This window comes from Podarcis muralis, chromosome 9 (genome assembly GCF_964188315.1).
Source record: "Podarcis muralis chromosome 9, rPodMur119.hap1.1, whole genome shotgun sequence".
NCBI lineage: Eukaryota > Metazoa > Chordata > Lepidosauria > Squamata > Lacertidae > Podarcis > Podarcis muralis.
Window position 1 is genome coordinate 32,497,624 of NC_135663.1, and position 72,089 is coordinate 32,569,712.

The following is a 72,089-nucleotide window of genomic DNA, read 5'->3' on the forward strand; positions in this document are numbered from 1 at the left end:
GAAAGCCTTTCCTGTGTGTGCTAAATATCCTGCAGCTTGACAATTTGCCCTGGACAGATTTTTATTTTATTTTATTTTATGAAAAGTTTGGCTGTACTTTCCTGGGCTAGTTGAGTAGCAACTTTCTTTCATTTAAAAAAGCCCAAAAGCTTTCAAATATCACAAAATTGCTACTGAGGTGTCCTGCGGTTCATGAAAAAATGGCTGACCTGGTCTGATTTTTTTGTGATATTCAGAAATGGCCCTTTAGGCAATACTCAGGACAAAGTAACCCTTCAAAGGCTTCAATCATTCAGGGCTGCCTAATCAAAACCATTATCATGATTTTGGAGATGGGGAAAATGAAGGAGAGTGAGGACAAGTAATATGCTGAAGGTTATCCAGAAAGTCAGTCTTATAATCCTGTTTTCCCGATTTCCAGTGTGGCGCCACATCCATTAAACTATATTTCCCCTAATGTTAGTAGCAAAAGTAAATTCCTTAGATACTCATGATTCATATGCTGGTCTTCTGGGTCATGATCACTCTGTAACCATCTTCTTGTCAGTCTGCCGCTTGAATCCGTCCCTGCATGTTGTTTCAGAGCGTTTGTATCACTGATCTCCTCTGATCCTTCTGAACGTCACTGCATTAGCAAGAGGATGACACTTGAACATTAAACATCAGAGTTACACATCATCAGTACACAGTCCATCTGATTAAGATAATAACCACCAACTGCATTTGAATTATGGGATAATAATTCATCCACAGTCTGATGTCTGAGTGTTATTCAAACAATTAAGCATAATTTACAATTTGAGGTTATGTGCCATTCTAAATGAACATTTCAGATGAGTCATTTATCTCTAAATACTTAGATGGCAAAGAGGGCTTCTTAATGGGAGATGATTGGAAGTTTTAGGACAAAACCTATATTTGGTGGTAAGCATATGAAAATCAGATCCAAACTTGGCGTGACTTCAGTATGATAATGGATAATTACATGGGGAAAGGGTTAAATTACCCCTCTACCTCACACACAGAGTGCTACTTTGTTTAAAAGCAGCACCCTGTGTGTGAGGTGGATGGGTGACTAGGAGACAGGTAATTTCACACCTTCCCCGTGTAATTTGCACTATTTAAATTGTGACCTCCCTGCCCAGCTGCAGTTAGCTGCATAGCGTGAAACAAGAGAGGCAGGGAGAAGAATTTGATCAGGAAGGTGGCACAGGAGACAACTGAATCTATCTCCTTGACCTTGGCAATGATAAGGAATTGTTGTCCATGGTATGATTATTTTCCACCTAGTAATTTTGATACGTTGGCACCGTATTTGCAAAAATTAACAATTCCCCAATACTTTCACAAGATTGAATATATTGCCTTCAGCAGTACTTGAGGGTTGATTTCAAAAAATCCCACTGGAAAAATGGTTATGTCCCTGTGGAGATGGCTGGCTTGCACTCTTTATAAAGATTTGAGGAGTGAGGTTATTACCCCTCTACTATTGTCCATGCCAGGTCACTCAATCATTGTTACTGTGTCCTTTCTTCTAGCATATCAAGATGATCAGGTTACAGCAAAAACTGCAAGGTTTTTAGTAGGGGCAATTAGAATAAGATCTATTATTTGATTGTTAATGTAAACCTCCAAAATGTTTTTACTTCTATCTTCAGTACACTTTATTTTATTGCTATGGCTAGTGCCTGATGCAAATAAAGATTTTTCTGATCTCTCTCCTTGACCAGTTCAGTACTAGACAGAGTTCAAGGTGTTACTGGTATATAAACTTTATATATTATAAAGTGCTTATCTAGCCCTTAGAAGTTAGAACTAGCCCTTACCCCTTACGTGCCAATCCTGTCACTTTCCTGCCAATTCTGTCACTTGCACTTTTACTAATGCCAGGTAATTCAGTCTGCATTTGTAACAGGACATTTTTTTTAGCATAGCCACACCTATAGTTTAGACATCTCCACCTATCAACATAAGGTAAGCACCATCACTATACACTTTAGATGCCTGCTGAAAACTTTATGCTTCAATGGGCCTATCTGGACACATGAACTGGTTGTTTCTGTTCTTTTTTTTTAAAGATGTTTTATTGTTTTCAGATGTTTTGAATGTATTTATGTTTTTATAACTGCATTTTTTAAAAAAACCGCAGAAGTATTTGCCACCTTGGCCTCCTTTTATGAGGAAGGGTAGGATATATATCTAAGAAATAATGGTCCTATTTCAAATGGGAATTTTGTTGTTGTTGTTTGTGTGAAAATGCACAAAGTGAAGGAAAAGGAAGGAAGGAAGTCTCTAGGTGCAAAGAAATAGATTTACTGACTCCAACACATTTTGAATATTTATTTTAGTATACTTCTAACCCACCTTTTGACTCCCAAAGTGTCCCAAAAGGACAGCCAAGTTAGCCTTCCTGACTGAAATAGAAAAAGCACAAGAAAAACAAACACATTATGTTGATTAAATTATTTACAAAGCAGCATGACAAACAACTGGGGTCAGTTTAAAAATACATTGCCAGAGTTAGCCCAGATTAAAAGCACTGCAGATTTTATTATTATTAAAAAATTGCTACCTTGTTAATTGGATTAGCAAAAGCAGAGACACATCTCACAGGTGAACGAAACTATTTTTTATGGAGCCCAATACATTTTGAATATGAATTCCTCTTCAGGGCAATATTATTTCTGCAACAAGAGTTGGAGGCCAAAGACTTGGTTGTACCTGAGTGTGTCCCTAAAGGATTCAAAACACTTTGGGCTCAGTAAATACATTTTTGTGCATCTGGAGGCTTCTTCCTTCCTTTCCTTTTACAATCTGAGCCTTCAGTGCTTGATTATAAGCCAAGAAAAATATGCATCTGGTGATCTGATCATGGTTCTCTTGTATCGGGTGTATTCCATATTCAGTACAGATATACTAGAAATTCTTATATGTATGCTCAAGTAAATAATGCTTCTTGTAAAGAAAACAAAGAACCACTAGAGAATTGTTCTAACATAGTTACCCATTGCAGAACAATCAATAAGTGATCACATTCTGGTTCATACAGTATGGACTGAGCAGGGCAGGATTAAGACCTTTAGAGGCCCTAAGCACTAAAGCACTAAAAAGATTTTTGTGCCCCCATATACTGTATATCTAATTCAAAATATAAACAATAATGAACCATAAAATTAAATTCTATTTTTCAAAGTGAAACAAAACCTACAGTGAAATGGAAAATAATGTTTATTTTTGTATACTTCCGTTTTATTCATATTTGAAAAACATTTTCCTACTTTTTCTAATCACAAAGACTTTGATCAGATCCTCAAAACTAATCCTATGTAACATATCTGCTTCTATACTTTTAGAGACAGGGCATCCAGCCTGCCTTGTTGCATAGTTGTTCTGCTGTGATTTTTAATATATTTCAGTTGAGAAAATGAATGTGCAGCTGAGCGATTTGTGACTACTAATGTTAAAAATCAAGAAATGGAAAATTTATGTTGTGTCCCCCTTTCCTTGATGCCCTAAGCATCTGTTTATTTTGCTTAATGGTTAATCTAGCCGTGGAACTGAGTGTTTAAGGCTATAGCCCCTATGCAAATCTATATGGGCGGGAAGCCCCATTTAAGTCAATAGGACTTACTTGGGCAGACATGCATATATAGAGAAAGTAGGAGAAAGTGGGAGTGATGGAGATGGAAGATCTGTTCATCTGGGATAAAAAGTTACACCAGCCTACTGTCTGGTGACAGAGAGCCTGATTACTAACACAGAACTTAGAAGGCGGAAAGGATGTAAGTCATTAAATTAGGACAGTATTCATATGTTGTTGTTGTTTAGTCGTTTAGTCATGTCTGACTCTTTGTGACTCCATGGACCAGAGCACACCAGGCACTCCTGTCTTCTGCTGCCTCCCACAGTTTGGTCAAACTCATGTTAGTAGCTTCGAGAACACTTTCCAACCATCTCGTCCTCTGTCGTCCCCTTCTCCTTGTGCCCTCAATCTTTCCCAACATCAGGGTCTTTTCCAGGGAGTCTTCTCTTCTCATGAGGTGGCCAAAGTATTGGCACCTCAGCTTCAGGATATGTCCTACCAGTGAGCACTCAGGGCTGATTTCCTTAAGAATGGATAGGTTTAATCTTCTTGCAGTCCATGGGACTCTCAAGAGTCTTCTCCAGCACCATAATTCAAAAGCATCAATCCTTTGGTGATCAGCCTTCTCAGAGAAGCTATGAGCTATGCCATGCAGGGCCACTCAAGATGGACAGGTCATAGTAGAGAGTTTTGACTAAACGTGATCCACCTGGAGCAGGAACCGGCAAGCCATTCCAGCCATTCCAGTATCCCTGCCAAGAAAACTCCATGGACAAAAACAACAGGCATTCATATATTTGATTCAAATTAAGTAGTGATGAACTGATGTTCTGAATCTTGATGAGCACAAGAGCACTGAGAACAGACTTTCCCAATTCAGATAATCCTGAGCTCACATATTGATGTGATGGCTAAAAAAGGCTAATACAGTTCTAGTTTCCCCCTACAGCTTAAGAAGGATATCAGCCAACTTGGACAAGTCCAGAAGAGAAGAGTCAAATTGGCAAGGGACCTAGAGACCAAGTCCTGTAAGGAAAGGTTGAGGGGATTATGCTGAGCCTGAGAAGAGACAATTAAGTGGCTACACAGGATAGCCACCTTCAAATATCTGAAGAATTGTCATATCAATGGTGAACAAAATTTGTTTTCAGTTCCTGCAGAGTGTCATACCCAAACCAGTGGGGTTGAAATTACAAGAAAATAGATTTAGACTAAAGATTAGCAAGAACTTCCTGAATGAGTTGTTTGACAGTCCAACATACTGCTTTAGAAGGTTATGAGTTCTTGTTCAGTTCAAAAGCCCTGCCTTTCTTTGAAAAAGCCTGATCCAATTATGAAGCAAACCCAGAGGAAGCTTGCCCAACACTACAAAATATAAGCCAAATGTTTTAGCTACACATCTACAGTGGCAAAATAAACATGTTAAAACTAAAAAAAGCACTCTTTTTTTAAAAAAATACCAGTTTTATGTATAAGATTTATTCACAATGCCCTATGCAACAATAAAATTGCATTCAATCTTAGTGGGACATTATAAATGTAATTTATGTGAAAAGCGTAACTGATCAACAAAAGTTTTGAAGTTTTGAGTATCAATCTGATATCATATGTTCATTCAAATCTTTTAAAAAAATTATATCCCCAAAGTAAAGATGTTATTTTAACAAGGGGGAGGGTTACTTGCTGTGATTTTCTTCCTGCAAGTACAAAGTGCAATATACGAATATATTTCCATATATTTCAGTCCTTCAAAAACATACCTGAACTGCATTAATTCTGCAGCAGATTCTGTGTGAATTCAAGTAGCTCATCACCATGAGCAGCATGATTTGGACTTTTCATATCTCAGGCAGGAATGCTACCTTTAGCTTTCCAGACTGAACTCCGACTTCTTTCGAAATATTGCTGTAGACGGCAAAATGTGCAGAGGCAATTCTTGCCCCATCTTTTCCCCAAACATGACTTGCTGTAGGAAGAGGTACTGGCAAGCTTGCAAACAGTTAATAATGTTTGTTTATCAATTCAGCAGCTGGAACCACTGATGGGTTCATCCACTCCTTCGGCACCTCAGCTGCTTCTTTGCCTGAAGCTATTTTAAAGGAAGAGGCATGGAATGAAGACAGTGTAACTAATGTTCCTTCTGTTGCTGAAGCTGAGTGGAGGGTAAAGAGATTATATTGTAACACACTCCAGGTATCTTGCTGGCTGTTTCTGCTCTAGCCCTTGAAGCAGAGGTGCAAGCTTCCTAAGTGTTAGGCTACTCTGGAGATGACTGTGAAGGAAAATGGAGAGTGGAGAGAAACTCCATGTGTTCTACTTATGTAATTCAGTATACTGAGCTTACTTGAGAGAATTCGTGCTATGTCTGTTAACTGAAAATCAAAGCATAACTTAAGAAGACAGCTGCTAGGTCAAACCAGAGTCCAATCTAGTCCAGCATCCTGTTCTCACAGTGGCCAATCAGGTGTCTATGGGAAGCCTGCAACCAGGACATGAGTGCAATACTACTCTCCCCACCTGCAAGTCCAAGCAATAGGTATTCAGAGGCATTCTGTCTCCAACAGTGGAGGTAGAACATCATCCCTGACCATCGGTCCTGATAGCTAGCGATGATGGAAGTTGTAGTCCAAAAACAGCTGGCGCCCCAAGTTTGAGAAACCCTAACATAAGCATTATGGGGAGTTACGATTGATAGCCTTAACCTCTAACCCTCTTTTAAAGACATCCAAGTTGGTGGCCCTCACTGTGATTTGTGGGAGTGGAGATGCCACTGGGAAGGAAGCCTGACATCAGCTTGAACAAAAAAAGTCTTTATAAGAAAAAAGGTAGTAGCGTCCTACTCTCGTGTAGAGCCTGGTAGAGACACATGCCCGACTGGCATGTTCTCTCGCTCCTGGTTGATCGTTTGGGAGCTTCAAAAGTTTTCTCCAACCTGAATATCACAGCAACTGATGCCTTGGAAACATCAGCACGCTTAGGGATCCGAAGAGTATTAGCAGTTTGCGTAACAGAACTCAGCAGCACAGCATTTTGGCTAATCTATGTTTATTTACATATAATACACTTGGAGCATTCTGCTTTAGCTGCTTCCTCTTTCTCATCAGACAGCAAAGAGAGAAAGAACAAAGGACAATAGTCCCACTTCACAGAACACAGTAATACCAAAACATCCTGTCTCCATCACTTCCCACACTGTAGAATGAAAACATACACCGTCATGTGATAGACAACACTCCCATGACTGCAGACACAGGGAATGAATCTCCAACAAGAACACCCCCTCTGCCATTCCTTACCTCTTTCTGCACGCCCCAACTTCAAACGTGATTATATATACTATCTGAGAACATGTATATAGTAATGTGTGATTAGTTATAATATCATACTAATGATATCTAACACACTCTAAAAGACATGAGAGAAAGAGTAATGGTGAAAAGGTTGTATTCATTAAAATATAGCCATAGAAGATCTGTCAAACAATAATGGTGGGCAGGTGGGTATTCCCAAACCATCTCTAATGATCATAATATTAATGGAAGAGAGTATAAATTGTGCAATATTTTACACATCAGTTCACATCATTCCCCCACTAATTTGCAATATAAATATATTAGCTGTTTTATCCATACACAGCTAGTCTACCATGCGCCTTACTAATTGAATGGGCTTAAACTGTGCACCTTTCTTTTTTTACATTTACATTTTGTACTGTACTTGATATTTTGTTTAGCCAAGTAAATTGGCAGGCTGTGTAGCTTGACTGTATAGATGCATTCTCTGAGCATCTGGAAAATAACAAATTTATTCGGAGATTTTCCTTAGCAGATTTAAATAGCTTCTATAATATTTATTTTACAAAACCCAATTGTGGAGTTATTGAATGTTTATTTCATTTAAAAAAGGATAGCAGAAGGATGCTGGCTTTTCTTTCCACAGATTTCTTTTCTAGACTTGGAATTGTCTGTACAGGGGTGATGTATATGGGGATGCAAAACATCCAATGCACTCTCAATCTGAGATTAAGAATGTAATCTGGATCAGGCCAATGGCCCATTTGTTCCAACATATTGTTGTCATAGTGTCCACCCAAACACCTGTAGGAAACCCACAAGCAAGATTCAAGCAACTGGTATTACTGCCTCTGACTGTGGATGCACAGCATAGACATAATGACTAGTTGTGATTCAAGGACCTGATCCCCGCTTGGGAAATAAAGACACGTGGACACGGTATATTAGGTTAATGGGCAAGAAAAGGCCACAACTTTATTGATTACAGCATGTGAGAAGGTATTGGCTTAGGCATTGGACCACAGACAATAGACTCCACCCACTCGGAGAGGGGTGAGTCTGAAGAGGGGTTAACCACCAGTCGGGGGAGCCTGTTGATGTTAATACAACTATAAGCTCTCTCCTGATGTCACGGAGGGTCGTGTCATAGCCCCCCGCCACACAGGCATCAGACAGGATCCATGACTGCCGGATTCCTTTAACGGAATACCCAAAAGTGAAGGGGTAGGCGATGGCCATACCTTGCCCTTCCACACACCAACAACACATTCCAATGCCTAACTGCCAAATACCATAAAAGTTGTGACGATTGCTACGAGGTAGGTGGAAAAAACCAAGAGGCCGGTGCCAATTTGCCAATTGGAAAAAACTCTCAAGCAACTGGTATTACTGCCTCTGACTGTGGATGCACAGCATAGCCATAATGACTAGCTGCCATCGATAGCTTTATCCTCCAACAGCTTCATCCCCCTTATCCTACACGGCATGTGGAAATGTGGATAACTGAATTTTAAGACTAGAAAAACGGGAAACAGAAATGGATGTACTCTTCCATCACACCACCCATCTGTAAGTGGATCACCTTTTGCCACACTGCTGCAAGTGGACAGCAGGTATGGCTGTACAGCTAAACACAAGACACACACGAGCAAGAGAACCTATGCAATAAGATGCAGGCCCATTCTTTGAACAGCAGTTCACAGTGACATGGTGCAAAAGTGAGATCCTCATGCACACAGAATGACTGGCTCAGAAGTCTCAGGTCCTAGTTCAAACATGTCATTTCCTGCTGAATGTGAATTCTATCATTGACAGCTTTTAAAAAACAAAATCCTGGAAAAATTCTATCACTAACATGTGCCTGGTAGCTTTCATCAGGAAAAGGAAGTGAATTTTTAAGAAGGTGAAAAGAGATTGGCAAGACGGGGGGGGGGCAGTTATTATTAATGAAACATGTAAAACAAAAGTTGATTAGGCTCCCTGATTATTAAAATATGCAAATATTTTAGAAACATTATCAGCAAAATATTAGCTGATTCTTCATTGACTTATGCACAATCTGTGGAACAAAATATGAATGTTATGCAACTTGATTACAAAAGTGATTGAAATATTAAGTGCTGCTTCAATCAGTTAGTACAATTTAATAAAAACTAAGGCAAAATATGGTAGGATGTGTTTCTGGGAGAAATCACTGCTCCTGGTGTACCCTAAGGGATATGTGGGACCTCACTGCAACTGTGGAACAAAGGTTTGCTGATGATTAGCACCACATTAGCTACAGAACTGGTTTATTCAAGGCTACATAGAGGAAACAGCTGGAGATGGGGATGCGTCTACACAGACCAGCGATGTTTTGCCTTTCACTTAATGTTTTACCTTTCACTTAACTGTCATCCTGCTGGCACTATTGCAGTGGTGGTGATCTTAGGAGTGGGTGAACTGGGTGCTGATTTGAAGATGCACCAAACTGAGCTCAGTCTTTCTTGCGTGTAATGTCCTCAGTAAGCTAAGGCAAAATTAAGAGGTAGATCTGGGCCCTATTCATGGACATTGCTAGGAATGCCTGGGAATAGTAAGGCCTAGTCCATTGCTCGCTATAGCAGTCTGGCATCATTCACAGAACTTGATAATCCTCCGGAAATTATCATGTGGGGTGTCAAAGGCACTCCTTGCCCAGGGTGCTAGTAATTTTAGGGTCCGTTAATCTGACATTTGCAAGCTACATGTGTCAGCTGTCCTTCCACTTCCAAGTCCCCTATTAAAGTCATTGACTAGTTTGTTATTACACACACAGCCTGGCTATATTTCATAACTGTTTTCCGGGCATTAGCTAGTTAACTATGATGTACAATAGGTTTCTATTTTCCTCTTCTTTCTCCCAGATCCACAATAACCAACTTGTTGCTATATTTGAGACAATTATCTGCAATTTGACATATGCATTTCACTCAGGAAAAGAAGGTTTAGAGCTATTCATTACATCACTAATTTTTTTATATATAATTTCTTTGGGAAACAAGAAATAACTATTGCTTCTACTGTACATGAAGTAGACTGTTCCTGTTGCATAGTGCTTGGTCCTGAATGGGCTCTTTTGAGCCTGGACTTCAGTCATACTAGACTAATACACATCAGGGATGATGGAGGTAAGATATAACCATTGGCCTGAGGTAAGTCAAATCAAGTATAACAAACTATTAAAATGATCTCAGGTAGCTGTTCTATCCCAGAGGATTGAGTAGTTTGGTCTCATCGCCACAAACTTCTGACCCATAATTTCACAACACCATCATTATTTTTCCACAGGTATAATGAATTCCAACCAGTAACTCCAATGCTGAGGGAAAGAATGAAATAAAATAGATACATTCAAAGATAGGTAAAGGTAAAGGTACCCCTGCCCGTACGGGCCAGTCTTGCCAGACTCTAGGGTTGTGCGCTCATCTCACTCTATAGGCCGGGAGCCGGTGCTGTCCGCAGACACTTCCGGGTCACGTGGCCAGCGTGACATAGCTGCTCTGGCGAGCCAGAGCCGCACACGGAAACACCGTTTACCTTCCCGCTGGTAAGCGGTCCCTATTTATCTACTTGCACCCGGGGGTGCTTTCGAACTGCTAGGTTGGCAGGCGCTGGGACCGAACGACGAGAGCGCACCCCGCCGCAGGGATTCGAACCGCCGACCTTTTGATCAGCAAGTCCTAGGCGCTGAGGCTTTAACCCACAGCGCCACCTGCGTCCCTACATTCAAAGATAGGTAGGACAAAAAGAGAGAGGCAAAATATAAGTAATAAATGAGCATGCTATAACCCATCAGTGTCACAAATCAGTGCTTTGCAATGCAGCAGTGGGGAGTCTGTATGAAACAGAGTATTTAGCATTTAGATATTGTATTCTGAACCAGCTCTCTCCATCACCAAACCTTCCAGGGGGAGGGTGCTAGTTTTTGTTTTATAAACAGATATGTACGTATAAGTGTATATACAGTACTTAATATAGAGAGCTCCATCTGCTGGAAGATTAAAATAATAATGTTATTTATTAATTTCTGGGGCCAGGACAGATACTTTTAAGTGTGCATTTTCTATAGCATTTGGATGATTAATCTCCTCACAGCTGCAGCAGCAAAACATTTGTCATAACAAGCAGAGATGGTTGTGATCTGTATTCTGTCTAGAATTTTTTGTCAAAGATTTAGAGAGTCTTGGCGTGTAAAACTGTGAGATTCTCCCTTGTCTTCTGAGTAAGATTCCAGTCTTTCTGACATTCAGAAACCTTAGCATGGTGGCAGCCAGCCCACCTACCCACATGCCCAGGGATCAGGCCTAATTGTAAAGAAGTGGCACGTGCTATTGTTTCCCCTTTGTGGAATACTCTGCCCAGGGAAGTTTGGCTAGCACCTTCATTATATAGCTTTAGGCACCAGAAAATGTTCCTTTTCAACCAGGCCTTGAGCTGATTAACATCTTAGACTGTTTTAAATGTGTTTGTGGGAGGCAATGGGGGTTATTGTTTTATTTTGCTTTTATTATGTATTGTTTTATTTTGCTTTTATTATGTATTTTGTGTCTTTATCTTGTATTTTCATGCTGTGAAGTGCTCTAAAATCTATGGATGAAGGGTGGTATACAAATTTAATAAATAATAATAATAATATTGATCTCTTTTTCAAAATGGGTGGAAAAGAAGACTCAGGTAATTACCAACCAGCCAGCAGGATGTCGATATCCGAAAAGATCCTAGAACAGATGATCTTTTATGTCATGCTTCTTTGGCCCATGATATCCTATGATGTGAAATACAGTAATATGAATAACGTAGCTAAGCATAACTGACAAAAAATTAAATAAGTGAGCTGGCATCCACATTTTATTGTCCTCCAGGCTGTGGACATACACAGCAAAGAAGTTCTCTTACAGAGACAGGTAGGATCCTAGCAAATATGCGTCTAGCTTGGTCTGAAACCTTGACCCAAAGGAAATTTCATGTCCTCAGAACCCTGTCTTCACTTTATAAATGAGAGAGGTCTTGAGATGAGAAAATCCAGAAGGCTTTCTCATTTATATCTGCTATTCCTCATCCTTCAACATAATGCTTGCATCTCTTACGGTGGCCACTTAACACATCATTTTAAAAAAAGGGTGCATGTGTCAATTCATATGCATAGTTGCACATTTACAGAAATCACTGTTATCGAACATACTGAATAGAAATACATCTCACTTGGTGAAGACCATGATCTGTGTCCATGCTCAGTCTGATATCCAAGTGTTCACTGTCATGGGCAATTTTAAGTGTCTTCCTCTCCCTTCTTATGATTCTTTACATTTAAACCAGACTTCCTCCAGTCTTTCAAATGGATGCTGCTCTAGTTTTGACCAGCCATGCTTTCATGAATTTAGGAGCAAAAACTAAACCACATCTCCAGGTCTGGAAAACTGTTTCCTGCTCATTTTTCTGTTTCTGTTTAAAGGCACAGGGCCAGGACCTGTTTGAAGGGTAGCAATCCCTCCCAATAATCCTGCCTCTGATTTCTTTCCTGTATTGGCTCTTAGTCTGTGGTTGTGATTCCTACCTCCAGGTTTTTCTCAATAAAATATAACTGCATGCATGCCTGATATTGAAAAGGTTGGGAAAGCAATAAATTTACCAGGAGTATTTGGACCCTAAAATCAGACCACTAGCTATAACATTAACTAAGATGTAGCAACAGTCAAGGTCACACAAGGTCTAACCAATTTTAAACTGTGTGTACATCCTATCAATTTGCATATGTGATTAGCGTATATTTGTTGTGGTATTACTTTGCCTTTAGTGGTGAAGCCCATGAAATGTGGGTCATCTCTCTAAAAACCTGAAGTTACCAAATTTAGATGGCTACAAATGTATTTTATCCCCTAATTAGAACAGCAGCAGAAGAAAGGAATAAGCACAGATTAACTACAGTACATATGACATACTGAATCAGAAGCATAGTTAATGGGCCATTGCAAATATGATCCATAGACACATTATTGGCATATAAACTGGGCACAACAAGGATTTTAATGAGATTTGATAGGCTTGTTAAATCAGAGTTCTTGACAGGGTTATCAAAATGCACTCAAGCTGAAAGAACACTGGCACTGCAAGTTATCACAACGTTTATGGCAGCAAGTGACTGAGATTAGTAAAACATGCAAATACTAGTGTACATGGCTGCTGAAACTCCTTTACATAATATGCATAAGCAGAGCACAGCTGGATCAGACCAAGGGCTCATATTACCATGCCTCTTGTTTCCCCCTGTGGTTAACCAGATGCCTTCAGGAAATCCAGAAGCAGGTAATAACCCTAGGGGTGGGTGCCATATTTCAAAAAGCAAGATTCCTGACACCCACAAAGTTGTTGGGCTTTTTTTTAGGAAATCACCAAAACTCTTGAGTTTGTTTTGTTTTTTTAGAACAATTTGGGAACAACCAATTTGGGAGGGGGGAACTTCCCTCAAAAATAGTGATTTTTAGATTTTGGAGCTGTTTCCGCTACTTTTTCCATTGCGTTGCCATACACCTGGGTTTCCCCAGACATTTTGCCCATTCGACAAAATTTTCCCCTGACGTCATTTTTACACCCAAGAACCAAGGCATGTCAGGAATTTTCCTGACGTATGGCAAGCCTAAATAATCCTTTCCTGTTGTTAGTCTGCAGGGAATAGAATTCAGTGGCATAGTGTCTCTTAATAGATTGTTGCCAATGTTAATCCAACTCAAAGTAGACGCAATGAAATTAATAGGATAATTTATGGCCATTAATTTCAGTGGATTTATCCCAGGGGTCACCAATCAGTGACCAGTGGGCACATTTTGAATTTCAAGAGATTGCTGTGGGTGCTGGTCATAAAATGGTTGCTGCAAGAAGCATGACATAACAAAAAGGGAGGGGGAGGGAGAGAGAGAGAATAAAGTCACAGTGAAGCTTTCTCCATCCTACAAAAGTCTCAACATTGAATTTCTGTCTGGTATACATCTCTAAAAGGTATGATAACCTCCTCCCACCCAAACGCCAAGCCTAAACCAAAGTCTAACTGCCATCCTGTACCCAATTATCTGGGAATAGACATGTTTACAATGATACTGTAGGTTAACTATACAGAGAATTCTTAATGCATGCCTAAGCCTCTTTGCAAAGTTTTCTCATTTGCCTTTTTAAGGGAGGTGGGATTCTTTAGGATATGCTCATATTTAATGTGCAGTGGCATTTTCAAAAATAACTTCTGGAGACTACCTGATCTCAGGTGAACCTGACACAGGAAACATACATTCTGGTTGCAGAAAGTAAGAGCAAATTGCAGACTCTTTGGGACTTAGCAGATTCATTTTGCCTGGTGCCCAAACAACTCATTTATCCTTAACAGCTTCTGACTTCATCATTGGCTAAAAACACTGACAGGAAGCAGATGGTCTTGCTCATTTCACTTAGAAGGCTACCTACACATTTCCCCCCATAACTTTCTTTCCAGGAAAGACACTTAGGAATAATAATAACAATAAAAAACACTGCTCAGAGTCTCACTGTTGGGGAAACCAATGAAAGTCTACTCTGAAAGCATGAGATGAGACAGGACTTATGCCTGCTGACCACACATTTTCTGGCCATATCTCCACAAGTCACATTCAGCATTCCTCTGAAAGAGAGAGGACTCTTTTTACACGAATGTATGGCCAACAAATATGTTTGTATTGGTGGTCCTGCTGGGGCATTCTTGCTTCCTTATGTGTTCATTGCATGAATCACAGTTCAAGAATAGTAGAAATAAGAAAAGATATTGTATTGGGAACTGTCTTCAGATACTAAACATGTTCCTTATAATAAAACAAGGCATTGTCCTAGATTAACCTATAGAATATATAGGTTTAATATGGAACATATAGAATCTATACAGATCCCTCTTTTTTCTTTTTAAGAAAGAAGGGGTCAGTGGTGCTCCTTGTGAATTTTGAGTCAAATCAAATAAATAGAGTGACATGAATCCCAGGCATATGAGTCAATTTGGTAGCATAACAGTGATGGAATGTACTTTGTCCACTTACATTAGCCTTTTATTTTCATCTGTCAACACAAACCAGTAATTACTTTCACTCTCAGAAGTGACACTAAGATCTACAGCAGTTACTTGCCTCAATTCTGCTCCTTATTCCCAAGGTTAGGTTGTTTTCCCTACATGCCAAATTTTGAGATGTGCTATATATGCCTCTTCTTTCCTGACCGATAATCATAACTGCTTTCCTTCACAGTGCCTGTAAATTAATCACATTTTCACATACTGAATCCTGCAGAGGTTTGTGTCAAATTAGTTCAAAATGTGCAGAATCAGAGAAGTTCAGAGGCTCTTCAAGAAACCATCTTTACTTAAGAAAAATCATCACCATCTCTTTATAGGTTATTATTTATTATACCATATGGCTATCTCAGTTCAAAAATTGATGCAGTTAAGTCCTTAAAATATGGAATAGGTGTCAGAGTAAGTCATACATTGCCTCCAAATAGAATCCCTCTTCAGCTATTATGCCCAAGCATTCTGACGGGAGGGCTGGTCTGTAGAGCCTCACTGCCCCATTGATTGAATGTGTGAGTGTAACTTCTGAAAAAGACATTAGATGTAAAGGAAGTGATACCCATCTGTTATTTCCATGCTTATATCTCTGTGCATACCCTTGCTTTATGCTAAAATTTCTTGCTATGATTGTATACCTGCATATATGATCAAATGGAAAAGATGGGATCATTATGTCTGGTAATATCTAGGGGCTGGATGCAAACAAGCTAACTGAACAAGAATCCAGATCACTTGGAAATAGTAATACATGGCAGGCCTTGTGATAGACTAAAGTTCCGAATAAGGGAGTGATGCTTGCATTTGTATATGGGAGGTGTGGGTGAGAGAGACATTGTGAAAGGGGCACATCTCCCAATCGCTTGAAAGACCCTTAACTTGCTTAGCTGAAAGGATACAGGATTTATCCACAAGATTTCTGCTGAATGCACAGATAAGGCCAGCAGCTACATGGATATCAGAGAACATGGAAAATAAGCATGATGCAATTCCTCCCACTTCTGTGTGTTCCATATAAACATGGAGAGAAGGTGTGAAAGCAGTTTTTTGTTCAGCTGCACAGATTTAGAATGACCGCTCCCCACATTTTGAGTGGTTGTGCGCAGCCCCCCGGATCCCAGTGCGACTCCTGGTAGTTCAGGCTGGCTTCATCCTCCCAGGGCTGGATACCTGGAGGTCTCTGCCTACCTCAGCCAATCACCCCATCCCACCTGGGGAGGCATTGCCAGGGGATCAGCCAGGCAAGGGGGGGACCGCCCTGACCACACAACAGAAGGTGAATCTTACCTGCAAAGCAGCAGTCGGCTCCAGAGCTTCTCCCACCCTCCCCTCCCTCAGTTAAGTCTTTTTTTGCAGGTTAACCTCTTCTACACAGGTACATCAGGGTCACTGTTGAATGGGCCGGAAATGAATTTTCCTGTATTGGCAGGTTTTGCTTTTCCCGTAGCAAAACGTCACAACTTTGGTGGTTTCAGGCCTTGGGCGGAATCCTTTAGTCTATCTTCCTAAACGGGGGGCGGGGGGGCGGGGAGAAGCGGTGACCCACGCCCCCCTTGCGGCGGTGATACCAGGGTTCCCCGTTAAAGGGGTCTTGAGGGGGGAAGCATTGGCCATACGCTGAGAGGTTGTCATTGCTCTCCCCTCCAACGGCGGCAAAATGGGGGGCGGGCTCTCTGCTTGAACATATGTTCTCCAGAGCCAGCCCAGTCCCCACACATTCTGGATAACCCTGAAGTCTCCCGGATCCCCAGCTGGGGACTGGGAAGGATAAACGCCCAATGCCTGAGCCAAGGTCTCCCCACATCTGAAACTTAATAAAGTTGTGGCCAATTTTAATCCTATAGCACATTGTCTTGAGTCATTATTCCGCTCGGGGGTCGCCTGGGGTTGGGGGGACTCCGCCTATCCACACAACTTGAGCTGCACCTCTCTGCATTCTTGTGCTTGAAACTCAGGGTGAGTTTCTATTATTTCCATCACCGTGAATGCTGTGACCTTCCTTTCAGACTTGGTCATACTAATACTGTGTATGATTCACCTTTATGAAACCGCAAAGCTTCATCTGCTGTAGGAATATGGTGGCCTAGCATCTGCTGTAGGTGGTGTGGGATGGGTTTTATGAGAATATATTAACTGCAATTTATCCCTTAAGCCCAGGGGTGGGTTGAAGAGAGTTTAAAGTCCCATCCTTGGCAGCAAACTGGAGCATAGGAATTAGGCTGTAAAGCCTTCTTTTGAACAAGTCCAGCTGCAAAGTAAGTTGCATTTCTCTTTTCTAATCTCACTTATCAAAGATTCCGACAACAGATGGGGAAGGAAGTTTAAAATATTATTTACTTACTCATACTCATGCATTGGTTCTCAGCTATGGCAGCAGAAAAACCATGCAGGTGAAATGCTTACATTTGCAGTACAAGCAAACTCAGGCATGTGCCTGGGTTACAATAAGCTGAGGGCACATCTGCCCCCATTGCTGGTCAAAGGAAGAAAAAGAAAGGGAAGGAACAGGAAATACTTCTTTGATCGTGCCCACTCAAGAGAGGAATGGAAATGACATCACACAGAGCCCTTTCTCAAACAATTACATTTCTATGGTCTGAGTCTCTGCCTATCAGCAATGGAGCTCTGTGGTTGTTAGCCCCTAAACTTACTAACTAGCAAGAATATGCATTGTTGGATTTAACTGCTGATTTTCCACAGGTGAGTCAACAGCAATGCATTTACACTATGGCTCCAGCAACTATAATGCCTATGAAGTTTACTCAAAACAATATTCAGTGGGCCCATTTTATACCATCACATACCTCAATGGACCTCATACACCAGTTTGAACCAAATCTTCACCTTATTAGTTCTGTCTGATATGCCAGGGATGCGGAACCTGTGGCCCTGCAGACACTGGAGGATCACAACTCCTGCTATCTCTGACCTGACTGGAGTTCAACAAGATTGGGAGATCCACTGGTTTCACATCTCCTAATTAGGTGCTGATAGGCTGGAGTGTACCACAGCTGAACTGAATCTTATTTGAGCACTTCGTAATCACATTAGCGCACAAGTGAGTTGGATTCACATCCCAGATATTCGGGTGATGTGGCAACTTTCTCCACAGGATTAGTTCTGCTCTAGATTCTTGCTATTTTCAACAGAAACTTTCGGATAACTGATTTCCACACAGTAAAACACATATAGCTATCAGAAAGGCCACAAGCAAAAACCAACCCAGTTATCTGAATGCCTCTATCTTAAGCAATATAGATATTTCTACCAAGCAAATAGATTGGGAAATTTAATTAACTTATGCCAGTTTATTTCACATAATGAAAACAAACAGAGAGGCACAAAGTAGGGATGTGGAGTCAAATTGCCCACAGTAGAAAATGTGCTTGATATAAAAATGCAAGATTTGGCCCATTGACTGCAATGTGAGTCATTCATTTGTTTCTCAGAAAGCAGACTTTGGTTGTTTTAATGCAAATATTAATCTACAGCCAATTTCTTTTGTCTTCTGCTTGGGTTCCCCCAAAGAAATGCAATTCATAAAGTTTATAACCTTTCCTCAAATATCTGAGAGCAAAATACAATTTGTGGCAAATGCAATTTGAAAATCCATCCCCTGTTAAACACTAAGGCCATAATTAGCTCTCTTTGATGTCTCTATATACATGGATAATAGCCTGTAATAAATGAACCTTTCATTTTAACAAAGGTTCACAAATAAATGTAACTTACAAGCAGTCATATTTACTTATTGTACCTGCAGGTTTCTAGCACTGACAAAGATATAGATATTGCATTAAAATTAACCATATTCTCACCTCTGCTAGTGACTATTTTTTAAAAACAACAACACACAAACAAATCCTTTACCCAATACTTTTCATGAACACCCCAATTCATATTCTTATTTATTACACATTTTCTCCTGGAATGAAAGCACTTGTCAGTTTCCCCTTTCTATTCTGAATAGTCCTTTCAGATTTAGGCTGAATTTCCATATATGACTGGAGCAAAGAAAGAGGTATTTTCCACCACGATAGCTTTTTATCATAAAATAAGATCTTGACTATTCACTTCAAAGAACATTTCAATTTCAAAATATTCCCAATTTTGAAACTGGACTTGCTTTGCTTGAACTTGATGGTTTCTTCTTCAGTGACACTAGTTCTTCTATACATTTATATCTCTTTAATATCACTTCCCACCAATTTACTCAGAATGTAAATTAAACTAATGGACCTGCAATTTTCTGGATCCACACACCCCTCTTTCTGCTAGATCACTTTTTTTAAATTGGTGCTCTGCTATCTTCATGTACCCCTATTTCTGACCATGCTCCCCCAGCTCCACACACACCCTTCAGCCATTCAGCTTTCTGAAATGATCACACCCTTTCTCCCTTGCTGCCATTTATATTTGGAACTACATCCCAGGACACTTCTGTGATGCTGCCTCTCTCTTTTCCTTCAGATCCTTTCTCAAAATCCATGATTTTCATGACACCTTTGCCACACACTCCATCTCCATGCTCTATTGTTGCTATGCTTAAGAACATGAAATAATACATATTCCTCCCCTCCTTATCCCTGCTCCAGTTCCTTCCTCGTTCTATATTGTTTTTCATGTTTAATGAATTATGTATCATAAACCCTCTCAGTTTGGGCCTCTCCTCTTATACTGTGTAAAGTGTTAACCACACTGTCAATGAGAGAGAGATATAATAAAGAATATTAATAAATATTTCATACATGCCAGCCCGACTGTGGTTGTGTGAATGATGCATAGTTAAGCACAGTCTATGATTTTTACATCCAAATCCCGCACACGTCAGTTCAGAAATAAGTCCCAATACGTTCAGTGTGATTTATTCTCAAGTAAATGTGCATAGGATTGCTTTACTGAGGAGAGAGAGAGAAATACTTAATTATGCTGTGTCTTTAAGTGTGGAACAATTCAGGCAGGAACTGGAACATGTGAAATAATATTCCTTTCCCTCCTGATTTGGAGGTCTAAATTGTGTGATCTTACATATCAAGCACCATAATGGAATTATTGATCTGTCATGCTTCCATTTACATTAAAACTTTATTCAAACTACAGTGCAAGTATAGTTTGCTGCAGTTTTCAATTTACAGGTTTCCAATGTGCATTAGTGTATGTGCACATTGATTAAATCACAGCTCAAAAAGGAATACTAATGTGCTCATGAGATCACAAAAGTCATGAAGTCATGAAGTTAAAATTGCGGAAAACTGTACTTGCCCATTTAAAAATAACAAGAGATTTTCACGTTAACTTAGCACAGCCGCAGAAGGGAACATGGGGCAGTGCCTGCCCGTGGAACAATACAAGAATGGGAATCAGGGATATGAGGAAACCATTTTGATCATGAGGACTATGTATGTGCTGTTGTGAATAAGAGTCCCAAACATGTTTGCAATAAAAGTGTTTGGCAAGGCAGAAAAATCTGTAGGAAAAATGAGAAAATTCAGTTAGCGGGGTAGTGGTTCAGTTCCTGAAATTTCCAGGTAGGGCTAGAAAAGACTTTTGCCTGAAAATGCGGAGAGCCATTGCCAATCAGTGTTGACAATACTGAGCTGGTGTTCTTGTGTGTCATATGGCCCTTTTAATATCGGGTGACATTTGTTTACTGAGTTTTAGAGGTTGGGATTATTTAGTTATTTTAGGGAGTGTACGTTTTAAACACTCCCTGCTTGTTCTCCATTTCAGAGCACAGGGCAGCTTACATCTCAATCATACAATAGAAACAAATATAAAATAGAATAGAATAGAATTATATATCCATTATACTACAACACTTTACAACATTATACTTAGCAACGTCAAGGCTGTGTACACCCTTTACCTTTAAAGAGCATTTCCCCCCTCAAAGAATTCTGGGCACCATAGTTTATTAAGGGTTAGTGGGAATTGTAACTCTGTGAGGGGTTGCCCATAATTCATTGAGGGGTTAAATGTGATTTGAATGTGCTTTAATGGTCTAGTGCACATATAAAGGTAAAGGTAAAGGTACCCCTGCCCGTACGGGCCAGTCTTGACAGACTCTGGGGTTGTGCGCCCATCTCACTCAAGAGGCCGGGGGCCAGCGCTGTCCGGAGACACTTCCGGGTCACGTGGCCAGCGTGACAAAGCTGCATCTGGCGAGCCAGCGCAGCACACGGAAACGCCGTTTACCTTCCCGCCAGTAAGCGGTCCCTATTTATCTACTTGCACCCGGGGGTGCTTTCGAACTGCTAGGTTGGCAGGCGCTGGGACCGAGCAGCGGGAGCGCACCCCGCTGCGGGGATTCCAACCTCCGACCTTTCGATCGGCAAGCCCTAGGCGCTGAGGTTTTTACCCACAGCGCCACCCGCGTCCCACAGTGCACATATAGCTCATGCCTAAACTCCAGCTAACATCAACATCAACAGTACTTCTTTATCTTTCGATCTGATTCAACATTTACATGCTTATGTCTGTTTAAAAAATAAATACAAAATCTTATCCTCTACCTTAAGTTTTTCTTATTGTCCCCTGAAGCAGTGGGGTGAAAATTATGCAAGCCATATAAAAAGGTAAAGGTACCCCTGCCCGTACGGGCCAGTCTTGCCAGACTCTAGGGTTGTGCGCTCATCTCACTCTATAGGCCGGGAGCCAGCGCTGTCCGCAGACACTTCCGGGTCACGTGACCAGCGTGACAAGCTGCATCTGGCGAGCCAGCGCAGCACACGGAACACTGTTTACCTTCCCGCTGGTAAGCGGTCCCTATTTATCTACTTGCACCAGAAGGTGCTTTCGAACTGCTAGGTTGGCAGTCGCTGGGACCGAACGATGGGAGCGCACCCCGCCGCGGGGATTCGAACCGCCAACCTTTCGATCGGCAAGTCCTAGGCGCTGAGGCTTTAACCCACAGTGCCACCCGCGTCCCTATGCAAGCCATATAGATTAATCTATTAGACCACCACAACACAGAGAAGCATAGTAGCATGCTCATAATTTAAAAGCATGTTTTCTTTCTTGTGTGAGCCAATAGAGGAAGATCAATAAGACATTTTCTCTGGGATAATACAACAACTTAAGAAATAAGTCATATCCTCACAGCAGTACATTGATGCAAGCATGGGTCAAATATCAACAAGAGAGGTTACTTAAAAGGCTAGGAAAATATTTTTCTGTACAAGATTCTCTGTGTTGATAACAAACCATCACCACTTTGCCCCCTTTAAAAGGTCATACTTAATACTTAATCAGTATTTATAACTATCGTTGCACTTGGGAAAGCTTCCAAGAGTTTGAGAATCATTTAAAAGGATAGTTCAGCAGTTGAACAGGATTGGTGTAATCACTCTCTCGAAAGGGAAACTGTAGATAGTGATTTTATATGATCCACTTAACAGAATGAACCAAAGGGGAGAGTGAGGTGACCCGTAATAATATGTATTGATAAAGCTGAACTGTATAGAGCATAGCCAGCAAATAGGATTGTTTACAAAATGCCAGAATTATCCACAAAGAAATTTGCACCAAGGAAGACCAACCAAAGCTCAGAATAGCAACTTAATGAGACTTAAAGATTGCTGAATTGTAGTTTCACTCCTATCTTATAGTGCTTCCAAACACATTTCTTCCTATATCCTAATTGTTTTACCGAAGCAAACACTGTGGGTGGTGTCCGGTGCACCCATTCCATTAACATGAGGATTTAGGATTGGACAGTGGAACTTCCCCCTCATCCATCCATCCTGTCTACCCAGCACCCTCTCCAAATCTGTTCTGAAAAATTTCCCACAACATGTTCAGGGGGCACTTAAGGGGAGGAAAGGATGGGATGTTCTGTTGCACAAGCATAAATCCTTGCACTAATGGAATGAGTGACTTAGTGCTATTTTGGATATAAGCCAAAGTATTCTAAGAGGGTGTCTCCAAACTTGATGTCTAAAATTAAGATGAAAAAATGGTTTAGGAGTCATCTAAGCATTAGTTCTTTGGTCTTCATTGTAGCCCAAACCCACTTGTAGTTCTGTGACCATATTGTCACAGCAGTTGCTAATGGATTTACATTGACCCTCCTCCCCCCATGCTGCTCCCACTTCATCTTTTGTCCATGTTGCCATCTCATTTTCTCCCTTCCTGCTGTTTTCGGCTATCTGCAGAAAGAAATTTCTAATAGGTCAGAGGGATGGGAGAGAGGAACCGGGATACCTGTCAAAATAAAAGGACTGCTAATGTTAGAATCCCTCCAACCCAAGAGTCCCATAATGCCACAAGCAAGACTCAGAGGAGTGTGAGGTACAACTGCTCCACCCAGGGAGAAGCATTCTATACATTCTTCCACACCTGCCCTGGTGAAGAACATGGCCCGAACATTTCCCTTGCACTCAGAAGACAATCCACAAAAGCAACTCTGCATTTGCAACTCTTCAGAAGCTAATGGATAAAAACCAGATGAGACTCCTTTAAATTACCCAGTCAGCTCTTCCAGGGAGGCAGGGCCAAGTGCAGGACAGACCTTATAAAGCTTACATAAGTCTTCAGCTATCTTCAGCTGACTTCTGAGACCAAAGCCCTCTGTGGCAGCACTGGCTTGCAGTCCTGCATGGATCACTGTCCATGATCCTGAATTATCTGGACCTGGCCTAACTATGCCCACCTTCCCTGTGACCCTCAAGCTCCAATGGAACAGATTAACTATCATGGTGGTGAGGCCCAAAGCATGTGACAGCACCATTGTGCTGAACCTAAGCAGGTCTGAGTATGATCAGTGCCTGGATGGGAAGCACATGTACACTGCCTTTGATTCCATGGTGGTATAAATGTGGGATATAATTGTAAAAGGAAAATAGCACATCCATATACACTTATGAGAAGCTATGTGCTTCAAAATAGAGTGGGAGGTGTTAACTTTTCTTTCTGCATGTGTTTCCTGTAGCTTTTGTTAGATACTAAGTTTCTACAGCTCAATGCAGGGTTGTGGATCCTAGGAATATTTGAATCAGTGTTCTATGTTTCTAAACAAGCAGGATAATGATAAGTTTTATAACTATTGTGTGCTTTCACCTGACAATATTTACTTTTATATAATTTATATATATATATATGATTGTATATTTCATTCTACAGAACTTCTGAAGATACTAATATAATCCATGAATACACTTTTTGTATTTTACAAAGAGTAGATTTCAAAATAATAATAATTTAGTTGTCACATAGACTTTTCTGTATGGATAATTTTCTCCTCCTAAATTGATAGATAATATTAAGAAGAATAAATCTTTCTTTAAAAAATGTTTTGGACAGGAAAGGGACTCCATTAGGATGAAAGAAAATGAATTCTTTAGTACTGGAAAGACTTAACACCTTGAAATATTCCATGCACTGGACTTTTTTTTTTTGTCTTATAAGCTATCTAATTCAAAAAGGACTGAATGATGGAAGGGCAGTGGCAAATTACAGCACTTATTAAAATTTCCCTTTTCAATCTAATATCAGATCATCAAAAAATGGAGTACTCCTGACCCTTTTACCAAAGTGTAAATTAGTAGTCTAATGACACTATTCAGATGGGCAAAAAGTATAAGCTCCCTTTGATGGAAAATAATATAAGGAAGCGCTTCCCTACTGTGACCCATCTCAACTTGTGAAATAGCATTGTGGTACAAATGATCTCTGCAAAGCGTGCTGCATGCTGGTACATGTGGCAACAAAAGACAGAAGTTATTTCTGCAGCTCTGTCCAGCATTCTGCTCTCTTTGCCGTGATCAGAGCTCACAGCATGACATTTGGTGACATTAGCTTAACACCAAGTTAGCTCAAGGACATATGATATTATCTCTCTCTAGCTTTGTATATACACATACATTCCAAATGGGTAAAAAGTTATATTCCAGGTACTGAGACTTCCAGGATGAGACACACAAAGGCAAACTTTTCAAATAGGGATGTTTTCTAAGCATCCTTACTAGAGGAGAGATCTGATGAAGTAAAATTACAAAGGATTAAATATATTTTTCTGATCCCATGAGTACTAGTTCTCCCTCTCTCTGTGTGTGTGCCTTCATGAAAGAGAAAAAGAGAAGGAGGGAGTCTGTGTTAAAGTTTTGTGATTGAGTGTACATCTGGTACCCCATCACTACTGGAATGCACTGGTCCACAGCTTCCCACTGGTGTGAGGTGACCCTTGGTGTGAAAAAGCGGTGATGACTGCTTTACTTTAAGTAGTAAAGATCAGAAGAGAAGCTTTATAGCAAAGCAAAGACAATACTGAGACGTGAAAGATTATAATATAATAACAAGAGTCTTGTTCATCAAAGAAGAAGCAACAATGAATCTGAAGGGACCAGACTGCTTAGCACAGGCACTGGGTCTCAGGAGCCCTGGATGCCCTGGCTCCCACAACATTTTAAATGAGGGGTACAGGCACCCACAAAGTGTGGTGCAGCCACATGTGCACACTACCACCTGTGTGTGCACTTCATCATTATTCCCCTCCTCCCCAGTGTGTACATGCTATGTCACTGTGCCCTGCTACGTGCACAAGTGACCTCAGCACACCGGTGTGTGTGATGACATAGTGCATGCACGCCAGGGGACATGACTTAGCATGTGCAATTCATGGCATGCGCCTGCACCCCAGGCACCCGTGATCACGGAGGCTAGCCAGCCCCACTGCCGCTTAGGAAAGCCTTGATGTGATGGTTGCAAATCAAAATGTCTTCAGTAGATAGAGATGTGAAAAGGCAGTTGGTGTGAAAAGGCAGCCTAGAGAAAAACGTGAAGTAAAGAAAGGATATTGCTATTGACCTTGCAAGAGCTTACCTCTTTCTGGGTAAGAAGCCAAGGTTGATAATCTAGCAGAAGTGTTTGAAAAGAAATAAAATGCACAGATATAAAGGAAGACCAAAGAGGCAACAGGTATCTTTATGTAACATCTTAGTGTTTGGAGCCATATTCCACCTTGATAGCAATGCTACCACTACTCCAATTACTGTAATACTCAAATACACATAGGGAATCTGAAACAGAGATGAAAGGCATGCATGAATGAGTATTGCATGAATACCCCCAAATCATACCAAGCCCATCCAAATTTGAAACTCAGTATTAAATCATGAAATTTGTGTTGAATGGGCAAGCATATATATTGCTAGCTCAGAAATACATTTGATGCTGATTTCTTGTCTATAATGCAGCTTGAATTGTGTATAGCCATAATGACAATGTATTGGAAGAACTGCCATAACTGGAGGAGCTCTAATACTCCCACAGCGGAATGAGCACATGTTGCTTTTTGAAAGAGGAATCTGACTTACAGGCTCCTCGCTTACCAGTTCACAATTACTGCTTGTATTTCTATCATGTTTCTATTTCTATGCTGCTCTGTTTCACTGTTATGCTGATACAGTAATTCCTAAACCAGTTAGAACTTTCTGAACATTGCATTACATCATAGCAACATCACAGTAGCTGAAGGATCTGGTGACAAGTATGCATCACATATGTTATTTCAGGTATAGTTTTCCTCAGGAAGGAAGATGCCCTTGACACTGGTTTCTTGTGCCATGCCAGGTATGGCACAAACGTGCTACCGATTTATTTTATTTGTTTAATAGAATTTTATAGTGCTTTTAAGGCAAGAATGCATTCCAAAGAATCTATTTCCATCTGAAGTATTCAGAGCAGCATACCATACAATAAGAAGAAAATAACCCAAAGTCCCTTTATTATTATTCTTTATTAAATTTAAATCCCACATCTTCCTCTGAAGGAATTCGCGGAGACAAACATATAAATATCACTACAATTAAAACTTCTAAAAAGAAACAGTTTAAAACAGTCTTCTAAAAAGTAGTCACCTACTATCAAACTAATAATTTTGATGTTTTCAGGGACAGAACTTTCAGTCATCAAATTTACAGATCTTTATTAGCTTTATTAAAGGCCATGATAAAAAAGTCTTTAAGGCTTGCTCAAAATTGATGAGGGATTGTAAAATTCGTCACTGCCTTCCCTTCAGTCTCAATGTACACCCTCCATATTCTCTGTGTTTCACTGAGGAGCTCTGGCGAGTTCTTTATTCCTCCAAGAGAAAATCCAGGAGTCGTCTCATCATATGGCATTCACACTTTGTGCCTCTTTTTAGTTACCGAAACCCTCACACATTTGTCCTCTGAGAAATGCAGGAATCATTAAAGGGCTTGGGCTTTTGCCAAGCGATCTAGGCGAGACAGCTACAGGAGCCATGAGAGAACAAAATGTTGGCAACACAAGTAGACAGAAAGGAGTCAGCCCATATTCAACTTCTGCATATCCAGCTGGCCCTGCCTACCTACCCCAGCTTCCCCTGAACCTTCTACTGGGGTTTCTCCCTTCTTCCAGCCACCTCCCACTAGAAACAGCCTCTTTCCCCTCAGCCACCCTGTCCATTCGTGACATTACAGGAAGTTTGTAGTCCACGGCAACTGCTTAGGGATGCATCTGCACAGCCTCCCATCCTGGTACTGGAAAGGGGAATGTCATGAACGTTAGTTAGATGTATTTAGAAATACCTTGATTTAGATGTAGAAGATGGCTTGCTTAAGCTCTGCTGTCCCCTTCATTGCTGCTTTTGGGGAAAGCCTCGTTGGCTTGTGACATCCATGAAAGGCAAGCACAGATATGGTGAGGGGAATGGCCCTCATTCAACAGTTATCATCCAGCCATCTCCACTGGCCAGCCTGCCAACCTCCACTGGCTTCCACCCATGAATATCCAGTGGTTCATTTGCCCAGAGCCTGGAGGGCAGCCTACACCGCTATCTGAACATGCAATTCCCAGGCATACTATGTCTGGTGGGTGACCTATGTCCACACTCTCCATTCATACTTACCCCAGCATCAACCCACAAATATCCACAAGGCTTTTGTTAATGGCCTTCTGAAGGTGAATTTCAACCAGCACATACTTCAGCCTCCTTCACCCCTGTGGCATCCCAGCCTTCCACATGCTAATCACAGCTTCTGCCAGGTCCATCGCCAGCTTCCAACCATGGATATCTGCCGCTTTCAAGCCGCGGTCCTGCTCAGCAGGTACACTTGCCTTCTCATTGCTCCACGGCATCTCATTGACGGATGATGGCCTTCTTCCATTTGCCACTTTGCCTCCATGCGGAAGGAGATCGCCAAGTACTGAATAACACAACTGTTGTCCACTGTGTCCTTTTCAAGCTTTGCCTTGGGTTTTTTCCTTGGGCCGCTTTTGTATATCCACTGAGCTGCCATGTGCTTATGTGACATCATAGGGCATCCACAGCCAATAACAGCAGCTGGAGAGGCATCATCATCATCACCTCCTCCTCAGGCCTCACAATGGTGGGTGCAGCTCAGCAGCCATTTCCCCTTTGCTTATTTGCCATGTACAGCTCACTCCTTATCTATAATGACATCAGAGAAAGGCATGCCATAAATCCACCTCCCCATTTTGATTCTCTGGCATCCTATCTGCATAACCTAGCAATTCCAAAATACAGAGGTGCTTTTACTCTTGCGAGATTGAATGTATGTCCCTTGGCTGTACTTGAGGGTCTATTCCAACAGATTCCACACGGAAAATGTTTATGTCCCTGTGGAGATGGCAGTACTGAATCGGTGGCGCATGCCCTTCTGGCTTGCACTCTTTATAAAGACTTGAGGAATGAGATTATCACCCCTCTCTTATTGTCTATTCCAGGTCACCCAGCCACAGCCACAGTGTCCTTTCTCTTGGCAGATCAAGATGAGCAGGTGACAGCAAAGGTTGCAGGGTTTTTAGCTGGGGCAATAGGAATATGATCCACTATTTGACTGTGTTTTATATTATCTGTGTTTTATATAATCAACTTTTTATTTCTGTTCTGTGTATATTGCAATGTTCTTTTGTTGCTATGGCCTATGGCTGACACAAAGTTTCATTCATTCATTCATTCATTCATTCATTCATTTGTCCTCTATTTATGGAGTTACATCCTGAAGATTAGTTGGTGGGCCTGAAATATTACAGTACCCTACTGTAGTTTGTTTTCAAGGTCAGTGGCTTGCAGTCTCACTCTCCTTTCCCCAGCTGCAACTTTCCCTCATATATGATCAAGAGAGGGACGCAGGTGGCGCTGTGGGTAAAACCTCAGTGCTTAGGACTTGCTGATTGCATGGTTGGCGGTTCGAATCCCCGCGGTGGGGTGCGCTCCCGCGGTTCGGTCCCAGCGCCTGCCAACCTAGCAGTTCGAAAGCACCCCCGGGTGCAAGTAGATAAATAGGGACCGCTTTATAGCGGGAAGGTAAACGGTGTTCCGTGTGCTGCGCTGGCTCGCCAGATGCAGCTTGTCACGCTGGCCACGTGACCCGGAAGTGTCTGCAGACAGCGCTGGCTCCCGGCCTATAGAGTGAGATGAGCGCACAACCCTAGAGTCTGGCAAGACTGGCCCGTACGGGCAGGGGTACCTTTACCTTTACCTTTTATGATCAAGAGATGACAGAGCAATTGTATGCCTCAGCAAACAAATCCTCACAGAAATCTAGTCAATGCTAGGTAAGTGTGGGATGACAACAGTGATTTGGAATCCATTGTTTGTAACAACTCCAGGATGAAAGGAGTCATGATATTGTTGCATGCGACCGCAATCTCCTAGTGGTGTGAAATTCCTGGGGTTCCAGGCACTTTACCCAGGGCTCATGCTTCCTTTGGAAATGAAGCACAGTGGAGGCTATAGTGTCCTTATGATATGTGGCTTATTTACACATTTATATAACCTGAGACTACAATGGAGGGGTTCACAGTACTGACACCCCAACAGGATTTTGTTTCTCCCATGCCAGTAGCCTTGGATTTAAACAGAAATTTCCCAGCTTGCAATTTCTAGGTCACATCATTGCCCCATTTCAAACTCTGGCATTGTCTATTGAGGGAGGGGCCTCCACCCATTTGCTGCCTCACACCAAGGCCCTTAATCCTTTGTTCTCTTAATGGCCCATCACCCAGGTGATTGCCTCATTGGGAAGCTAGCCTGCCTTATATTTTAACACATACTGGATCCAGGGGTTAGCAGAGTCTTAACTCCCTCCACCCCTCACAATACTATATGTCTATAAAAATATTGTGTGGTGAAATAATGACACATTAACTGTGCAATGTCTATTCTGGAAGAAGACCTATTGACTTACTCCTTTGTATGTGGGACTTTTACTGCAGGCAAAAAAGTGGTAGGACAAATGTGACCTTTTTCTTACCTTTCCCTTAAAATAATCCCCTCCCCCAAATAAGTTTACATTAAAGAAGCCGGTATATACCAATATGAAAATGCTTTTAATGGTAGTTTTTAGATGACTGAAACTGAAGCTGAATCTGCTATTAAGCCAATATTTGTATAGTAGATTACCCACCATTATTTTGTCAGAAAAACAGCATGGAAACTCACTAGCCCCCTGGAGTTTTCAGAAGTTATGACCCTGAATTTGCTAAAAATACCACTGAGGAATAAAGGCACTTGGAATATGTTTATTTTATAACCTTCCTGTGGTTCAGTCATGCAAGGCTGACTGGACTGAGAATTCCAGGGGAATGTGAGAGAGCTTTAAAACCATCAGGAAAGACCAATTATGCTAGTAAAAGTAGTGGTGATTTGGTGGCATTTGGAACAAAAAGGCACCATTCAAAGCAACTATAGGCCATTATTTTGGTGCCAAGCAAATGTGTTTTTGTTTTCCTGGGCATTTGGCAGCACTGATGGCATGGTCTTGGGTTGTTAAATTGATTATGTTTATGTGGTTTTTATCATTTACTTGTTTTTTTTTTTACTTGGTGGGATTCAGTTGGAGTCAATATTACTTAAATATAATAAACCTAAAGTTTAAGCTTATCCAAAAGTAACTGAAGCAAAGCAAGAAGACAACACTTTTTAAAATGAAGCCAAGGGGTAAGAGGAAGTTTAGGAGTTCTCCCCAAGAATTTCTCCCCAAGAATTTCTCCAACAAGAATATATGAATTCATATTTATTTTTCTTATTCTTATTCGGGTTTTTTTCTAAATTTATGGCAATATTTCTGAGCCAAAACAGGTTGCTTACCTGGTCCAGAGATGGGCGGTGGTTGAAGCCCAGTGTGACAGCTCCTCATACCCTTGGGAATGTGTGTGTCAAAATTACTTCGGCCTGGCCACCAGCCATTGGAACGTATCCCTGGCTAGCCATTATCTTGGAGTTTGAAATTGCCCTATCACAAAATTTAAAAGGTAACCTTTGTCAAGTCAGTGTCTCTCATCCTAACTAAGCTCACAGGGTTGTTGTGAGGACAAGTACATCACTGATACTTTGGAATAAGTTGATTCGTTCAAGAGAGATAACTTTAGAAAGGTTTCTATGTGATAATACTTGCTGCTTATTCACTGGTTTCTTTTGCTGTTATGGGGATTTTTCTTTCTTTTCCTTTTGTTTTTCTGTGATCCTAACTTTGTATTCTTGAAAAGAATTAAGTAGCAATTTAAAAAAGAAAGACATCTTTTAATCATCTTTTTGTATTTGATGCATGGCTGTGTTTACTAGCCCGGTAAGGAAAGAAAGACGGTTGTCTGGGTTCCTTTAGCCCAGCTACATATGTAGGAATATAGCTGCTGGCTCTGTAGGTTTACTGTCCTATAGCATCTGCATCTCATTGTCCACATCGACAGTTTTTCACTCATCAAATGCTGAGACAATAACGCTTCATGCAGCTCTATATAATTTAGCAAGCTGATGAGGCTACAACTAAAAATACCAGCAATTGGCAAAGTCTGTTTTGTTGCCCAATTTAATGGGAACTCTGCAATATGCTGTGTGGTGGAATAAGAAGTGGATGTGAGGGAAACACAAAAACAATCAAGAATCAGGATTTAAAACTCAATTTTAAAGAAATCAGCTCAGAAATAGTTACAGATTATTCACAGACACATCTGGCTCACACTTGAAATATTATAAGCACTCTTATTCCTTCTCTCTTAAAGCAGCTTGTTATGCAAAATTACCACTTCAGACTTCATTAGTAATTTTCCCTTTCCTTTCTGTGTTTTTTAAAAAAACTTGTTTAATCCAACTTTCTCTAGATTGGGAAACCATTTTGCCGTGAAAGGACACCTCTTCAGCAGTACAGATGGCAATTTTCATCATGTAAGGTGATGAAATACTGGTCACACAGTAATAGGCTGCCAAATCACCTTTTCCGTGGTACAAGATGGCAGGGCAAAGTCCAGAAAGTTGCCTCCTGTTCCAAAACCCTTTGCTGCTGCAGTTCATTGGGCATTATGCTAATCAGATCATCTGTTTAAATAGGGTCCATATGGTGATGTTTCCATAAATGTTTTCTTTATTTGAACAGTATGCATTAATCTATTTACTGCTCCACATTGAAATTAACCTTGGAAATTGAACAATTACTATCTGAGCCAAGAGACAGGCCCATTGTGTTTGTTGTCCAAATGGAAGCTATTGGTTAGTCAATCTACAGGACGCTGGCTTACAAATGCTCAGGGAAAAAAAATTAAATAAAGGGAATGAACCATAACTTGGAAAATTCTTAATTCCTGATTTTCCTCGGTTAATTTTAATTAGCCTTATCCTATCCACATTCAGGGAAAATAAGCACATAGAAAGCTGCCTTGCATGGAATCAGACCATTGGTCTATCTAGTTCAGTATTGTCTATGCTGACCGGTGGAAGTTCCCAATGATTTTAGAAGGTTATCTCTGCAAGTCCTAACTGGAGATGCAGGTGATTCAGTTTGAGACCTTCTGTATGCAAAGCCGATACTCTGCCAGCAGGTTACACCCCTCACCATTCGTGATTCATTTTTACGTTGAAATTCTTAATGTAATTTACAAATGACTTGCTCCCTCCAGCTAGTGAATGAAGCAAAAGTGGCTTTATAAATATTGCACATGATCACTAGGGATGCAGGAAGAATAATTTTTAAATGATTTCTACACAGAATTTGGTGGTTTCATGTGATCAAGGATTATTTATACTGGGCCACATCTTACACTGAGTACTTGCTTATGTCCAAGTCAATCATATTTGTTTTGTTTTGTTTTTAAAAAGGCTGACTAGTTATATGCACAATTATTTGAAAATTACGTGCAAAAATATGATTATACATATAATACATATAAAAGAGTTAAGTCCTACTGTCCTTCTGCAGCATAACTGTGTAAGCATACTCAGACTTGATCCACTGTCATGAATAGACTTTGGTTACTGAAATATACTTGGAGTCCTGTACAGTGGTACCTCAGGTTAAGTACTTAATTCGTTCCAGAAGTCCGTTCTTAACCTGAAACTTTTCTTAACCTGAAGCACCACTTTAGCTAATGGGGCCTCCTGCTGCTGCCGCGCCGCCACCATGAGATTTCTGTTCTCATCCTGAAGCAAAGTTCTTAACCAGAGGTACTATTTCTGGGTTAGTGGAGTCTGCAACCTGAAGCGTATGTAACCTGAGGTACTACTGTAGTGATTTCATGCACTTTATTGCAGCTTGTAAAACAGTGACTGAATTGCCCCCCAAACCTCAGGCTTTTATATACATTATTTACACAATGAGTCCCTTCTGATTGGCTGATTCTGCTTCCCTTTTAGAGCCTGATTGGTCGTTTCCTGCAGGCCAATCAGTTGTTGCATTCTACAATCCTACCAGCCTAATAGGCTGATTAACTTCCTCCTGCAGCCTGATTGGTCTTTTTCTGCAAGCCAATCAGTTGTTGCATTCTATGATCCTACTTGCCTATTGTTCTAGGATCCAAGCTTAGTAAATAACAGTTACTGAAGCTGTTTCATTTAGGGGGATCAACGCATGTAACTAATGTTCACTTGAGGATTAATTTCCTCAGTGTGTACTTAACTGGTCGCTGTTTTCACCAAGTTTAAAGTCTGTTCCTCATTAAAGTATTCTGATTTGTGTATTGACTGGGGGCTCATCTACACCGCCATTGGCCCTCCTACTTTCACTCGGGAAAACTCATCGGACCAAATGGCATTCACCTTTTCTGTGGGTTGGCATTTGTCCTGAGTCAGCAGTAAAGTGTGTGCTTTCCAGGGGCAAACAAAGAACCACTTGGACCTGTGCCTAGAAAGCGTGGGACAAGCAGAACACTGCACAGACCCATGCTTACTAGGCAAGGGACAAGCAGAAGTGTGGACAAGCCCTCAGTGCATGCATCCCATAATATTTGGTGATTTTTGTTTTGCTTTGTTTGTTTGTTTGTTTGTTTGAGAAAATGATGTCACAGGAGACTGAAGTGTTGTACACACTTTACTCAACACTCCTCAAATCATTCAACAATGACTGATCACAAAATGGCTGATCAATTATACAAAACGCTTCCTGTTAATACATATCCACTCATAAGTAAACTATAACTCTAGCTAGGAAGGCACTCTCTCTCTCTCTCTCTCTCTCTCTCTCTCTCACACACACACACACACACACAGAGAGAGAGAGAGAGAGAGAGAGAGAGAGAGTTACAATGTAGAAAAGACATAACAGTATCCAAAAACATTTTGGGATCTCACTGGCACACCTTAACTATTTTCCCCTGGTTAATGCTGGAAACTCAATATTCAGTGTTGAATATGTATGCTGTATGCTATTTTTTCCTTTTGTAATTAAGGGTGATAAGGTCTTATGAAATCATTCTGCTGAACCCCCCCTCCCTGTTCCATGATAGCTAGGTGCACTGACAGGGTGCAATGATTAAAATCACAACAAAGGAGGCCTAATATAACAAATAATCTGTGTTTTGTTTTCACCTCTGTATTGTATTGATCAACAAAGCATCAAAACAGCCCCAATTTCCCATTTGTCAGGTGATAATTTAAGAAACCTTTTGAGGAGATGTAGATAATGTAAGAATGCCCTGTATTCCATCATAAAAGTGATCTTCTGTACAAAGCACCCAGCAGAAGCTTGAAGGTCTAATGGATCTGAAAAATTCCATTATTCATGTCATCTGTCTGATTGACTGAGCGTTGGCAAGAAACTTGGCAGGCCAGGCAGTTACTGCTCTGTTTGTTCTGGGTGTGCTGATTGATAAGTCAATTGACACCACGGATGTTACTCAAATACAAATTAACATTCCACTAGGAGAAAAATTACTATTGAATACAAGGCTTGTAAGTCTACATACTGCATTTATTTGGTTGAGTTATACTACTTTTTCATGCAATAACATTGACTATGCATAACCAAAAACAAAATCAATTTCCCTTTGACTTGTCCTATAAGGTCAGATATGCAGCCTTGGGGTGTCCTCAATCCAGCATTTTGCTATTTGAGAAACAGGTGGCTTATGTGGCCAGGAGAGTTCTTTGTCAACTACATCTACATCAATTACATGATAACACTGTCTGTGTTCTGATCAGTATCAGGAACTCACCTTTTTTATCTATGCTTTTATAATCCCTAGGATGATACAGTCCTCCTAGTGACTGCTGTGACTATTATGGAAAGGTCACTGAAACTGAGCTTCCATGCTCAATGGAACATATAAAAACTTCCATGAATTTAGGCATGCATGCATACAGAACACATTTCTTTATATGAATCTTCTTCCTAACTAAGAAAGTTGTATAGGGCTCTAATTAAGGTATACTTATCTAAAGTCATCAGCATGCCTGCAGCAGGTAAAAAGGTCTTTCAGATAGTGGGTCCCAGGCTTTGTAATGAGCTGTCCTTGTATATGTGTTGAATTGTATCTCTATTACTTTGTTCTGGAGACTATGTAAAGATCTCTCTGTTAAGATAACCTTTGGCAACTGAAGGATGATCTCTGCATCTTTGGGGGGGGGGGAGGTATCACTTGACCTGCTATTATTGTTTTCATTATTTCAACTATTTGTTTGTTTGTTTTAGTTATACATTTTTAATTATTAGGATCCAGTAACCTGTGAACAGAAGGAAAATAGCTGCTGGCTTTCCCTTTACAATATTTGAGCAAGAACTTGTACATGAGTAGATGCAGTGTTATAGGAAAGTTATATAGCAATGTACACGTTTCTGTTTATGCAAATAGTTGTACAAGCTCTTGCAAAAGCAGAACATTGCTGGATATAGTTTCACCATTCTTGCACAATGCAAATAAATCACCTGTGTGCTTGAAGGGCACAGTTGGATCCAGCCCATTGTGAACCACCTAAAGCTTGTTGAGGGCAGAGTTAGCTCTCCACGTCTCCAGCAATAGCAGCTTTCGGAAGATAAAGGTATCTGTGAGGAAAAGCAGAAGGAAACAAGTTTACCAACTAAGTCTATGAACCTGATTCATTCATGACTTGCTTCCAAAGATTTCAAAACAAGTTGAGGGAAGAATCATGTGGCAAGCTTACTCTTCCTGCATCTAGTGATGCTCACCAACTTGGTTGGCTTTAAAAGGAAAGTTGACAAGTTTGCTAAGCATAAGGCTATCACTGTCTACCAACTACTCAGTCTGTTCCACCTCCACAGTCAAATGCAGTAAGCCTTTGAACAACAGTTGCTGGGAATTCACAAGCAGAGAGGGTGCTATTGCACTCAGGCCCTGCTAATGCGCATAGGCTCTTGGCTCACTATTGTGTGACCAGGATACTGATCTAGATTGGTATTCGCCAGTAGGACTCATGCTCTTAAATTATTTCCATGCTAGAGTTATGCCATGGGCCTGGGAAAGGTTTGCTGGTGTTGAAGAAATTTTGAAATGGACAGCTCTTGAGATGGACCTCTGGTGTAAATATGCATAGTAAAGTAAACATACAGGGCCTAGCTCATCAAGTTTTACCCCAGGAAAATTTGATCTTTCCATGCACACAAATATTCTATATATGATGTATACTTTTTAATGTATTCTGAAAGTTTTAGAGTACATATAAATTAATCTATTTCTAGATCTATTTCTAGATAAATGATACATATATGCCCATGTGCCAACATTTATCTTTCTGGTCTGTGCCAGTGCCTGGGTAATACATCACTGGAGCAGTGGTGCTCGTTATGATGTATGACACTAACGCATCATAAAAACACTGTCACTTTTGTGATGTATTATTCAAAACATGGGATTAAATGGGAAGATCAATATAGAGCAAGTCTGAACTTTTTCTTCTGGAGAGTTTTGAGCATTTAGAGCAGGGCATCAATGTGCACTGCTACTAAACAGAAGTAAATAAGCACGTCCACACACTGACCAGTTCTTCAGAGATGGCTCAGTTGGAACTGATCTGCTCCCTTTGATCTAGTGCAGTTTCTACATTCAGTAGAGAACTGTCTTTTGGTTGTGCAGTCTGCCTGTCACATAAAGAAGACCATATAGGGCAAACTTGAACAAATGGGTTCTTCTGCATAATCCACATAGATGACGTGTGACTTAGGCCTTTAACGGTCTGTTGCCTTTTAGAAGCGGGTGGGATGTTTTTAATATATTTATTTTTCTTCTTGGTTTTAATGTATCTATGTGGGCATTTTGTCTATTTGTTTGTTTGTAGGTCATATTGGGTTGCACTTAGCAAGATAGAGTGACTACCAACTCAATAAACAACAACCATCATAATGTCCCTTGGTGCCAGGCTGAATTCTACCCACATTTTCCCCCCACAGGCTTTGTCAGTATTTTCATCTCTCCCATTGCAAGGATCACCTGATCATGTTGTTTTACTTTCATACTGTGAGAAAGGAGGGGGCGGAAGCTACTCTTCGAGACTTCCGTCTCTGGTACTGTTGTACTCCCCCCCCCCTTTGATCTGTCTTGCGAAGAGACAGGATGTCTGTATGAGAGCTGCTCCTCTCTTCTTTTGCATGTCGAGGTCCCCAAGGCCACCCCAAAAACTCACACATCACACCAAATTTTTTGTTTAAGTTTTTTGGCATATTTTTGGCCACAACTTTATTAAAATACAAACATGTCAGTGGTTGCTTAGGCATTGGTTGCAACTATCTGCCCCCACTATGGGGGACAGACTGACATTCCGCACGCCTGCGAAAGTCAGAAAAGGGGAATACACTTGGCGGTAGCGACGGAGCAGTGAACCTGCCCTCAGCCCTCCCCAAATGCAGCCAGGAGCTCTTGCAGTTGCCCGAGCCCCCTTGACAGGGTGGACAAGCAATAGTTAGCCCCCGATTCCTTTAACGGAATCCCTTGCAGCAGCAACATTAGAGGGGCAGCCACAGCCAATCCATGTCCCTCAACCAACCAAACCATAAGCCAATGCTTAACTGCAACCTTACAAGTTGTGACGATTTGCTATGCAGTAGGCAAAAACGCGGGTGGCACTGTGGGTAAAGCCTCAGCACCTAGGGCTTGCCAATTGCATGGTCGGCGGTTCGAATCCCCGTGGCGGGGTGAGCTCCCGTCTTTCGGTCCCAGCTCCTGCCCACCTAGCAGTTCGAAAGCACCCCTAAGTGCAAGTAGATAAATTGGTACCGCTTTATAGCAGGAAGGTAAACGGCGTTTCCGTGTGCTGCGCTGGTGCTGGCTCACCAGAGCAGCTTCGTCACGCTGGCCATGTGACCCGGAAGTGTCTCCGGACAGTGCTGGCCCCCGGCCTCTTAAGTGAGATGGGCGCACAACCCTAGAGTCGGACATGACTGGCCCGTACGGGCAGGGGTACCTTTACCTTTTAGGCAAAAACCAAATGGCCCCAGCCAATCAGCCAGATGGACAAAATTCCTACCGGGCCGCTGCCCCAAGAGCAGACAACCCCATGACAGATATAGCAAGGTCAAAGCGAACAACCCTAATTCTAGGGAGGGGGGGACGGGCAATCGGATGCACTGTCGAAAAGAGGAAGCCCTAGCCTCGTGCAAGGAGTTTTAGCATTTCTGGCTGTCAATCAACAAATGGCAACATTAACTTCTTCCCAACAACAAGGGAAGCCCAATCACATCAGTGACCAACGATCAATTAGCCCACCCCACAACTTTGGAGTGTCCTGGCGGCCCCCACCACAACACGCGCTCTCCATGAAGGAGAACACGCTTTATTTGATTAATTGGTAGAAATAAATTATGTATGCTGCAAAACCTCCACAGCTTTGCTTCTGTTTGCTGAAATTGGGTGCTCACATGAGCAGATGTGAGTCCACAGCACCAGGACCTACTCCCTAGTAATGCTGCATTGGTGTTCCTGTGTTCCTGTGATCGGAAGGTCAGAGAAGGTGCTCCGGTCTCCCAGCCCATGCAGGCACTGAAGATGTGGGCTGAACATGGGTGTATGGAAAGTCTTTCCCTGACTGATCACATTGGACCCTTTCCTAGGTCTTTGAATCCCTTGACCTTTTGTTTTCTTTATTTATAGGCTTTCATACTGGTTTTAGGCTGGACTTTTATCTTAAATATATTATTCATTCTTTATATATAGTACACTGCTTAGAGCTTTTTAAAATATTAGGTGATTTATAAATGCTTTTACACAAGTAAATGAAATGTGTCCACCTGAACCTTTGTAAATAAAGAAGTTATAAATCCAAACAAATGATGCTAAATTCACAATATTATTTGTTAGTCCCTTTTATTTATTATTAGGCTGAGTACAATTGTGAATTCATTTTTCTACTTGTCCTGTTATCCACTGTGAAATAACAAAAGCTATCATCACATCCACACACTCATTTCAGAGTATGTCCCACTGACTCAATTGATCTTACTTGTTTTATTCTATGAAACAACATAAAATATTGATTATAGGTAGATTTATTTTCATTTGAAGCAGTATTAATTCCTTTTGTTTGACATCGGTGGAAGTTGGTCAGTGGAGATAAATGGACTATGACATCTTCGCCTTCTCCATTATGTACCTCAGATAGTTGGCTGGTGATTTCATTCATTATTCTTATAGTAAAGAAAGCCCACACACCAGAACTAAGTAACTACAATATTCCATTTTTAGCTGGAGGACATTACTTTTCTTTACCTCTCTCAGTAATACACAAAATCCCTTTCCTTCCTTGATATTATTTCCTTGAAGATATTTATACAGTTTTAAATCCCCTTAATCTCTTTTTCTCTAAGCTGTATAAATTAAGTTCCTGGCTCTCTCATCCTGTGTCATATCAACTAATCCCCATATCACTCAGTTGTCCAATGTACCACAAACCCAATCATTCATATATATATTCCATACAGCTACAGCCATCTATAAATTAAAAGAGAATCACAAGAGGCAGCACTTCTGGTTCTGCCTGGTCATCTTCATCACTTCCAAAGCATGTTATCTGTCATAATAAAACTTAGGCCTCTTGGGGTTTAACAAAGTATTCTGGTACATTAGTAGCATTCTGCACAAGAACTTCGTGAAGACTTTTCCTAAATAGTCTGAGAAACACATTAGGACTAGTTTACCCATTTCTTCTGTAAATAAAGGATTATTCAATATCATATGCTAGTGGGTGACCCACTATGAATTCAGGCATTGTGTATACAAAAACGAATCTTTGTATTCTGCAAAGATCTGGAAGCACTTCTACACCTTCTTTCCATTCTCAAAAATGCTGAAATGAATCAGAGTACCTGATCCATCTATAACAGGCCGGGGGAGGGCAGGGAAGAGGCTCTAGATGTTGCTACACTACATTTCCCATCTTCATTTATCACTGGCTATGCTGACAGGGGCCAATGGGTGTTGTAGTCTGACATCGGGGGCAGGGCACAGATTTTCCACCACCACTCATCTATAAGAATATGTTAAAAGGGCAAGGAAAATTGGCGTATGCATCCATAAGCCAAATATTTTAGCAGGGATGGGCAACCTGTGGCCCTCATGATGTTGTTGGATTACAGCTCCCATGGTCCTTTACCAATCACCATGCTGGCTGAGGCTGATGGGAATTGGGGTGCAAGAACATGTAGAGGGCTAAAGGTTTGGGGTTGTAGACAAAGTTGAGTAATAAAACTAAGTGCTTAGGACACTTGTGAACAGACAGTTTTCAATTACATTTCCCCCCCCCCATCCCGACAACCCATAAAAACAAATCCAGTGCACATGCTTTTCCTAAGACACTACAGCTGTATGTGATTAGCAGCTTGACACTTATGTTCCAGTAGATGTGATAATAAAATAATGACAATGCCAACTTACAACAGCCTTTTGGTCAGTACGGCTATTTGACATGAAACTTGCAGCACAGAGAGGGACTTCACTCCACAGGCATAAACAAATAAACTACATGGAAAGGGTATTTTGGCTTGTGATCTGTTTTATAGCAGAGGTGGGCATGAGGCAGACAGAGATCTACTGGCTGAACTCTGAGTGATCCACAGTGGCCTGGCAAAGGTTTCTGATCCCTAATTATTTAACAATATAACAACAACAAAATGGCCTTTCCTCACTTCATTAGGCTGCTGAAATGAAGAAAGTTATACAGGAGAGCAAAGGACTGTGAACTCAGTTGAGTTCTGGAACTGATAACAAACTGATAACAAAGCTCCGAATGTGCTCTGTTCTTTAATATTAAGTGCATTTCTTTTGTATCTGGTTATGGTTGGTAAAATCAGGTGTTCTAGTGAAGAGCAAGGTAGATCAAACAAGCCTGCCCACCCCTGTTCTAGCACATATGTTGTCTTCTATTCAGACATCAACCAAATCCATGTCTGTTTAGCTTTAGCAAGCTTTATTCAATCATGTTCTTTCAGGATCTACTCTAGAACCTTGTTACTAGTTGTGATGCTATTATCTTAATGTACTGGCTATTGCATAGTCATTGCCCATTCTAGCACTGAAATCTGTCACAATTGCTAAAGATGCAGGTTGTGTTAGTTAATTCCAGATGAGACTCTAAGGATTCTCATATATCTAAATTATAATATTTGGTTTTCTAGGTGGGATATACACAGATACCCAATCGTAACTTATTTTAAATATATAAAGTTGAACTGAAAGCAAAGAAAAAATGTTTATTTAAATATATTGAACTGAAAGAAAACATCTACCTTGTTTTAATAAAGTATGAGCTTGTAGTGCCTCTAAACATTAAACAGAAGAACTATGGGCTACAACTGATTGGGATAAAGAGATCACATCCATTTAGACGTAGAATCAGTTGGTCTTCTGTCAAGCCTTTTCTGCAAAACTTAATATTTGTGATAAAAAGCCATCATTTTATATATGTAATGTTGCACATGCAGGTTACATAGTAACAACTACCATCATCCTTGGCCCTTGGCCATGATTCCTAAGGCTGACGGGATTTGTAGTTAAGCAACTTCTGGAGGACCAAACGTTCCCTACTCTCCTGTTGTATGGCATGTTCTGTCATCATGTATGAATCCTGTTTATTAGCATGCTCACACAAAATGAGCACTGGAAATTGGCTTTGTTTGAGAGGAGCACATAGTTTTCAAGTTATGATTTAACTAAAACGGATACACACACAGGACTGTGGTTTCCATCTGGCCATAGCTGTCACACGTCCCTTATTTGGTGGGACAGTCCCTTATCCCAGCGCCATGTCCCACTGCTGACCCTTATTGATGATGTCCCTTAAATAAGCTACTGAAGGTAATGGGGCCCTTTCTATGTCCAGCTGTCCTTTGTCAACAACAAATTGTTGCTGTTTTTTTGTGTTGAATATATGCTATATGGTAATTTATGGACCTAATAGGTATCTAAAGCCATTTGCACACAATAAATATGTATTTTATCAAAGTAATTGTTGATCCCTTATTTTGGCTGCTGATCCCTTATTTTCGAGGCTGCTGGCCCCTTATTTTCAAATCCGTAAGTTGACAGCTATGCATCTGGCACAAAACCACAATACTTAAAAAAACAACAAGACTACAGTGAAAATAGCATGAAACAATGCATAATTGCCACTTTCCCAAGTATCATAATCTTACAAATGGCTGTGGCGATGCATGTGGCAGGTTCGTACTAAATGTGGTCATGTGTCTGAGTATAGCCACACAGAGAAATGTGGTCTGGTTCTGTGTCACACTATCATTTGGTCATAGATATATATTTCACCATCATTTTATTTGTATATCACTTTTCCATAGTTAAGACCATCCTCAAGGTGGCTTACAACATGAAAAGATTTACATAATTGCATTAGGTATAAACAATAAATAAAACACATCAAAAAGTTCAGAACAAAATTGATCAATTTCTACATAAATCATAACAATAAAAATGCAAAATAATATCAATAACAGCAAGAACATTTTTAACAACCCCAGCTCCATAATTCTAGTTTTGGGGATTTTTTAAAGAAAGACGGACATTTCAGAAAGAAGGCTTCTTTAGACATGAATTTGGCTACTTTATTCACTCAAATTTGGGTAACTGGTTATTATTATTATTAATAATAATTATTAGCTGCCCATCTGACTGGGTTGCCGCAGCCTCCCTAGGCAGCTTTCAGCAAAATATAAAAACACCATAAAACATTAAACATTTAAAACTTCCCTATACATGGCTGCCTTCATATGTCTTCTAAAAGTCATATAGTTGTTTATCTGTTTGACATCTGATGGGAGGGCATTCCACAGGGCAGGTGACACTACTGAGAAGGCCCTCTGCCTGCATCCCTGTAACTTCCCTGTAACTGCTCACAGTGAGGGAATCATCAGAAGGCCCTTGGAGCTGGACCTCAGTGATGAGGGTGGAGACATTCGTTCAGGTACACAGGGATTTAAAGGTCAGCACCAACACTAGGAATTTCAGAGTAATGCATGATAATATTTACCAGCTGAAGCTGCTTTTGCAATTGGTATGGTATATTTTTCATTTCTGCAGAAGTTGCCAAGTCTGAAATCATTGGGCTTAAGCACATCTAGTCTTGTGCTTTATTGAGACAAATCTCTTCATTGTATATATTCCTAATTTACACAGATGTGAAAAAGTTATTTCCCTTTTAATTGCATAGTTATTAATAGCTTTCTGAATCACTGGCATTGCATGTTCAGGGCACTTTTCATCAAACCATTCCTAATTTGTTATTGTGCAGCAAATTACACAATAACAATGTCATTTCCTCATTGAAATCAAACTATTGCACATCATTCAGAGATATTATGAATAATTTCCCATGCTATGTCAGTTATGGGGCAATTGAGGTTCATTTTCTATTCAAAAGGGCTGGCCTAATACTATTTTGATTCATGATTGAACAATTGGCTTAATTGAATATCATTGAGTGGATATCCATAACAATTATTAGCAAACCTTCTGGATACTTGTCCAGAATAGTGAATGTAAAATCTTCAAAATTTGAACAGCTAATTGCAAATATTTGCAGCATTTCTTCTTTTGTGAGTAATTGAGTTATTTGTCAATGAGGTAAGCCCTTGTTTGTGTTTTTTCTACATTTTCTCATTGTGAGATAAATAACTCTTTTCATTGAATTAAATTTATCAATATATATTGTGTAGTGCTACAATCTGGTCATCAGAGCAATTTGCAGAATAATAGTTCTAATTTCACAAGATTTTAACATTTTCCTTTCACCTGATCTCAATCATGAGTTATTCAAAAATATAATTTAGAGCTATGTACGTGTGTAGTAGTTCTAAGACGTAAATAAGTAATACTAACTGGATGACACTGCTTGTTTCTGCTCCCTTGCTGTAGTAAAATGCCATACAAATGTTAACATTCCAGTGGTACCTCGGGTTACATGCGCTTCAGGTTACATACGCTTCAGGTTACAGACTCCGCTAACCCAGAAATAGTACCTCAGGTTAAGAACTTTGCTTCAGGATGAGAAATCGAGCTCCGGCAGCACAGCGGCAGCGGGAGGCCCCATTAGCTAAAGTGGTGCTTCAGGTTAAGAACAGTTTCAGGTTAAGTACGGACCTCCGGAACGAATTAAGTACTTAACCCGAGGTACCACTGTATATCAAGAAAAACCCATTTGGGTCTGAATCATTGTATCCTAATTGTATCCTATGGGATATCTTTCATGTTGTAGCTGCAGTTTCACACTTTCGTATGAGTATACAGCAGTTCCTTGGTTGTCAAACTGAATCTGTTCCAGGAATCCGTTTGACTCCTGAAACCATTCGAAAAGCAAGGTGTGGCTTCTGAGTAGCCGCAGGAGCTTCCTGCCCTCAAGCGGAAGCCATGTGGGACGTTCGGCTTCTGAAAAACGTTCTCAAACTAGAATACTTACTTCTGGGTCTGTGGTGTTTGGGAGCCAATTTGTTCAGCAACTAAGCCATTCAAGAACCAAGGTACCACTGTATTATCTAAGATGCCCGAGGCATCTTACGTTTGATGGGTTGCTGTCCAAATTACCCTTATTATCTGTCACTGGAAAGGTTGCATCACATGGAGCAACTAGCAATAATAATATGGAGAATCAACAGGGAGATGAATCCACATTTATTGCCTAGCTGCATGTTTTGCTGAACTCTTTAGGTTGGGTGCAGACTTAAGCAGCAATCCTATGTTTACTCAGAATTAAGTCCTGTTGAATTCAATAAGACTTACTTCCAGGTAAGTGGGATAAGGATTGTAGTCTGGGAACTCAGGCTTAGAGAAGGATTGCTAAATTAACTCCCATTGACATCTATGAGTTTACTCTAGGCAGGACTAAGTTCTGCTTGCCAGTTTCCCACAGGTATCTGGCTGGCCACTGGGAGAAAAGGATGCTGGACTAGATGAGCCATTGCTTTAATCCAGCATGCTCTTCTTATATTCTTAAATCTAGACCCAATGGTTTGAATACTGAAATCCATCTCTTCATTGTCCAGGGATACTGAACCTGTAACACTAAAGGGACCCCTGACCATTAGGTCCAGTCATGAGCAACTGTGGGGTTGCGGTGCTCATCTCACTTTATTGGCCGAGGGAGCCGGCGTTTGTCCGCAGACAGCTTCTGTGTCATGTGGCCAGCATGACTAAGCCGCTTCTGGCGAACCAGAGCAGCGCACGGAAACACCGTTGACCTTCCCGCCAGAGCGGTACCTATTTATCTACTTGCACTTTGATGTGCTTTTGAACTGCTAGGATGGCAGGAGCAGGGACCGAGCAACAGGAGCTCACCCTGTCGCTGGGATTCGAACCGCCTACCATGTGATCGGCAAGTCCTAGGCTCTGTGGTTTAACCCACAGCGCCACCCGCGTCCCTTACTGAACCTGTAGGGATTAACAAAAAAGCCCATTTCCTGTGTCAGGAAAGCACATTGAGGATACCTAAATCACACCCAGTCACCTTTTTACATTAAGGCTATTATATATAGATTAGACTTGGAGGATAATTTTAAGATTTCATATGTTTGGTAAAGCCAATAAGTATTGGAACCAGTCTATTTTGATGTAATTTTCCTATGTATTGTACTCAAATGTCATACCAGCAACACAGTTAGACACAACTATATCAAGGACACACAAATACCTGATTAACATGTCTTACATCACTCTCAGCTAAAATAAACAGACCATCCTAGATCTTAACATCTGGTCTCCAACAATTCTTGCCAGAGTGTTCTCTTTTAAAAAATAAATAAAAAAAATCGCCAGTGTTGATTCCCCCTCCCTTCCTCAACATTTCATCCAGGAACAGCTGTTCCTTAGAACACAAGCGTATTCAAGTCTGCTGATGCTCACTTCTGTTTATTTCTACATGACATAGTTTTACGGTGGGCACAATTCAGAAAGATAAATGGCTTCAGATGCTTTGGAGAGCTGTCACATCACCATTTAAAAACAACCTCTTCTTTGTGTTTATAGAATAACTGCCCCCCAAAATAATATTACAATGCCATTTTTCATTTTCACCACGGTCGGAAGCAATCGCTCTCCCTCGAGGGAGAGCACAATGGAACAAACTACCTTATGTATGAACTTGCACTCTCAGTGTTGCTAGTTTATTCTTTAAACACAACCTTCGATTGGTCTTTTTTTAGGAAGCTGCAGCTTATAGGCTACAGAGAATTCCATGAACCAAAGGAGCAGAATCCTGGACCCCAAATGACATCATCATCATAGTCAAAGGCTGCATTCACATGGCAGTTTATTCAATTTCCTCAATGTTTCCCTAACTGTTGATTTCTACGTTATGTTTGAGCTCTCACACCATATAAAGCAACTTCTGGAAAACTAATGGGATATAGCAGATGTTTAGTTTCATTTCTGTGTTACTTTATTCTAGGGAAAAAAATATATGTTTGCAGCCCCCTTAACCCAAAAAATTATGGGAGTAAAGTGGCAAACGTTCTTTACTGCTGTTTTCATGGGGAAATCACAGAGGAACATGTGTGTAGAAAAGCTAGGGGAGTAGTAATACTGTCCAATGTCATCTCTCTTTCTCTCTCATTCTCTCTCTCTCTCACACACACACAGCCCACTTGTGTGAATGACATTTATATGTGACATGCCAGTATATCAATCAGAAAGCTACAGTTCCATAACACGTCAGATATTGCAATGTGAAAGGAGTGTTAGAAAATGGGACAGAAGAGCTAATATTATAATCAGGAAAAGTGATACAATATTCCTCAAGTCTGAATGTACCATAGAACTGGAGATACTCAGGTTCAAATTTCCACTCAGCCATAAAGCTCCCTGAATGTGCTTGGGTCAGTCATTTTCTTTCAGTCTGACCTATGTTGTAGGGCTGCTCAGATTGTGTGTGTGTGTGTGTGTGTGTGTGTGTGAGAGAGAGAGAGAGAGAGAGAGAGAGAGAGAGAGGGAATAATGTATGGTACCTTGACCTCTTTAGGGAAAAAACAGACTATAAATATAATAAATACATGAATAAAATTAGTGCCTTAGAGTAAGCTTCACCTGGGCTCAGACATATGATGAACTGAACCTATATTGGCCATAAAAGGTAAAGGTACGTGGGTGGTGCTGTGGGCTGAACCACTGAGGCTCCTGGGTTTGCTGTTCAGAAGGTTGGTGGTTTGAATCCCTGCAATGTAGTGAGCTTCCATTACTCTGTCCCAGCTCCTGCCAACCTAACAGTTTGAAAGCACGCCAGTGCAAGTAGATAAATAGGTACCACTGTGATGGGAAGGTAAACGGTGTTTCCATGCACTATGGCTTCCACTGTGGTGTTCCATTACGCCACAAGTGGTTTAGTCATGCTGGCCACATGACCCGGAAAGCTGTCTGTGGACAAAAGCCGGCTCCCTCGGCCTGAAAGCAAGATGAGTGCCACACCCCATAAGGACTTAACCATCCAAGGGGTCCTTTACCTGCCATGGCTGTGAAGCTGTGAAGCAGAAGGTACGTTTTACCATATGTGGTGGCAATGCAAGGTTATAAAAAGTTTTGGGGTAATGATTTATAATGAATTGAAAAATGTTTAAAATAACCTTTAAAAAAAAAGAACAACCAGAAGCATTTTTAATAGGTATTACTGGAATGGATATACCAAAAGAATACAAGAATCTGTTTGTGTATGTAGCAAAGGCTGCATGGATATTGTTAGCCCAACACTGGAAAGAAGAACAATTCCCCACGAAAGAAGATTGGCAACTCAAATTAATGGAATATGACAAAATGGCTAAATTAACTGGCAGACTTAGAAATGGAATGGAAAATGTTTATTGCATACGTATAAAAGCATTGTAAGGAAGTTAATACAGTAGCAGGCTTTTTAAAAAAAACAACGTTAAGGAGAATGTTTAAATTCAGAGATAATTAAAGAGAAGGAAATAATTGACATGTATAAATTAAGATAATATAAAAGAACCAGGGGAGGGAATGGAGGGAATTCAAGGGATCTGAGGAATCTCAAAATGTGGATTCAATATTGTGTGGGGGAAAATTGGTTTTTTTTGGGGGGGGTTGTGTGTGGCTTATTCTTTTATACTTATGTGATAATTGTGAAAATTAATCTAAAAATATTTTAAAAGACATGGCTGTGAAGCTAACAAAACATTATATTATATGTATTTTTGCATCTGAAATGCAAGTGTTGTTAGGTTTTAAAATGCAAATGGGATCAACTGTGGTGGGGACTGCTGATTAGAAAGGTCAGAGCAGGCATGGTGCAGGAAGTTTAATGCTTTGCTAAAGTTTTGAGGACCTCTCCCCACTGAAGGTGCTATGTGGATTGGGGTGAACCCTTCATTGGCACAGCTAGGGATCTTTCCTCAAAGCAAATACCAGCTTCAGAAGAGGGTTCATCATCAGGAGCAAAACAAGGAATGAGAGGCTGAAATTTCCACACTATGCCTATTCTAAAACCTTTAACGATCTGGGGGCATCAGTTATGCTATTTGCATTTAAAAATCCAGCAACCTTTCTTTAAAAAGAGACTAACTTTTTATTTTGGAGGAGTCAGCAATGCTAGCATTATCTAGTCTGTTCCTTTTTTTAAAAAAAATTTTTTATTAAATATTCTTTCAGATAGCCAGAAATTTACAGAATAAAAAGTAAAAAGTGAAGAAAAGAAAAAGAAAAAATACATAAACACCAACTTTCCAAAATACTTTAACCGTTCCAATCGGACTTCCCCACATCTTCCGAATCCTGCATTCTTTGCAATTAAAACATCAGCAATTTGTTACCTTATTTCATGTCTTACTGTATCTTTCAAATACTATGTTTCTAAATTTAAAATACTGTATCTCAGTTATTTGTACCTTAAAAATAAACATAGTATGGTTACTTCATGTTGTCCACCTCATCTTTCTTATAACTTAGTTTCCAATTCACCTATTCAAGTTGCTGAAGCAAAGATTTCCTAATCGTACATATTCTTAACATTCATACAACTTATAATGTTTTTGCAAATAGTCCTTAAATTTTTTCCAGTCCTCCTCCATTATTTCCTCTCCCAAATCTCGGATTCTGCCAGTCATTTCAGCTAGTTCCATGTAGTCCATCAACTGTGTCTGCCATTCTTCCAGCGTGGGTAAATCTGGTGTCTTCCAGTGCTTTGCGATGAGAATTCTTGCTGCTGTAGTAGCATACATAGACAAAGTTCTATCCTTCTTTAACACTTTCTGGTCTACCATGCCCAGGAGGAAGGCCTCCGCTTTCTTGGGAAAGGTATACCTAAATACCTTTTTTAGCTCATTGTATATCATTTCCCAGAAGGCCTTCACTTTTGGGCAGGTCCACCAGAGGTGAAAGAATGTCCCTTCAGCCTCCTTACATTTCCAGCATTTATTGTCAGACAAGTGGTATATCTTAGCAAGCTTGACTGGGGTCATGTACCACCGGTATATCATTTTCATAATGTTTTCCTTCAAGGCATTACATGCCGTGAACTTCATTCCGGTGTTCCATAACCTTTCCCAGTCCTCAAACATAATGTTATGCCCAATGTCCTGTGCCCACTTTATCATGGCAGATTTTACTGTCTCATCCTGTGTATTCCATTTAAGCAGCAAGTTGTACATTCTAGAAAGTATCTTAGTTTTTGGTTCTAACAATTCCGTCTCTAATTTCGATTTTTCCACCTGGAAACCAACTTTTTTATCTATTTTAAACACCTCTTGAATTTGAGCATAGTGTAGCCAGTCTCGCACCTTATTTTTTAATTTCTCCTGGCTCTGCAACCTCCAATTGTCTCCAGTTTTTTCAATTATTTCCCAATATTTCGGCCAGTAGGCCTCCATATCTAGTCTGTTCCTAATGCAAATTCTATTGTTCATTATTTAAAGTCAACAAAAGCCTCTCCCTCTCTCTTTCCCACCCACTGCCTACCAAATCCCTGTTAAATATTCAAAACTGATCTGGGAAAACAAATTTCTCAAGTTTCTGGTCAGTTCACCTGAGAAGTGTATCAAGTAGGAAATCTCTATTACAGGCATTTTCAATCTCAGACTTCAAATTTTCTCAACAATGCCAGCCTCCTGCGTGTGTATGTGTCCTGTGTGTGTGTGTGTGTGTGTGTTTGTATTTGTGCATCCCTCTGTGTGTGGTCTCAACTGAAGGGTGGGGCTTTAATGCCTGCGGGATGAAGTCTGGTATTTGTTTAGATTCCTTTTGGAGCCTGCTGTGATGGGGTAAGATTCTTCTCCCTTAGTTTTTCAGCTTTGGAAATAGACTTTTGACTCTTACAATCCTATAATTATGCAAGGAAATTCCATAGCTTAAATATGTGCTGTGTGAAGAAATTCTTATTTTTATCTGCCTTTAATCTCCAACCATTCTTTTTCCTTGGATCACCTCATACTCTACTGTTAAGAGAACTGGGAAAGTACATAGAATCATGGAATCATAGAATCACCTTATCCATGTCCGCCACACCATAATAATAATAATAATAATAATAATAATAATAATTTTTATTTATATCCCGCCCTCCCCAGCCAAAGCCGGTCTCAGATGTATAACGCATTAACATAAAATCAGACAATCAATTAAAACACATCCTCAAATCAGATCAGGATCAGAATAAAATCCAATTTCATACATCTCTAACCTGCCATCCCTTATGTACTTTTCACCTCCCTAAGTTAAAGGCTCTAAGATTCCTTTCTTTTTGTTTTAGAACATTTCAATGCATATTTCCTGGGCGGGGCTGAAATTTCCAACAGTGATAAGAAACTGAATCCAGCCAACATACCAGAATTAAAACAGGTCAACTTTCCGCAGGCCAGTTTTGACAGCGCAAGGTGTGCTTTCATTTCTTCCTTCCTCACGTTTACATTAAAATGGGGACCACAAAGGACAATTATTCTTTAGAAGTCACAAGTCTCAAATGCAAAATAAGAATCTTGATCCACTTTCCTTGCCAAAAGCACTGAAGGCAAACCCCACTTGCAGCAAAGCCTGGTTGAATGAAAGCCCCGTTGTAACAGAAAAAATGGAAGCATATTATAGATCTATAGATCAGAATACTGGAGGAGAGGGAGGGAGAGAGACATATTTTTAACGAGCACTTGTTTCCCAAGGTAAACAAGTCATATTATATTGAGTGCTATTGCGTGACCAGGCAGCGACTGTCCCAGCCCCCAGGGACCACCAGAAAGGAATAAAGACTTGTGACAACGTGTTATGGAATTAAAATTTGGCCACAAGTTTATTAACTTTCAAGGAAGTTAATAAACCTTGGAAGACCTTGGCTTAGGCATTGGGTGTGTATCCCCCCAGTCCCCCAGCCGGGTGAATTGGGGTTCCTCGGGGTAAATGGGATATGAGGTTGCCCTGCAAGATGCATGTGTACACAGGCAGCCCACCCCATATCCCCGCACACAGGGTAGTTCACTGACAACCTTTCAGTGTATGGCCAGTGACACCCATAATACAACTCCTTTAAGAGGTGGCCCTGGAATCGCCACCACACGGGGGGGTAAGTCACCACTTCACGCCCCCCCCCCCCCAACATTTATGGAAGATAAAACTAAAGGGTTGCGCCTAAGGTCTTAAACCACCAAAGTTGTGACGAATTGCCATGGGGAAGACAAAACCTGCCAATGCAGGAAAATTTCTTCACGGTTCTTCAACAGCAACCAGTCAAATGACCGTAGCAGCGCCCACTAAACAGAAAGAAAAAGGTTAACCTGCAAACAAGGAACATTAAACAAAGGGAGGGTTGGGTGGGTGAAGCTCCTGAGCCGACTGCCTGGCTGCTGCCGGTTCCACCCCCTATTTATACAACTGGCCCCACATCCCAGCAGTGTAAAATGACTAACTGAGGCTGGGCGTGAACCTCCAAAGAATAACACTGAGAGGCAGGCCAGCCCATACAACTGGCAAGTTCCCTGGGGTCCGAAGCGCTGTGCGTGATCCCACAAAGGGCATCCAAAATGTAAAGTGTGAGTGCTCATTCCTATCAGCAGGACAACCAATTGCTAAGAGCAAGTGGTTAGCAAACCAGCTCCCTTTTGGTGGCGTTTATAACCAATGAATTATTGGTTGACATGCCAACAAGGTTCTTTTGTTAAAATAGATGCATGTGACTTTCATCCAACATTTTTAAAAACACACAACATAGCACCTGAAGTACCTTCAGAGAAAGTACAGGGAGAACGAAAGCTTCTTATGCATGTTTGCATAAGTGTAAATATTTCATAAAGCATTTCATTGAAATGTATGTTTATATGCAACCGTAGAATTTGGGAAAAGCTGTTATCCAAAAGCTTTATTTAAAAAGCTCTCAAGAGTATTTAAATTACTGTTTTCCAGTGTTTGCCTTGTTTATATAAATGTTTGTTGATTAAGGAAATCAGTTGGTATTCTCTCCTTGAAGCAAACTGGAATGAAACTTCTGAATTCAAAGGATGATTTGTTTAATTTCTTTTGGAGGGGAAAGGTATTGAAAAGATAATGTGTGTTCTGAAAAAAATATGTGTCAGGAATGTCAGATGAAAAAGGAAGAGTAATTGGTCTGTGTATAATATTGTTGTGCCTGGGAACTATATGATATGTGATCCATATACAGTGGCTTCTGATTGGTCCTGGATACAATGCCCACAGCCGAAATGGACATTCAGCTTTCAAAAAACATTCGCAAACCAGAACACTTTCTTCCAGGTTTGCGGCGTTTGGGAGCCGATTTGTTCAGGAGCCAAGCCGTTCGAGAACCAAGGTACCACCATATCTCATTTCTGCTTATATAATTCATTGCACATTTCTTCCCCTAAATAGTGTGGACATTTTGGATGTTTTGGCATTAGTCACTTGAATACAATATTTGTGAAATCCAGTAAAATATCTGCTCTTAGAAGTATGAACTAAATTATGATAGTGTTCACATGTAGTGCTCAGTATTATTATCAAGTCATAAAACCATGCCCTAATATCAGAAATATCAAATGCCAAAAGGCAATATTTGCATGTAAACACATGCCGGGAATTTTGTGTGCAGTTTAATTCTAGTCTCTGTGTTCAACTGGAACAAAAGAAAATAGTGAAGGAGGTCTTTTGGCGTTCCTGTATCTCAAGAGTTCAGAACTTTGCTCTAAAAACTGTCCCTCCCAAACCTCAGAAGCATCATTTAGAAGCAAAAAGCAGAAGAACTCCCCAGCCCCATCTCAGAGGCCAATATGTCAAATTGTAAAGATAATTTCCCAGATGGCATTAATCTTTGCGGTGTTTAAGCCAGGGGGCAAAACAGGGGGATTGAACCATTTCCAGATCTTGTTCTGCAACAATACATTGTGCTCTTTATTTGTTTAGAGTTTTAGTGGGGAAAGAGGCCCTCCCAAGCAGTTCTATTTATGCTAGTTTGGTCTGAATACATTTAAATTCATTAGTTTTATGTATCACTTCATACTGCAAATGTATTTACAGAGAAAATAATATGCAACACATAATGTACAATGTAAACCATTAAAATGAAACAATTATGCTAAAACAGCCAGAAGTCACCCAACATCATCACATAATCACTGTATCCACATAAGGATGAATACCAAAAATGGTTGTTACTTGCGTTGATTGTGGTTTTTGTTATATATATATTGTTTTTTTTAAATCCCGGGTGACACCTAGAGAATTCATTTTATGAGACATCTCATAGATATAGTAAATTAAATACTTTACAAGATTATTAGTGACCTCCAAGGACTAGAACCTTATTCAAGACCCTTAGAATGTCTCAACTATTTCATGTCCACTAATTGTAATGGACTACTAGACATTATGTTACTTATTCTGCAGTTGCCTTTTCAATTATAGTAGTAATTGAAACCCAAGTCAAACAGGCATTTGGTGGAAGTCATTTGGTAAAAGGGTACTGGAAATAGTTTATAGATTTAATATAAAAAAAATTAGGTTATGAAACCCCATACGATCCTTTACTATTATTAAATTATTCTGATGACTCAATAAGAAAAGAACACAAAGAAATATTTGCTTATACAGTAGCCACAACAAGATTTCTACATCCAAGGAAACTGAGGTCTCAAATAAAGTCTAATATTAATTAATTGGTGAATAGATAATATGAATGAATGTATATATAAAATGTGTGGAATTGCTCAAGTGTCTAATAAGTAAACAGGACAAAGATCCACTGGTTTTCTACCAAGCAGGATTCTGCTTCTCAAGTATTTTCAAAATAATTTTCTTCTTCCACATATGCAATAAGGCAGATGTGGGGAAACTTTATTATTCCAGATGTTGTTGAACTGCAACCCCCACCATCCCTGTTCATTGGCCCTGCTTGTTTGGATGGGAGTTGTAGTTCAGCAACCTTGGGAGAGCCATGGGTTTCCTAGTACAGTTCTGAGAAGTTCTGAATTTTAAAGAAATGACTTTAGTTTTGCTTTATCAGATTTACATTGTGTATCAACTTACTTTACAAGCAATGTATTGGTTGAATTTTCCAAGTTATTTTGTAAAACAGTGATCAATACAGCAAGTTCAAAGGATCAGTTGATCACACCCACCCTGCTCAATAACCTCACTCTCCAGAAATCCCTGTGATAGGGCAACAAGTAGAAGAACTACAGAGTAACCACAGAAAAACAGGCCAGCTGTATGTGCGTGTATCTTCAAGGATATGTGTGAGATACAGCAAAGCATATTCTACAGAGAGCAGTGGTTGTTTTTCTGGTCTGCGGAAATTAGCAATACTTTGTGAAATCAGTGAATTATTGCATTATAATAAGGTTGTATAGAAAGGGTCTTTGGACAACCAGGGGTAAAATTAGGTCTTGAGTCCAAAGCCTATAGTAATTGGTTTCCTTTTGCAATTTCCTCTACCTCTACCCCCAAATACTTTCTTTGTTTAAAAAAAGCAAAGCAAAACATTTAACATCAGTTTGAAATTAACTTACAGTTAATTCATTGTATTATTGCGATGTTATTTGTTCTGAGAGTCAACTGGTGATGGAGGTGAGAATCTCTCTCTCTCTCTCTCTCTCACACACACACACACACACACTCACACACACACACACACACATGTGCTGGATGCATTATTTATGGATACAAAGACTTTTTTCTGTATAAGTGTCAGGACTGATGATATGACTTGAAATTGTAAGAACTGCCATAAATTATGCAGTATATAAGGGGCAGAAATGGCATTTACCTGCCCATGCTCTATCTTATTTTATAAATAATCATTTATCCTATTTTGTGATCTCATTAAAAATAAAAATTAATATGCTTGACGGATGTCCAAGATGTTCCACACTCCATTTATTTGTTTTACCATGATTAATGATCAGCTGAATCTTGGATTTCTCTATTTTAATAATTGTGATAAATTGCAGGCCATCATACTAATTTAATATGCTTATAATGTCAGATCCCAAATGAAAAAGTGTGAATTATATCATAATTAAGAAGTACAGTTTAACACTGAACTGTAAGCAACAGGCCCCCGTGTTCAGCTTTGGGGAAACATAAATCCCCTGATCCAAAGACAATGATCTGCCTATGGAATCAGGTTTCTTCACTGAGGTCTGCTGTAGCTGGGGCACAATTTGCTATGTTAACTGGGGTGGGGAGTGACCCAGAACAGCAGAAAGGAAATGGGGGCAACCAAAAAGCCATCATGGTACAGATTTAGACAGAATAGGTTGTACATTTGTACTGAGGAACCCTGGGTTCAAATTCCTCAGCCAGCCATAACATCTGAACTGGATCTATTGCACATGGCAAAGAGAAGGAGAGAGTTCTGCATAGGGGGCACTCCAGGAGCAAACAAGAAGAATGCAAACTGGACTCAGCTCAAATTCACCCTTTCCCTATCTTCCTTCCTTAAAACAGTCACTGATGAGCAGTCTTCTTACAGTGCTGGAGAGGGTGGTGGCAATTGTCTCAAAGTCCATAGAAAGTAGGGAGGTCAACACTGTCAAATGGTACTATGTTTTAGTATTTCATAAGATAAAATCCTTTAGGATAGGATAGGAGCATTGGTCACTGAACTCCAGACTCAATGTTTGGGTTTACCCCATATTCCATTTACTGCCCAATAAATGTAACCATTTATTGATATGGGCGTTCCTTAAGGTAGTTTCTCCTGTTGTGATTGTTTCCTGTTGTTTCCCCTGCCAATGCAATTAACCTACTCACTGTTTTTTCTTCCTATTTACATGCCCAGGCAGGGGGGGGGGGGGACAGCAAGGAATGGTTACTGGCTCAGCCACTGTCAGGTATGCTGACAGGCAAGGGAGTTTCCCCCTTCCCTCTGGTAGCTTCCGATAAGAAGTAAGAAGCCTTTGGCAGGTTTATAGTTCATTTTATTTACAACAATATACTGAGTGCAGCATCAAGCAGCCCTCCCCACAGATGGCAGTTGCTCACTCTGAGTCCCCTCTCCTTCTGCAGCAAGAAGCGCACCACTGGCCACCTGTCCCTCCCCTGCGCTTCCATTGTTCCTGGACCCTTTCAGTCCTCCCACTTCTAGGGGAGGGACGGACTTCCCTGCCACTCTCGACTGAATAATCTCCTACAGCTCCCTCCCTCCTGGTTGCCTAGCTACTATCTCAAAACTGTCCAGCTCTTCCCCTGACTAAGCAGCCTCTGAATCTGCTGGTCTCTCTGCTTCTGGGAACATGTAAGGAGGCTGGGGGGGGGGAGGGGAATCCTCTCCCTCCTCCTCTGTCAGAGGCTGCTCTGTCTGTGCCTGAATTCCTTCCTCTTTGGAGTCAGATCAGTCTCTGGCATCCGATTCAGACCAGCCCCTGACAGCCCCTGACTTTAGTATTGCATCTGAGTTTATATTTGTGGATGAAGAATAAAAGGAAATCCCATATCCAGAAGGAAAGTTGTACATTAGTAGTGAATCCAGTAATATTCTTCTTCATTTCAACTTTTAAGAAATAAAACCCTACCATACTCCATTTCTGGATTACATAATATTTAGATCTGTAGAAATGCTTTCCAAGGGAAATAGGAGAGGTTGATTTTCCTACCTACCTCCTCCCAGAAAAAAACACAAAAAATCTCCACTGAGGATTGGGAGACCTTGACAGACAAGGGACTGATGGAGAAGGCAAACCCTAAAAACCAAGTGGAGAATTACCTCATATGAGCAAATCTCTGCTCTCTGAACCAGGGCTTCTCTGTTTTAGGCTGCAATCCTATCCTCACTTACCTGGGAATAAGCACTACTAAATTCAATAGGAGTTACTTCTTAGAAGACATGAATAAGAGTGTGCTGTTAAGTAGTCAGTGTTACAAAAACAATTTTTTGGGAAATATTTGGCAAAGTACTGCACAAATTGTATTTTAAGCTAACTAGAGAATGTACGCTTACTATGAAGTAAATGAAGGAAAGTAAGAAGGAAAAATGCAAAGATTTTGATGATTTCCATCCTCTCCATTTCTCTTAATGCATTTTATTGAATAAAATAATTACTGTCCCTGAATAAACACAATTATTTCAAAGCAAGCTTTATTGACTTTTGTGGACTTTAATTCCAAGTGCATATGGTTAGTTTTGTAGCCTAAAGTTACAATCCTAGACACACCTACCTAGGAAAAATCCCCATTGAACTCTATGGGGTTTACTTTTGATTAGAATTGTATAGGATTTTGCTGTTTTCATGGCTTTCAACATTGCTGGGAGTGCCATGAGCCATATGTGCAAATGAAAGACAGCTTGTGCAAACCCCTGTGGGAATTCCTGTTGGCCATTGCTAAGAAGCACCACCAGCCACATATGGAAATCACAAACACATTTTCCTTTGCAAAGTGCTTAAAAGTGGCTCACATGATAGTTTAAAATCATTATAGAAGCAGAATCAATCAGAACATCTGGCTGCTGTGCTTTGCATAAGCCACTTTCAAAGGTACTATAGTTACTAAGCCAGAGGCATGAAAATGTCTGCCAATAGCAGAAGCTATATCACACAGTTTTATACAGCACTTTTTAGTGGCTCGTGTGTCATAAAGACATCCATTATGCCAGGGTGCATGCAAAGCCATTTCAAAAATGGTTTTAGGGCTTGGGAAAGGAATACCATTTTTTTTCCAGACAGACACACAGTGCACAATACACAACTGTGATATCTATTCTTCATTTTTCAAAAGAAGCATTAGCTTGTAAGGTCATTCTAAAAATATGCAATCTTAATGCTTTCAGTGTTGTTTTAATGTTTTGTAATCATAATGTTTAATTTGTACTGCTCTTGGAACTTTAATTACAAAGCTAAATTGTACTAATATCCATTAGGCACTTCTTAACTGAAGGCACATCATATGTCTGATGTGGCAGTACTAATTGGTGTAATTAAATTCTAATATGCATCAGTAGCTTATTAAAAAAGAGTGTCTTTAAAAAAAAAAGCTACAAAAAATAGTGAAATTTCACAGGCCTCCAGTAACTGCTTAATAATAAACCAAACCAAAATGGGGAAAAAACCACCATGTGATTTTGTGGAAGGCATTATTTGAAAAGATTTATATTAGAGTGAACTTAAAACATACTGAAACTTGGGGGGATTTGGTGATAGCACCAAGATGCCAATGTATTACCAAGCTTAATAGTTATCAGTGAAGACTCTGCTTGAAGTCGTGTCGCAGATGACTCTTGAGGAGAATTGTGTTTCTGACACAAAATCCCAAATTTTCATATTCTCTTATCTTCTCAACCAAGCCCTCTCACAATCCAGCCATTACAGAGGAGTAGAATACAGATATATCCAAGGGACTTCAATTTCCTCTCACCTGCTGCTCACCCCTAAAATCTGCTCCAGAGAATCTCCCAACCCTCTAGAGCTGATTTTGAAGTCATGTAATGGCCTGGAGGGGATAGGAGAGGGAGAGGAAGTTCCATTGCAACACAGAGAAGTCTATTATCTGAACAGAACAATCCTAGACTCCATTTGCACTATAAAGTTCAAGAAGTATCATAACACTTTAAACAGTGATGACTTCCCCCAAAGAATCCTGGGAACTGTAGTTTATTAAGGGTTCTGAGGGTTGTTAGGTAAAGGTAAAGGGGCCCCTGACCATTAGGTCCAGTCGTGACCGACTTTGGGGTTGTGGCGCTCATCTCTCTTTATTGGCCGAGGAAGCCGGCGTACAGCTTCCGGGTCATGTGGCCAGCATGACTAAGCCGCTTCTGGTGAACCAGAGCAGCGCACGGAAACACTGTTTACCTTCCCGCCGAAGCAGTACCTATTTATCTACTTGCACTTTGATGTGCTTTCAAACTGCTAGGTTGGCAGGAGCAGGGACCGAACAATCCCCGTCGCAGGGATTCGAGATCGCCAAGTCCTAGGGCTCTGTGGTTTAACCCACAGTGCCACCCGCATCCCATGAGAGTTGTTAGGAGACCCCTATTCCCCTCATGGAACCAACATTTCCAGGGTTTCCTAGGAAGAGGAATTGTTAAGCCAATCTGAGAATTGTAGTTCTGTGAGGGAAATAGACTGGTCCCATCACCTCCTGGCAAATAGAAGGGGAAGAAATGGAGGCAGCAAGAGATTTTACTTTCTTGGGCTCCATGATCACTGCAGATGGTGACAGCAGTCACGAAATTAAAAGACGCCTGGTTCTTGGGAGAAAAGCAATGACAAACCTAGTCAGCATCTTAAAAAGTAGAGACATCACCTTGCCAACAAAGGTCCGTATAGTAAAAGCTATGGTTTTCCCAGTAGTGATGTATGGAAGTGAGAGCTGGACCATAAAGAAGGCTGATCGCTGAAGAATTGATACTTTTGAATTATGGTGCTGGAGGAGACTCTTGAGAGTCCCATGGACTGCAAGAAGATCAAACGTATCCATTCTTAAGGAAATCAGCCCTGAGTGCTTACTGGAAGGACAGATCCTGAAGCTGAGGCTCCAATACTTTGGCCACCTCGTGAGAAGAGAAGACTCCCTGGAAAAGACCCTGATGTTGGGAAAGATGGAGGGCACAAGGAGAAGGGGACGACAGAGGATGAGATGGTTGGATGGTGTTCTTAAAGCTACCAGCATGAGTTTGATCAAACTGCGGGAGGCAGTGGAGGACAGAAGTGCCTGGTGTGCTCTGGTCCATGAGGTCACGAAGAGTCAGACACGACTAAACGACTAAACAACAACAACAACGACTCTCAGCACCCTTAGCAAACTACAGTTCCCAAGATTCTTTGTGCAAATCTATATAAAGTGGTGGCATTTACTCCACTGCTCAGAGGCTATTGCTGCAGCTCTGCCTCACTGAGCTAGCTGCTCATGACTGGAAAGAGCAGGTATCAGGTATTGTAAAAGAACGCTGCTGTGTATCACCACAGATGCCTGCATTTCTGGATACCCCTTGAGGGTAGGGCTAGGAAGGTTGCCATGATTCTACACTATTGGGTATAATGCTAAGTTTGTATGTGAGTATCTCCAGCTCACAAGTCAATGGAGGCACGATAGTACTCCACTTTCTTCCTGAATCCAAGGCATTTCACCAATCCATAGAGATGAATAAGTCATTTCTGATCAACCTCAGCACAACTGGGTTGGGCTGTAAATAGGTTCCATATGGCCACCTGATCTCAGTTTCCATTGGTGGGAAAGGCTATGATGCCAGGATACCTCACTACATAGAAAAAGAGATCATATATCACACACATACCTCCTGATCTCAACCTTTGCGTAGATTGAGATGATGGCAAGGAAGAGGGAGGAATCTTTCTCCTAAGTTTATTTTTTCCCCATTGACACAATAGGGAAGGGTGTTCCTGGACTGGTATCTGAAATCTACATGGAATCTGGTACCTATTGCTCTCCCTATCACCACTATCAAAACTGACAGTGACTTATTTTTTATGCACAAAATGCCTGCAAACTCTAAGCCCTGTTGTGTCCTACTTCCATAGGTTAACATTTGATCCAGCCCTATAGGCAGGAAGAAAATGCATATTTCTTAATGCATTCATAAGTCTTACTGGCAGAATAACAGACCATCGAGCAGGTTCAATTTATCAAGGATACACAACTTGTGCCAGGGTAATACTAGGAAATGAACACTGTAATATAGAGAACATGTTGTATAACTATGTAGATACATTACCCTATTGGTGACAGGAAAGTTTATCTGGCAACAACACAATTGGATATTTATGGATATGTATATATTTTTGCATGGAATACTAAAATATTGGAGTCTTCCCAGTGTTACCTAAATTCAAAAAGAACATTTGTTTAATCCTGCCAGTCCACATTTTTAACACATCATCTTAAAAAAGCTTGGATTTAAACTATTCCTCACTCTCCACAAATCACCAGATAAAAGAATCTTTCAGTAATAGTATTTCATTTTGAATTTCAGCAGTCCATTTAGTTTTGATATTACAAGACTATTAGCTTTAAATTCTCATACTGAAAATGTTGATGAGTTGTGACAGCTGTCACTGAAAAAATGAAAGAGACAAGGCTTTCAACTTGAATAAAATATGATTGCTTTGAGTAGGGGTGAAAGTTTATTTTGCTGCATAAAATCCATGAACTTTATGTCCTGCATGTGAATTAGGAGATGAAGAACTAAAAACCTAAGCAGCCAAATCTGTGATCCTGAACATATTTACAAAGAAGTTCCAATGAACTTAGAGGAATACACTTTTTCTCAAATTCCGTAAGTCACATAAGCTTTTGGGCAGGAATGAGGATGCCTGCATCACTCTGTGCTGAAAATGGCTGCCCCCAACCATCAAGTGAAATAATCTTTTGTTCTTAATCCTAGGCTCTTTGTGGTTTTGGGGTTTTTTTAAGACCCTAGCATGCTTCAGCCTTCTAACTGAAGAAGCACATTGCAGAAGTGTTCCCCTCCAACAAATTTTATTCTCTTATTTAGAAATCGGCATTAAACTATCTATCACTAGTTTGATTATTGGTCCATGTGTCACAATTTGTAAGTCATCATGAGTTACCTTGGTATTTTTTTAAAACCCACACCCACACCCATAAATTTAATAAATAGTAATAATAATTACATATTGCACCCCACATCAGAATTCTGGCTCATCCTTCTCATTGTTTGATAGCATTTGCCAGAATAATAAGAGAACTCTGGCTCTAAACTGAAAATGGAACAGCTCATCCAATTCAGATTATCATAAATGTCATATAAAAGAGACAGACAGACAGACAGACAGACAGACAGACAGACAGACAGACAGACAGAAAAAAAGAAAGAAAGAGACCTAGCTGCTATAAAAAATAATGAGCATAGGTTTTAAGCTATTGTTGCCCCAAAGGGATCATTGAGGCTCAAATTTCATTGATGACTGGACCCAATATTTTACTGAATTGCAAAATTAGTTTCTTCCCATTTTGTAGATCATACATTACCCCCTCTTTGAAATCCATATACAGAATGGTTTGATTATTGCTGATTGAGCTGATTAAGGCTAATAAGCCCCCAGGTGAAGATTTATTGCCCCCAGAAATGTTCAAAACACATTGCAACTGATAGGCTTTTTCCTTCCTAAACTGTTTACTGGGAGCTGATTGGTTCATTTCTTCCAGGCTTATTTTTACTTAATAAACTGCAGGAGTTGGTCTCCTCCAATTATATTCTATGTGAGCAACAAGCTGGCTTTAGGAATTCATATTCTACCATTGATCACTGCTATACAGTTCCTTGGGAGAACTGTTGGAAACAAAGCTATTCACAGCCTTGGTTGACCCATCACCAGCTTTTGACTCAGTAGGTAGCAACCATCTGTGGACCAAATTGTATACCCTTCCTATAGACTGTAGATTGCTTAAAGTCTGTATCAAGCTAGTAGTGTTAAAATCTAAGTAGGCAATAATGTTTTTTTATATATATACTTAAACAATCCCAACATGAAGGGAGTTAAACAGTGTTTTGGCATCCCTCCTTTTCAGCCTTTATGATAATGATCTGGTCAAATTGCTTGGGAAACTGGATGCATGCCCACATGCCATAGGAAACAGAAATGTCAGTAGCTGAGACCTTGCTCTATTGCACACTTTGCACTGTGTTTAATCTTCCCCAGTGTTCATATTCTTAAAGTGGCTTCCTTTTTGGGACTAATTTCAGTTAATTTTGAGGAACTAGGGGGAGCAAGAGCTTAATTGTCTTCTGTTCTAGAGGTTCTTATATACCTCAGAATTTTTAAGCCTAAAACATTCTGGGCATCATCCCAGCAGAACTGGAAGCAGCAGAAGTCAGAGAGCTGAAGAAGAATGTCATAGAAAGTTTAAGGTAAGGTAAAGGTACCCCTGCCCGTACGGGCCAGTCTTGCCAGACTCTAGGGTTGTGCGCTCATCTCACTCTATAGGCCGGGAGCCAGCGCTGTCCGCAGACACTTCCGGGTCACGTGGCCAGTGTGACAAGCTGCATCTGGCGAGCCAGCACAGCACATTGAACGCCGTTTACCTTCCCGCTGGTAAGCGGTCCCTATTTATCTACTTGCACCCGGGGGTGCTTTCGAACTGCTAGGTTGGCAGGCGCTGGGACCGAACGATGGGAGCGCACCCTGCCGCGGGGATTCGAACCACCGACCATGCGATCGGCAAGTCCTAGGCGCTGAGGCTTTTACCCACAGCACCACCCGCGTCCCTGTCATAGAAAGTTTAAAGGTAAAGGTACCCCTCATAGAAAGTTTAAAGGTAAAGGTACCCCTGCCCATACGGGCCAGTCTTGCCAGACTCTGGGGTTGTGCACCCATCTCACTCAAGAGGCCGGGGGCCAGCGCTGTCCGGAGACACTTCCGGGTCACATGGCCAGCGTGACATCGCTGCTCTGGCGAGCCAGAGCCGCACACGGAAATGCCGTTTACCTTCCCGCTAGAAAGCGGTCCCTATTTATCTACTTGCACCTGGGGGTGCTTTCGAACTGCTAGGTTGGCAGGCGCTGGGACCGAGCAACGGGAGCGCACCCCGCCGCGGGGATTCGAACCGCCAACCTTTCGATCGGCAAGCCCTAGGCGCTGAGGCTTTTACCCACAGCGCCACCCGCGTCCCTGTCATAGAAAGTTTAGGGTAGTGTAAATTGCTTTGTTCTTTCAACCATGTGAAGAACGATTCACCAGCAGTAGTCTCCCAATCTCCCCTATAATAATGTGAACATTATAAATGATGATTCTTGTAGAATGTAAATACAGTGGTGCCTCGCAAGACGAAAAGAATCCGTTCCGCGATTCTCTTTGTCTAGCGGTTTTTTCGTCTTGCGAAGCAACCCCATTAGCAGCTAAGCGGATTAGCGCTATTAGCGGTTTAGCGGCTTAGCGGCTATTAAAGGCTTAGCAGCTTAGCTGTTAAAAGGCTATTAGCGGCTTAGCGGCTTAGAAAAAGGGGGGGGGAAAGCGGGGGGAAATGGCGAGACTCGCAAGACGTTTTCGTCTTGCGAAGCAAGCCCATAGGGAAATTCATCTTGCGAAGCGCATCGCAAACGGAAAACCCTTTCGTCTAGCGGGTTTTCCGTCTTGCTAGGCATTCGTCTTGCGGGGCACCACTGTACATAGAACCAGAAACACAGAGAAAAGGAAGATCAAATTTGCCCTAAATTTCAGTTCAATTCATTGACCGACATCTCTACCATTTTATTTTCCTTGATTCAACACCAATTTAATTTAGATTAAATTCTCTATCATATAATGTTGATCATTTGTTCAGTAATATTAGAATGCATTTTGCATGCTACTAATTGGAAAGTGAATGCTCAATGGAGAAATTTCAGCAACTGATTCATATGACTTTTACTTTAATTGATGAGTTTACTGGATAAATCTGATGCTTTTCTTACTGAAATTTAACAATTTCCCTGAAGCACAAGGAATGAAGCACATAATAACTATCATTTGCGACAGAACATGATGCTCTGATTATTAAGTCAAGAAGCTCTCTGCCATTTAAAACTGTAGTTATAAATGCAACCCACATTCCCTCCTCCACCAACACTGCAGGTGTCAGTTTTACCACTGCTCTCAGTATTACATCTATTGAATCATATTGAGCACACAGAAAACCATAATCATTCATTTGCTGACTATCTCCAGGCACTGTGGTTGTCTGCAACCACATGATGTGGTTGATGTTGTCAGTCTTCATGTCACGTTTTCAGACATCTTCAAAATGGAGAGTTGGTCTGCCAGTGGGCCTTGTGCCTGAAGCCAGCTCCCCATAGAGCACATCCTTGTGGATCTTGCCATCTTCCATCGCTGAGACAGGAATATGAACTTGTTGGGAATATACAGTGGGCTTGAGAGAGACTGCCATGTGTTGCCCAAAATCTTCCTGATGCAGCACATGTGGAAGGCATTGAGATGTTGCTCCTGGCAGTTGTAAATTGCCCATTATTTTCATAAAGCAGTGTGCTCAATACACAAGCTTGGTAGACCTTCATCTTGGGTTTGGACATTAGCACCACATTCCTCCATACCCTTTTGGATAAGCAAGCCATTGTCGTAGCTGCCTTGCCAACACGGTTGTCCAGCTCAATGTCGATGGAGAGCTTGCTGGTTATGGTGGAACCCAGGTAGACAAAATAATCTACCACCTGAAGCAGGTGGTCACCAGTGCTGATGTGTGGAGTGCTGGTGATATCCGGAAACAGGATGTTGGTGTTCATCAGGCTGACGGTAAGCCCAAACTCCATACAGGTTTGGGCAAAATGGTTGATGAGTCACCTCAGTGTGTGCTGTCAAGGCTGTGTCATCTGCAAATCAAAACCACCACATTTTTTGTTTGGCACAGAGATGCACCAGGATGAACAGACCCCATCAGTCCTTGAACGGAAGTGCATACCATCTTTAGTCGAGCTGAAGGCATATGAGAACATCAGGGAGAAGAACATGCCAAAGAGAGTTGGGGTGAGAACAGATCTGTCTCACACTGCTTTTCATAGGGAAGACATCAGAGGATGAGCCAACATACTGGATGGTGCCACAGTAGTCCTTGTGGAAAAACACGATACTCTTTTGAAGCTTAGGTGGGTATCCTATTCTGCTCAGCAGTTTAAACTGTCCTTTCTGGCTGACAAGGTCAAAGTCTTTCATCAGGTGTATGGAGGCAATGTGTTGGTTTCTGTTTCCCTCACTGAGCAGCTGCTGGTAGTCACAGGACTATGTTTTCATTCCACAGTCCAGATACTGTTGGATTCCCATGGGAAATGGAGCCGGGATGTGACGTTTACTGGTTTCCTGTTTCCTTTGTACTGTCATTTCTTTGTTGGAGTTGCTCTCTGCTTCTCACAGAGACAAGATGTATATTTGTATGCTCTCAGCATAGCTTAGCAATAAAGCCTAGCAATGTACACACTTCAAAACGACCTTGAGAGATTAGAGAACTGGGCCAAAACAAACAAGATGAACTTTAACAGGGAGAAATGTAAAGTATGACACTTGGGCAAAAAAAATGAGAGGCACAAATACAAGATGGGGGACACCTGGCTTGAGAGCAGTACATGTGAAAAGGATCTAGGAGTCTTGGTTGACCACAAACTTGACATGAGCCAAGAGTGTGACGCGGCAGCTAAAAAAGCCAATGCAATTCTGGGCTGCATCAATAGGAGTATAGCATCTAGATCAAGGGAAGTAATAGTGCCACTGTATTCTGCTCTGGTCAGACCTCACCTGGAGTACTGTGTCCAGTTCTGGGCACCACAGTTCAAGAAGGACACTGACAAACTGGAACGTGTCCAGAGGAGGGCAACCAAAATGGTCAAAGGCCTGGAAACGATGCCTTATGAGGAACGGCTAAGGGAGCTGGGCATGGTTAGCCTGGAGAAGAGGAGGTTAAGGGGTGATATGATAGCCATGTTCAAATATATAAAAGGATGTCACATAGAGGAGGGAGAAAGGTTGTTTTCTGCTGCTCCAGAGAAGCGGACACGGAGCAATGGATCCAAACTACAAGAAAGAAGATTCCACCTAAACATTAGGAAGAACTTCCTGACAGTAAGAGCTGTTCGACAGTGGAATTTGCTGCCAAGGAGTGTGGTGGAGTCTCCGTCTTTGGAGGTCTTTAAGCAGAGGCTTGACAACCATATGTCAGGAGTGCTCTGATGGTGTTTCCTGCTTGGCAGGGGGTTGGACTCGATGGCCCTTGTGGTCTCTTCCAACTCTATGATTCTATGATTCTCTGATTCTATGTAGCTATACCTGCCTCATCCTTTCGTTGTGGACTCTGGGTTTTACTCTGCTGGGTTCAAGCCAAGATGAGCCGTATCAGCTCGGAGGACCAGAGCTGAAATTTACTAACAATGTACAGGGGGTGTCTCTGCTCTCTGCATTTCTCCTGCATCTGGCACAGTGAGAAAATCATGTCAACTGTTGACCTCTGAGCTCTGAAGCCACATTGTGACTTAGGATATACCCTGTCAGCAAGTGACTGTAATCTGGTGAGAACTACACAGGCAAAGACAATGACAGACTTTGGGCTTTCAAATTTCTGTGGCACTGCCTCTCATCTTCTGTTCTAAGTTATTGTTGCAGCGCTCCCTGTGGCACCCTCTTGGCTTGGCACCCAGTGCAGGCAAACCAGTCATGCTCTCCTAAATTCACCTCTGGCAAAGGCTTTCCGCACAGTACTCAGCAGGGAGATTGCATGGTAGTTGTTACAGTCACCTTTTTTCCTGCAGAGAGTCACAATGCTGGAGTCTTGCACATCGTGTGGCATGGATCCTTGTTCCCAGCACTGCAAGAGGAGACCATGGAGGTGTGTCATGAAGGAGCAATTGAGACTGGCTCTCAGCATTTCTGTTGGGATTCTGTCCTGCCCTGGGCTTTACCATATGCCTGAGAGTTTAAATATGTGTGGGTGCGTGCCATTGCACTAACAGAACAAGTGTGTATTGTAGTATAATTATGTATGACTTATCTGCCTTATATTTCATTAGGCTAGAGCCTTGGAAGAAACCACTCTGTTCCTGCAGAGTTACTCTGGAAAGTCTGTCACTGTTAAGTATGATACATTTAATTACCCTATCATATTTTCTCCAAGTAAAATAAATCAATGGAGATATATTGCTTTCATGGGGCAAAAGCAGTAGGTGAATAGGTTACTGCCCAGTAGAATTGTTATAACCCAAATGTTCATGGCCTCACTGAATCTGGGGACCAAGTTTTGTTTACTTTTAATTATGCCCCATGCTATTTACATCCAGCAGGCCTTAACTGTAATTACACCTAATTAATTAATGCAGTTAGAATAATATTTCATTTTAATAGCAGCATGTTTCATTATTTGTGGTTGAACTGGCTGTTCCATGGCCAGAGGGAATCTATTTAGGTAGAGAAAGCATTGATTAATAGTTACTTTTATATTGGGAACATGACAATCCTTAAAGGTTTGGCCTGCCTTTTTTCTTTTTTTTTCTTTTAGTTTGGGAATTCTAACAAGCAGCGTCCATGAGCTTCCTTGCAAGGATAGTAAACATGCAGAGCTATTTAAATACACTGCAATCTATATATACACCCCTAACATACACACTCTCTCTCTCTCTCTCTCTCTCTCTATATATATATATATGCATTTGTGCTGAATGCATTTGCTATGATATGTTGTCTAGACATCTCTTCCATCTGAATCAGATAATGTCATCACACTGCCATTTATATTCAGCAGACTGTAACTGTGATTACATTTAATTAAAATACTAAAATATTTAACTCTTATTTCTATTTTTAATTAGTGAGGTTGCTCAAATTGATATTTTCTGGCTCAGAACTATGAATCTTAAGGGCTCATAATGCTTGTTTCAGATAATGCTACCACCATCTTCTTAGTGTTCAGTGCATTGCTATGTAGCATGCCACGTGGAAATAGACCTGGAAAACATAGCAGATCTTGGGGAAATTGCCCTTCCCTTTTATTTGCAGTGGGTGCTAGAGTGAGAAAGTTAATTCCTACTGCTGCTATTGTTGCTGGCAGCCTTGCAAGTAGGTAGTAGTGGGTTTGAGTGAGTCAAGAAGAAAGGGGAAGATGCTGAAAGATGAGTGGGAAATAAGGTGAAGGAAATTTTTGGCAAGGGGCTTGAAGGCTTACTCAGGAGAGGGGCATGCTTTTTAATCATACTGTCTCATAGGCAACTTTCCAGGGGCCCCAGGTCAGAGCTGGGCAGGGCCAGAGGCAACAGTGGGCAGACCAGCAGTCAGATATGACTCTTACCTTTGTATGGTTCCATAATTTATACGCTTAGCAAACTGTTTTTTCAGGTTTTCAGTAGTAATTTTATTCCCAGTCATGCGCAAATAGATTCCAAGCATCCCTATGGAACTTGTGTGTTTTATTGGTACCAATTACTAGTCAGTGTCAAGAGACATTACTTAACTAGATTGGAGAAGATGTTGCTATTCTCTAGTTCTTTGAACTCTGCCCTCTTGCAGAAGAAACTGAACCGTTGGCTTCCTTATCTCACAGAGGGGCACGTACTGTTGATGAGAAGATTTATTAAGGGGCACATCTGAAAGAAGCTTTTCATCAAAGAAGCAGAGGCTCATTTGTGACTTATTGTTTGTTTATAGGGGGAAAAAGCTTTAACTGAGAAAAATCCAGAGATGCTTAACTCTATTTCTTCTATTTCCCACCAAGTGTGTGCAGAGTGTTCTTTGGTAAAGATCACATAGAGAACTTGTAAGTAGAAAATGTGAAACTACAAGTACCCCCTGCCATCTTCATCATTGGTAATAACTATAAATGAAAGGTTGAGTCAATCCAGTTTCCATCAAGGCATCACATAATTGTTGTCTTGCTGTCTCCTCATCCATTCCACATTCACAGTTCTATAAATCAGTAGATGATTTTTTGCCTTCTTCATAAACATATTGAGCTGCTGTTGTAGATAAATCAAATACACAGGCCAGCTTCTCTACTTTTTTTAAAAGGGAGAAATCAGTGTCTCAGGGACACAAATGACACTCATACAAAAACTACTAATCCAGTCGAGGTTACCAATGCATAAATCACTCTGAGCAGGCTATCTCTGTCTAAGAATGGCTGTAGTGGGCATATCCACCATAGCTGGTCAAAGGTACTCTAGTCCTAGCCCCTGAGACTACTGGAGCCTTCTGTGATATCAACAAGATGGATTCAAGAGCATCTCCAAGCAATGCTAAGTCTGAGATATTGTGGAGAGTGAAAAGTGGTGGTGAGTCTGCCACAGTTCCCACAGTTCCCACTTGGCGTGGCAGCAAAAATGATCTTAGGTAAAAAGAAAGGAGCAGAGCTACTGATAAATTGAACAGGCTATCCCCCCCCCCCCCTCCAAAAAAAAAAAAAAACACCTGTTGGTGGAGACTAATGAAATGGTTTCCCCTCAACTTTGGGGCCCCCCAAAAAAGGGTGGATAATTTTGATAGGCTATTTGCACACAGCTCAGAAAACTTCATATTTGGTAGCATATTGAAGTGTATGTGCTACAGAACTAAATGTCGCCTTCTGCTGTGCTGTCCTCACTTCATGACTCAACTCACAGGGGAAATTATTCTCATTCTCAAACTCTGTTCCCATGAGAGTACTAGTTTGCTGAACACATCACAAAAGAGGAGAATAAAAATAAGCACTGTGCAGAAATAGCTATTTATTATTTTTAGCATACCTATTTGTATGAGTTATTGACAACCAAAATATGCTGGCTACGTGCACAATATGTTACTCAGGCAGTTTCTGAAATTTACAAAGACAAGATAAAGAAGGAGAGCAGATCAAAAGAACAGAAACTATGTGGGGGATGATAAGTTTGGTCATCTGTTAGGTTGTCTAGATCTGATATATTGATGTAGATGTAGATCCCCTAATTACTTTTTCATCTGTTTGAACAAGAACTGGGATTCAATGATTGCTTAAGATTAAGTGGCAAATATGAATAAAAGTGATTTGCCAGGGTGATGAAGGATGATTTGGTCCCAAATTTAGACCAGAGCTCAAACTAGACTGGGTCCAGATAATCAGTTTCATCAAGAAGCATCTGATTCTGAGTAGCTACTACTATCACAAGCACCTTTCCTAAACAGAGCACACTTTGTTCTTTTCACTCAAAAGAAGGCAGTAAATGTATCATCTTATAAAGTTAGGCAATTGTTACTGAGCAAGAGGACAACCTTGTTAGTTTATCTATTTTTATGGTCGACACAGCAAAAGGCACCACTTACAGTTCATCAGTTATATCTTTCTTTGTGGGTGGGGGAAGTCTTCTCTGTGTGTAACAAATTATTTTCCCTAAGCATTTTCCATTACTGATACATAATGGGCAAAATAGGCTATTATGTAGCACTCCATAGTTAATGTGTTTTATCAGGTTGAATTGAGAAACTCTCCCATTGAACAGACACATATTTTGCAACCTAACAATGGGGAACTTTCTAGAATTAGTCTGTGTCTGTGGACCAGGAAAATACTTTATTTTTAAAAGCAATGGGCCATCTCTTTCGAAACAGTGCTATTTATA